Here is a 60,948-nt window from a genome sequence, read left to right as displayed (position 1 = left end):
ATCTTCCAAGTTTCATGGTCCTTTTGAAATTGGACCTAAATGTAATGGTACGACTAGAGATGATTATAAGTCTGTGGCTCTAACTACAGTATCTTGGAGTATTGTCCAATCTAATGTAAAGTATAAATGTTATTTAATTTGTTTCCTTTTGACATTCTCACTGTATATATATATATATATATATATATAAAAACTCATTTTTAAACATCGTGTTTCCTTTTAACAAAATACATGCAAAGTATTCAACATCTATGAGACAACACAAATAAACACGAGATCAACACTTAATAATTGTAGTACCTCAAAATCGTGTTGATTTGTCATCAATACTAACCACAGCATGCTCGCATTATCAAAACATACATAACATTACATAAACGTTGTATAGCCATAAATAAACTGCAGCTATATACATTTTCCAGTTGACCCCATATAAAAGTTCAATCTACTAAGGCTGTGACTATACCAGTATTGCAATATTTTTTCCATGGCAATTTTTTTTTAATACACGAAGCAGACAAAACTCTTTGGTCTTTTAAAAACCTGCTATATGTAAATAACGCGTGCGATAGCATGGGAAATAAATACATGTGAGTCTGGGTGACAACCTGCTTCGTGTTTTGTTTCATTGCCACGCTACCAACAAGTATCGCGTTACTGATATCGTCCAAGCCCTAGCGTCTATCTTAGCTCATTCATTTAACTCAAATAAGATGATCTTTTCATTTTCCCATTCGACATGGTTAGATTGTTGAAATAAGGAATCATTTTGTTTAATTCTAACTATTTCACAGTCATCGTCCAATAGCTGTTAGACACTCAGATCCAGGACATGGAAACTGTGTGCGCAATAATGTGCAAAGATCCTTCTGAGGCAAAACCCCACAACTTGCCTTTGCAACCTAATCGTTCACTTTAAAAAAGGTACATTCATCGGGAGTTAAAAACAACAAACACCGTCCTTCAGGTTCTATTCAATCAAACGGGCGACCCGGTTTCTAGGATAGGTCAAAAACAGCATTATTCCTGTACAGAAAATAAATTGATATTGACATCATGTAGTTTCACTGGTAAAGGGATACTTCAGGATTTTGGCAATGAAGCCCATTATCTACCTCCCCAGTCGGATGAACTCATGGATACCATTTTTATGTCACTGCATCCTTCATCCAGTACAAAGGAAGTTAGAGGTAGTTTTGCAAGCTAATGCTAACTAGTGTTAGTGCAATGACTGAAGTCTATGGTCACAGCTAGCATCTGGTACCATAGACTTCCAGTCATTGCGCTAACGCTAGTTAGCAACTTCTTTCAAACTACATGCAGAGACATAAAAATGGTATCCACAAGTTCAACTGGATCTGGGGAAGTCGATAAAGGGCTTCATTGCCAACATCCTGTAGTATCCCTTTAATTAAGTTGGTCAGCACATTAATCCAAATGTACATACTTGCTGCAAAGGAATGCTAATTTCACTTATCACACTAACCAGTTTCATTGAACTTGCCACAAGTCTACCTGACACTATGCTAGTGACGAGTGTTAGTCTCTAGAATGGGTGGATCCCTTCTATTCTCAGGCAGGAGAGAGGATGCCTCAGCCAGCCCGTTGACAGAACGCTGGCTTTGCTGCTCCTCAGTCCCCACAGATACCTCAGACCGTGTGCTATTCTTCAGTGACAGTGTAATATCATTACCGTTCATGTCTGTCTGAAAGGCAGATTGACAATTATTGTCATAAGTCTTGTCCTGGAGGCAGAACTGAGCGATTTCCCTTTAGATAGGCCAGCTGCTGAGTCAAAATTGGCTATATTGTAAAAATATATGAAAACAAAAATGTGCTTTTGATCTTAAGGTTAGGGTTAGGCATTAGGGTCAGCAGTGTGGTTACGTTTAGGGTTAAGGTTAGGTTTAAAATCTGATTTTATGACTTTGTGGCTGTGCCAGCTAGTGACCACTCCGCAGAGCTGCCTCTAGAACAAGATTCATGATGAAAAACGCTAACCTGTGTCTGATAGGGCTGCTCATGGTGTAGTGTACTAGTCTCCCCACTGTGGGGAGTGTTGCTCTGCTGCGGGGCTGAGGAACAGGCGTTGGCTGCTGGTGCTTTGTCAGTGTGGGGAAAATGCATATACAGTCGCTCTATCTGGCTGAGGTGGTCTGTGTGCGGCTCGGAGGTGGTTTTAGGCTGCTCCTGTGACACGACCGTGGGGCCATCTGTGGCCCCCTGCCTATTGGGGAGTGAGGAAGCTTCACTAGGGGCTTTGGGTGTGGGGTTCAAGTTGGCTGAGTTGTCCATCTGGTAGTACCCTGATGAAGGGTTGTGGTAGTATGAGTTGGGGTTAGCGTGGTTGGTGTTGGTGTGTGTGACATCAGTGTAACCCAACACAGAGGAGAGAGGAACCACCTCTGTGTGAGAGACTGGGGGTCCACTCACCCCCTCCTCCATAGACTCACAGTCATCTTCCTCCTCCTCTTCTTCCTCCTCAGAGTCACTAGTGTGCAGGCTGTCGGTGCTGCAGTCAGAGAGGCCGCTACATAAACTACTACCATCGTCCTCATCCTCGTACTCCTCCTCATCGTCTTCCTCATCTTCGTCTACTTCCTCTTCTAGATGCTGCTCTGCGTCGCTGGCGCTTGGCAGGTGCATGATGGGAGCCTGCAGGACTGGGATGTTGTCAGACATCAGGGGGTACTGCAGAGCACGCTGGACAGGGACGTTGACTGGTAGTTCTCCATGGTAACCATTGCCATTGGTGACCTGTGGTTGTTGTTGTTGCTCGCGGCTCTTTTCCAGCTCCAGCTTCATGATGGTGTGCAGGAAGTGGGTGCGAACACGGATGGGGTTGAACTCGATGCGGCCTGTGCTGTTACTGCAGCCCTCCTTGCTGCAACCGCACGGGAATGACATTCGATCTACCTGTACAGACAGACAACCAACGCCTCAGTTAGCCTCCAAAACTGGACGGTTCCGATTTTCAATGAATAACTAACACATAGACAGAGGCATAGACATAGCAGACGGTCAAACAGACAGACAGACAGACAGACAAGGAAAAAGACAGGCAAACAGCCAGGCAAACATCCAGCCAACCAATAGCGGGCCAGCTATCATTTAACAGGCAAACATACAGACAGAGGTAATTCAGGAGACCCTCACCACAGCTCCATTTACCTGGCACTTGATGCCGGCCAGGCTGCAAGCGCAGGTCGCGGGGTTGCACAGCCCCCTGCAGTCACAGCCGCACTCTTCCCGGGACACCCGGATGGCACGCAGCTCATGCTTCTCCTCCACGTCGATGCGTCGCACCCCGGACTCCCGGAGGAGAGCGCGGCGCCGCCTGGTGGTCATCGGCTGCAGGAAGAAGTACTCGTCCACCTCCGTGTTGTCCAGGTCGATGTCGTCCTCTGAGATATCGTCCAGGGTCAGCGACTCTGCCTCGTCCGACTCAACAGTGCCATTATTGGTCAGCTGGAGGAAAATCACACGAGTAGATGGTGATGCTCTCTAGCGATGCACACTGAGTATACCGAACACCTTCCTAATACTGACCGCTTGTGTTAGCGCATCCCCTTGTGTTGGATTAGAATCACTGCGATAACGCAGCTTAAAGTGCTAGTGAATACACAAGAAATACATTATAAACAATGTAAAGGTCATTTTGACGAGAAAGGACTGTGGCACTCAGGTTATTCATGTAATTTGTCATTAACCTTGAATTCATAACCTAGTCCTAATGCCACCCTGCTTTCCTGGTTATCCCCGGCTTACAAATGGGAAAACATTCCTTCCTCATCTCTCTGCTATGTTAGCTGATTTCTAGCACAAAAATAGTTGGCATGCACCACATCGGTGTACAATGTAATGCACTTGGAGAAGTGCCACTGTGAATGCTTTACGCAATCTATTATTAATAAAGTGCCTTTGCCACTGCACTGCTGGATACTCTAATACAAAGGCATTAAAGGCACAGTCCAAACCTTTAGTTAGACGGAGTTGACTACCTTAAGTTTGATGGGGGTTGACTAGGCAGAGTTGATTACTTTGAGGTACATTCACTACCTTTAGTTATATGGAATTGACCGAAGTTGACTAGCTTTAGTTTGATGGAGAACTAAAGTTGACTACATTTAGGTTGATGGTGTTGACTAAAGTTGACTACCATAAGTTTGATGGAGTTGACTACCTACAGTTAGACTAGTGGTTCCTAAACTTGGGGTCGTGACCCCATGTGGGGTCACCTGATATGAAAATGGGGTCGCGGGAGAATTTCCAAAATCCTGAAGAAAAACAACGTACACTAGTGTTCAAATGTTTGGGGTCACTTAGAATTGTCCTGGTTTTTGAAAGAAAAGCACATTTTTTGTCCATTAAAATAACAGAATACAGTGTAGACATTGTTAATGTTGTAAATAACTATTGTAGCTGGAAACGGCAGACTATTTATGGAATATCTACATAGGTGTACAGAGGCCCATTATCAGAAAACATCACTCCTGTGTTCCAAAGGCACGTTGTGTTAGCTAATCCAAGTTTATCATTTTAAAAGGCTAATTGATCATTAGAAAACCCTTTTGTAATTATGTTAGCACAGCTGAAAACTGTTGTCCTGATTAAAGAAGCAATAAAACTGGCCTTCTTTAGACTAGTTGAGTATCTGAAGCGTCAGCATTTGTGGGTTTGATTACAGGCTCAAAATGGCCAGAAACAAAGACCTTCCTTCTGAAACTCGTCAGTCTATTCTTGTTCTGAGAAATTAAGGCTATTCCATGCGAGAAATTGCCAAGAAACTGAAGATCTCGTACAATGCTGTGTACTACTCTCTTAACAGAACAGCGCAAACTTGCTCTAACCAAAATAGAAAGAGGTGTGGGAGGCCCCGGTGCACAACTGAGCATGAGGACAAGTGTCTCACAAGTAAGTGTCACATAAGTGTCTCACAAGTCCTCAACTGGCAGCATCATTAAATAGTACCCGCAAAACACCAGTCTCAATGTCAACAATGAAGAGGCGACTCCGGGATGCTGGATACCTTATGTCAGACTAATTTGCAAAAGCCCCATATTAAAAGTATGTGATGGTCACAAACATTTTCAGATATCAAAATGGGGTTCTGGGCTAAAAAAGTTTAGGAAAGTTGACTACCTTGAGTTTGATGGAGTTGACCAGGTTAGATGGACTTGACTACCTTGAGTTTGATGGAGTTGAGTTTCTCCTCTTTGAGGTGGTCTCGCAGCATGTCTCGGTGGCTTCTCTCCTGCTCCACGGCGAACTCCCCCAGAGTGTAGCGCTGCACCCAGCTGTGGCGCGTGGACATGCCCAGGGTGCTGCCGCCCTGCGTGGGCACGCTGGTGAAGCCCTGGCGCCGGCTGAAGTAGTACACCGTCACACTCTCAAAGTGCACATTGCGCACCAGCAGGCGCCTTTCACGCCTCAAGATAGAAGCGGCTGTTAGAGGGAGGGAGAGAAGGAGGTATTGGGAGAGAAGGAGAGAGAAGGAGAGAGAAAGAGGGAGAAGGAGAGAGAAGGAGGGAGAAGGAGGGAGGAGAGAGAAGGAGGGAGAAGGAGGGAGAAGGAGAGAGAGGGGGCATTTAGAGGGAGGGAGAGAAGGAGGGAGAAGGAGAGAGAAGGAGGGAGAAGGAGAGAGAAGGGGCATTTAGAGACAAAGTATCACTATAGAAATGTTTTACTTAACCTTTATTTAACTAGCCAAGTCAGTTAAGAACAAATGACTATTTACAATGACAGCCTACCCCCAGCCAAACCTGGACGACGCTGGGCCAATTGTGCACCGCCCTATGGGACGCCCAATCACAACCAGATGTGATACAGCCTGGGTTTGAACCAGGGACTGCAGGGACACCTCTTGCACTCTTGCCTTAGACCGCTGCACCAATCGAGAGTATTGCTGCTATTGATATCCCTATGGACCCTTTGAGTGAGTTCTAGCATCCCTAACATCCTCCCTGTCATCTAAAAACCCACAGGGAGCAGGAGCTAGGGGAGATCACCCCCTATGACTCCTAAAGAGAGATGAAATCACACTACTCCCAAGAGTTACTTCCTGTTTCTCCCTGTCATCTAAAAACCCACAGGGAGCAGGAGCTAGGGGAGATCACCCCCTATGACTCCTAAAGAGAGATGAAATCACACTACTCCCAAGAGTTACTTCCTGTTTCTCCCTATCATTCTAATCCCGCTGAGGCTCTCTATGCTGGTGGTGCTTGAAGGAATCCCAGCTGATTTGAAAAGCAGTAGGTGAGGAAGAGGTTCTCGTAACAGGGAGTTTTTACACTGAAAAGATGGAAGGCTACTCACTAGCAAAATGTAAGGCGCTATTTAATTCACTTGGGGTCAAATAGTTGACAGTGTTGTCCAAAGTTGGAAAAGCTGGTTTTGATAGTTAAGCAGTCAAGTACATGCATGCTGGGTAAGCAACTCACGGGCGACGGGGGTGGAGGTGCCGGGGTTGACGCTGTCGCTGCTGTTCCCGCTGTCGCTGCCGGCAGAGACCTCGTCATCGGACCCCCGGAGAGAGAGGCAGGGGGAGGGGCTGTCCACCTCCACCTCCTCAAACTTCCTCTTCAGGATCCCACTCATCCTGCCGTAGGTCTACCACCCAACGTCTGCCCCTGAGAGAGAGAGAGAAAGAATGTGGTAAGAAATGTTACATGGTTCGCTGAGCAAACGCATGCTACTGTACATGGTTGCTCAGTTCATGCCATGGTGGGCATTGATCTCTCCCAACAGGTACAGGACGATGAGGTAAGGTAAGTTGCTAGCTAGCATTAAACTTATCTTATAAAAAACAATCAATCAATCAAACATAATCACTAGTTAACTACACATGGTTGATGATATTACTAGTTTATCTAGCATGTCCTGCGTTGCATATAATTGATGCGGTGCGTATCGTTGCTCCAATGTGTACCTAACCATAAACATCAATGCCTTTCTTAAAATCAATACACAGAAGTATATATTATTAAACCTGCATATTTAGCTAAAAGAAATCCAGGTTATCATTCAATATTAACCAGGTGAAGTTGTGTCACGGAACGGGTCCATATTTCACTGAGAGAATAAACGTCTTGTTTTTGAGATGATAGTTTACGGATTCGACCATATTAATGACCTAAGGCTCGTATTTCTGTGTGTTATTATGTTATAACTAAGTCTATGATTTGATAGAGCAGTCTGACTGAGCGATGGTAGGCAGCAGCAGGCTGCACTTTCGTGCATTTTGCCAGCAGGTCTTCGTTGTGCGTCAAGCATTGCGCTGTTTATGACCTCAAGCCTATCAACTCCCGAGATGAGGCTTGTGTAACCGATGTGGAATGGCTAGCTAGTTAGCGGGGTGCGCGCTAATAGCGTTTTCAAACGTCACTAGCTCTGAGACTTGGAGTGGTTGTTCCCCTTGCTCTGAATGGGTAATGTTGCTTCGAGGGTGGCTGTTGTCGTTGTGTTCCTGGTTCGAGCCCAGGGAGGAGCGAGGAGAGGGACGGAAGCTATACTGTTACACTGGCAATACTAAAGTGCCTATAAGAACATCCAATAGTCAAAGGTTAATGAAATACAAATGGTATTGAGAGAAATAGTCCTATAATTCCTATAATAACTACAACCTAAAACTTTGTACCTGGGAATATTGAAGACTCATGTTAAAAGGAACCACCAGCTTTCATATGTTCTCATGTTCTGAGCAAGGAACTTAAACGTTTTTACATGGCAGATATTGCACTTACTTTCTTCTCCAACACTTAGTTTTGCATTATTTAAACCAAATTGAACATGTTTCATTATTTATTTGAGGCTAAATTGATTTTATTGATGTATTATATAAAGTTAAAATAAGTGTTCATTCAGTATTGTTGTAATTGTTATTATTACAAATAAATCAAATAAAAAATAGTCAGATTAATCGGTATCGGCTTTTTATGGCCCTCCAATAATCGGTATCGGCGTTGAAAAAGCATAATCGGTCGACCTCTAACCACTATCTACTGGATTTAATGGCTGTGTCACGTCTACTCCCACTCCTCCCCTTCGGCGTTTGACGTAGCGGGTATACTAACCACCGGTCAAATCAAAATCAAATCAAATCTAATTTATTTATATAGCCCTTCGTACATCAGCTGATATCTCAAAGTGCTGTACAGAAACCCAGCCTAAAACCCCAAACAGCAAGCAATGCAGGTGTAGAAGCACGGTGGCTAGGAAAAACTCCCTAGAAAGGCCAAAACCTAGGAAGAAACCTAGAGAGGAACCAGGCTATGTGGGGTGGCCAGTCCTCTTCTGGCTGTGCCGGGTGGAGATTATAACAGAACATGGCCAAGATGTTCAAATGTTCATAAATGACCAGCATGGTCGTATAATAATAAGGCAGAACAGTTGAAACTGGAGCAGCAGCACGGTCAGATGGACTGGGGACAGCAAGGAGTCATCATGTCAGGTAGTCCTGGGGCATGGTCCTAGGGCTCAGGTCCTCCGAGAGAGAGAAAAAAAGAGAGAATTAGAGAGAGCATATGTGGGGTGGCCAGTCCTCTTCTGGCTGTGCCGGGTGGAGATTATAACAGAACATGGCCAAGATGTTCAAATGTTCATAAATGATCAGCATGTTCGAATAATAAGAAGGCAGAACAGTTGAAACTGGAGCAGCAGCACGGCTAGGTGGACTGGGGACAGCAAGGAGTCATCATGTCAGGTAATCCTGGGGCATGGTCCTAGGGCTCAGGTCCTCCGAGAGAGAGAAGGAGAGAATTAGAGAACGCACACTTAGATTCACACAGGACACCGAATAGGACAGGAGAAGTACTCCAGATATAACAAACTGACCCTAGCCCCCCGACACATAAACTACTGCAGCATAAATACTGGAGGCTGAGACAGGAGGGGTCAGGAGACACTGTGGACCCATCCGAGGACACCCCGGACAGGGCCAAACAGGAAGGATATAACCCCACCCACTTTGCCAAAGCACAGCCCCCACACCACTAGAGGGATATCTTCAACCACCAACTTACCATCCTGAGACAGGGCCGAGTATAGCCCACAAAGATCTCCGCCATGGCACAACCCAAGGGGGGGCGCCAACCCAGACAGGATGACCACATCAGTGAATCAACCCACTCAGGTGACGCACCCCTTCCAGGGACGGCATGAGAGAGCCCCAGTAAGCCAGTGACTCAGCCCCTGTAATAGGGTTAGAGGCAGAGAATCCCAGTGGAAAGAGGGGCACCGGCCAGGCAGAGACAGCAAGGGCGGTTCGTTGCTCCAGAGCCTTTCCGTTCACCTTCCCACTCCTGGGCCAGGCTACACTCAATCATATGACCCACTGAAGAGATGAGTCTTCAGTAAAGACTTAAAGGTTGAGACCGAGTTTGCGTCTCTGACTTGGGTAGGCAGACCGTTCCATAAAAATGGAGCTCTATAGGAGAAAGCCCTGCCTCCAGCTGTTTGCTTAGAAATTCTAGGGACAAATAGGAGGCCTGCATCTTGTGACCGTAGGTATGTACGGCAGGACCAAATCAGAGAGATAGGTAGGAGCAAGCCCATGTAATGCTTTGTAGGTTAGCAGTAAAACCTTGAAATCAGCCCTTGCTTTGACAGGAAGCCAGTGTAGAGAGGCTAGCACTGGAGTAATATGATCAAATTTTTTGGTTCTAGTCAGGATTCTAGCAGCCGTATTTAGCACCAACTGAAGTTTATTTAGTGCTTTATCCGGGTAGCCGGAAAGTAGAGCATTGCAGTAGTCTAACCTAGAAGTTACAAAAGCATGGATACATTTTTCTGCATCATTTTTGGACATTTTTGGATTTTTGCAATGTTACGTAGATGGAAAAAACCTGTCCTTGAAATGGTCTTGATATGTTCTTCAAAAGAGAGATCAGGGTCCAGAGTAATGCCGAGGTCCTGGGATCCATCAATACACACACCTGGCATCAATCATTACGCGCACCTACACATCATCATTATGCACACCTGGACTCCATTACCTCACTTATTACCTCCCCTATATCTGGCACTCCCTTAGGTTCTTTCCCCAGTCTGTAGTATTCCTGTGTTTATGCATAGACTCTACTGTTGTCTCGGTTCATGGTTGTTGTATTATTAAAAGTTTCACCTGCTTCTCGACGTCTCTGTTACAGAATACTGACTACAACAATGGAAGCAGCAGGAAAACAGAGTATCTCCCAGACAGTCGACGAGCAGGGATACCTTCTACTTCAACACCATGACCAGCTAGTACAACGGCTATGGAAGAGGTTCTTCACAGTGTGCAACGTCTTGAACATACCCGGAAGCGTTGCCGTCAACTAGCGTAGGATACTCTACAACCAATTGACCCAGCGAGCCGGCACAACCAGCACATTTAGCAACCCGCTCAGGTCAGGGAAGCTTGTTTGTCCCTCCCGGATAAATATGACGGCACCCCATCTAAATGCCGTGGCTTCCTAATTCAGTGCTCCCTCTACTTTAAGCACCAAATGGGAGCCCCCACCACCGAGAGGTCCAATGTTGCCACGGTTATTTCTCTGCTGACTGGGCGAGTGTTGGAATGGGCCACGGCCGTCTGGGAGAGGAGCGTAGGAGCTAGATTCATGAGGGGTTCATGGCTCTGTACAAAGGAATCTTTGATCATCCCTGGAGGGCAGAGGGGGGTGAGCGCCTACTCCAATTACAGCAGGGGCACCAGACGGCTGCCGAGTTTTCGCTCACCTCCCGGACAGTAGCAGCATCCAGCAGATGGATCGAGTGGGTGTTTTGTACGCTATTCAGAAGAGGTCTGCACCAGTAGGTCCAGATGGAACTGGCCTGTCGACAACAACCCCTGCTTGGACGCACTCATTGTGATGGCCGTCCCTCTGGATATCCTACTTCGGCAGCGTCGGCACTCATCACTTCTCTCAGTGAACACTCTGGATCAGAGCCTGAACACATGGAGGTAGGGGTCACATGCCTCCCCGTGACGCAGACTGAGCCAGATGGCGTTCTGTCTGTACTGTGGTCAAGGACTTCCTAATCTGGGATCCGCAAGAGCAGAGTCACGTGATCTTCCACCTCCTGGGGCAGGAGTGAGTATTCCACATTCATCACTTTCTGCTAAACTCTTTTTGGTGTCCATCATACTAGTTGACTGTCCCTCATGTAATGTGTCTTCAGCGTTAGTGGATTCCGGTGCCACAGGGAATTTAATTGACCAGACCCTTGCCTCCTCTCTTAACATCTCATACCCCCTCTCCTTTCCCGGTTCAAGCCCTCAATAGTCGGCCACTAGGATTCGGAACCATTACACACATCACCCAACCACTCACCCTCACCGTGGAGTCCATTCATCAGGAGAACATCCCCTTCTACATTACCAGTTCACAAGATCTCCCTTGGCTTCAATGCCATAACCCCACCATCTCATGGTCGAGAATGAGAATCAGACTGGTCACCCGAATGCTGGTTCTTCGTCGGTTGAGAGTCCTGTGGTTGCCCTTCAGCCCAACAACCCAGGTATACCAGGACCTGGAGGCGGTATTCTCCAAGACCTGTGCCACCTGTCTTCCTCCTCATCGCCCCTCAACCTGCTGGCAGGGTCTGTGCCTCCTCACAGGAGCATCTACTCTCTGTCGGTGGCTGAGACCCAGGCCACGGAGGATTACATCCAAGAGGCGCTACAACAAGGATCCGCACGTCCTCTTCTCCTGCGTCAGCTGGCTTCATCTTTGTGCCCAAGAAAGATGGAGGGTTACGCCCATGTATTGATTAGAGGACTCAATGAAATCAGCTCAAAGTACTATTAAACTCTCCCAATGTTTTCCGGCAGCTGTCAAAAAGCTCCGTGGGGCCCGTTTTATTTTTATTTTTTTACCAAATTGGACCTGCGGAGTGCAAACAAGCTCATCCACATCCGGGAGGGGGATGAATGGAAGACTGTTTAGCACGATGTCTGGTCACCACGAGTACTTGGTGATACCATTTGGCTGAGCCAATGCTCCATCAGTGTTTCAGGCATTCGTTAACTTCTTGATGCACCCATCCCGTTAGCGGGATCATTTTCGTCAACACCCGCTGAATTGCAGAGCACCAAATTCAAATTAAATTACTAAAAATATTTAATTTTCATGAAATCACAAGTGCAATATAGCAAAACACAGCTTAGCTTGTTGTTAATCTATCTGACGTGTCAGATTTCAAAAAAGCTTTTCGGCGAAAGCTATCCAAGCGTTTATGTTAGGACATCTCTCTCAGTAGACAAAACATTACAAACAGATAGCAGCAAAGTAGATTGGTGAGTCAGAAAAGTCAGAAAAGCAATCAAATGAATCGCTTACCTTTGATGATCTTCGGATGTTTGTGCTCACGAGACTCCCAGTTACACAATAAATGTTACATAAAGATTATTTTTAAATCCAAAAACCTCCATTTACAGGTGGTGGGGATACCCACAGAACCTTGTCGCCCTTCAAGTAGCCTCCCGTAACCGGCGACAGTGCGCACAGGAGCCGGGAGACGTTCTACCCGACCAACGACCCAAACCATCAGCCGAGGTACAGGCACCCGGGAGAGGAAGTCACTATCGGAAACACGAAGCCCCCTAAAGAATGCTACTCGATTGTCAAGAGAACCTGTGCCACGGATTAGTAGGGGAACAGTGCCAGCCATCCCCTAGACTCGCACACAAATAGATTCAAGTGAGGGCAGTTTGAGCATGCACCGAGCCGAGACATACAAAGCAACCAACGTGAGTATCTTGGGGCATGGTCGCGAATCCGATCCCGGCTTGTTAGCCTTCGTCGTTTCGGTAGCGTCAGCCAGTTTACTTATTGCTATAGCCAGGCCAAGCAATTCGAAGAATAACTAATTGTTTGTGATTGGGAAACGTATGAGAATCGTACACACTTCAGCACACAACATCCAGGGGGTGAGCAGTCTCTACCACTACGGGACAGTTGAGATGGCACAACGTAAGACAGTCTCGTGTTCCAATTGTGTTTTCGCCAGGGTGCAACTCCCCATAGTGTGTTGTACCGAAGTTGACTGACTGAAAGGGAACACGCATCAAGGAATGCACACACATGTAATCACCTGCACTGTGCGTGCACACACACGCGTAATCACCTGCACTGTGCGTGCACACACACGCGTAATCACCTGCACTCTGCGTGCACACACACAGGACTCATAGAGGGATGCTTTAGACATAATACACGGATGTTGCAGTGGCAGCCCCCCCCCCCTTCCCTTCCCATCCCCACTCCACATACAGTACAGGACATCTCGCTGTCATACTGTGTTCAACCGGGCTGCATCTTGCCTAGACATCTTGTTTCAAGAGGACCACAATGGAAATAAGTCCCAGACGTTGTTGTGTGTTATCCTCCATGATGTTACTCATGTGCCTGTATGGCTTCTCAAGTTGTATGTGTTCTTGTTTTTTGTTCTTAAATGGTGGAGTGAATAAACTAGACTAAAATTCAAACACAACCCCCGACGGTGACAGTATGGGGACATGGTGGGAACTGGGTAAGGGTTTCCGTGGCTATATCCAAGCATCATGTACCGACTTCCTACACTTCCTTTCAGTCATGTATTCTCATTCCCATCTTCAGAATCCAGCACTCCGTGCACCATGCTACCTATTCCTTGAAAACCCTGTGGTGGTTGCCGTGACAACAGTGTCATCATATACATGTGAGACATGTTTAATTTCGGACAGTCGTCGCCTGTTTTAGACATGATGGATACTATGTGCAAAACAATACCACTTAAAACGGTGGTTTACTGTCCACACAAATCCCAATCTCATAATAAATGCCTCCTTACTGATGGCCACACAACAGGACCTGAGGCTGGGAGCTTCTCCCTCTGTGAACTGGTACCGGAGGACATCATGCATCACAACAGAACAGAACATAGGAGCAGACTACCCTGCAATGGTAGTGAGAGAATAGGTGGAGGGAGACTCGCCCTCCCCTACGCTCGCTAACCACCTCTCTCTCTCTCTCTCTCTCTCTCTCTCTCTCTCTCTCTCTCTCTAACCTCTCTCTCTCTCTCTCTCTCTCTCTCTCTCTAACCTCTCTCTCTCTCGCTAACCTCTCTCTCTCTCTCTCTCTCTCTCTCGCTAACCACCTCTCTCTCTCTCTCTCTCTCTCTCTCTCTCTCTCTCTCTCTCTCTCGCTAACCACCTCTCTCTCTCTCTCTCTCTCTCTCTCTCTCTCTCTCTCTCTCTCTCTCTCTCGCTAACCACCTCTCTCTCTCTCTCTCTCTCTCTCTCTCTCTCTCTCTCTCTCTCTCTGAAGAACAGTAAGCGGTGCAGCAGGATATACACTGGGAACACAATGTTGCATAAGCTCCCTCCACACCAGATGCTACACATAGTGTCCTGTGCTGAATGGATCCCATTCGCGAGTTCCCCCCATAACATGTAAAAGTACCAAAGGTGAGGAAATATTACCACCACACTTCAATAATGTATGTGACCACTGACTGACCTGTGTCGTATCGCCTTGCAAACTCCAGGAATCCTCTAGCGCTTCCCCACATTATTCACTACATAAACGTCCACATCGATAGGGCTCCCAGAAGAACAGACCTTGCTGCTACCCTCTTACTCTGTTGTTTAGCACCCAGGAGTCTGTCTAGGGTTCACAATCTTTCTCTCAATTCAATTCAATTCAATTCAAGGGGCTTTATTGGCATGGGAAACGTGTTAACATTGTGAAAGCAAGTGAAGTAGATAGTGTACAAAAGTGAAATAAACAATAAAAATTAACAGTAGACATCACACGCACAGCAGTTCCAAAAGAATAAAGAATTGTGCCTATATAAATTGTGCCTATATACTGTACATTGTTGTAATGATGTGCAAATCGTTAAAGTACAAAAAGGTAAAATAAATAAACATAAATATGGGTTGTATTTACAATGGTGTTTGTTCTTCACTGGTTGACCTTTTCTTGTGGCAACAGGTCCAAATCTTGCTGCTGTGATGGCACACTGTGGAATTTCACCCAGTAGATATGGGAATTCATCAAAATCGGGTTTGTTTTCGAATTCTTTGTGGATCTGTGTAATCTGAGGGAAATATGTGTCTCTAATATGGTCATACATTTGGCACGAGGTTAGGAAGTGCATCTCAGTTCCCACCTCATTTTGTGGCAGTGTGCATATAGCCTGTCTTCTCTTGAGAGCCAGGTCTACCTATGGCGGCCTTTCTCAATAGCAAGGCTACGCTCACTGAGTCTGTACATCATCAAAGCTTTCCTTAAGTTTGGGTCAGTCACAGTGGTCAGGTATTCTGCCACTGTGTACTCTCTGTTTAGTGCCAAATAGCATTCTAGTTTGCTATTTGTTTGGTTAATTCTTTCCAATGTGTCAAGTAAATATCTTTTTGATTTCTCATGATTTGGTTGTGTCTAATTGTGTTGCTGTCCTGGGGCTCTGTGGGGTGTGTTTGTGTTTGTGAACAGAGCCCCAGGACCAGCGTGCTTAGGGGACTCTTCTCCAGGTTCATCTCTCTGTAGGTGATGGCTCTGCCTCCTCTCTGCCTCCTCTCTACCTCCTCTCTGCCTCCTCTCTACCTCCTCTCTGCCTCTCTCTGCCTCCTCTCTGCCTCCTCTCTACCTCCTCTCTGCCTCCTCTCTACCTCCTCTCTGCCTCCTCTCTACCTCCTCTCTGCCTCCTCTCTACCTCCTCTCTACCTCCTCTCTGCCTCTCTCTCTCTCTGGTGTCGCTTGCTGTCAGCTTTCTCAGACAGTTTCTCTCTCCCTCTAGCTCTCTCTCTCTCTCTCTCTCTCTCTCTCTCTCTCTCTCTCTCTCTCTCTCTCTCTCTCTCTCTCTCTCTCTCTCTCTTTCTCTCACCCTCCATTTCCACACAAAGACTCGTTAGCTTGTGCTGGCTGAAGTGCCGAAGCCTGACTGAGGTAGAGGAGGAAGTCCTTGGAGATCACATAAAGAGAAAAAGGATAGAATGAAAGAATAGGGGAGAGAGAGAGGGGGGGGGTGTAATCAGACAATTTCAACAAAATAGCAAAAAGGGCAAGGAGACAGATCTGCAATACAAAATCTCCCTTTTATAATCCCAAACCCTGCACTGCCCCCTGTATAACAGACAGACACAACAACACTGTGTCACTTTACAGGCTCAGGTTGCCACAAATAGCATGGAGATGAGTGACAAAGCTTAGTGGGAAGCACCGATGCCAGTCCTGACCCTGTCCACAGACACTCAGTCTCGATTATGAATACGGGCCAACTGTCAACTCAACTTAACTCACTGCCCTAAAATACCCTTTTGCATCTCCTCTCTTCCTCTCTCTCTACTTCCCCTTTCCTCTCCTCTCTACTCCTCCTCCTCCTACATTCATGTTGGGATTCATTGGGTTAATGGTGTGTGTGTGTCATACAGCAGAGAGGAGCCCTGACTCACTCGCTGCAGTGAGACTGGTTGAATTAGCGCTAGGCTAGCTAGCCAGCCTCCATTCAGCCTCCAGGCAGGGAGGTTGAGAAATGAGGCCCTCTCTAGATTCTAGAATGACCTCACAGAGAGGGTCAGTTGAATGGGATTCCTAAAAGAACGGCCCCTAGTGTCATCTGGCGCTGAAGAAGTCTACTGCCACAGACATGCACGCCCCCATGCAGACACTCACACACACGGAGGCAGGCAGACACACACAAAGACACACAGACCTGTTTTCACCTCTGGGTACAGGGAGTACAGGGGAGTAGGGCTGGGTAAGGCAGGGGGCTGAAGGAGATGTGAGGGAGTTGACTTTGTGGAACAATGTTTCCTCTTCCTATCCACCCACCCACCTACACAAATGTGATCTTTCTTTCAGTTGAAAATGTTGCTGGATTGCCAGAATTGAGAGAGAGAGAGAGAGAGAGAGAGAAGTGGACAGACAAAGACGAAGAGGAAAATCTAAAATTAGACTAGACGCCATCGAACAAATCACGGAACGATGCCATTCATATGTTCTGCCATTATATTTCAAATAGACATGAGTCATGAGCAATACCAGACAGAGAGCTGTATCTCCTTATTCAGAGAGCTGTATCTCCCTTATTCAGAGGGCTGTATCTCCCTTATTCAGAGGGCTGTATCTCCCTTATTCAGAGGGCTGTATCTCCTTATTCAGAGGGCTGTATCTCCCTTATTCAGAGAGCTGTATCTCCCTTAATCAGAGGGCTGTATCTCCCTTAATCAGAGGGCTGTATCTCCCTTATTCAGAGGGCTGTATATCCCTTAATCAGAGGGCTGTATCTCCCTTAATCAGAGGGCTGTATCTCCCTTATTCAGAGAGCTGTATCTCCTTATTCAGAGGGCTGTATCTCCCTTATTCAGAGGGCTGTATCTCCCTTATTCAGAGGGCTGTATCTCCTTATTCAGAGGGCTGTATCTCCCTTATTCAGAGGGCTGTATCTCCCTTAATCAGAGGGCTGTATCTCCCTTATTCAGAGAGCTGTATCTCCTTATTCAGAGGGCTGTATCTCCCTTATTCAGAGAGCTGTATCTCCCTTAATCAGAGGGCTGTATCTCCCTTATTCAGAGAGCTGTATCTCCTTATTCAGAGGGCTGTATCTCCCTTATTCAGAGGGCTGTATCTCCCTTAATCAGAGGGCTGTATCTCCCTTATTCAGAGAGCTGTATCTCCCTTATTCAGAGAGCTGTATCTCCCTTATTCAGAGCGCTGTATCTCCTTATTCAGAGGGCTGTATCTCCCTTATTCAGAGGGCTGTATCTCCCTTATTCAGAGGGCTGTATCTCCCTTATTCAGAGAGCTGTATCTCCCTTATTCAGAGAGCTGTATCTCCTTATTCAGAGAGCTGTATCTCCCTTATTCAGAGGGCTGTATCTCCTTATTCAGAGGGCTGTATCTCCTTATTCAGAGGGCTGTATCTCCTTATTCAGAGAGCTGTATCTCCCTTAATCAGAGGGCTGTATCTCCCTTATTCAGAGCTCTTCAGAGTCACTATGGTCTTATAATGGTACCATGGGTGAAAATAACAAGAGAAACTTCTGCTTTAAGATGGAAGGTGACAGAAAGGCGTTACACCATCAGTCCCTCTACGACTATTCTGACTGTCCTCTTTGTGTGTCTGTGTCTGTGTGTGTGTGTGTGTGTGTGTGTGTGTGTGTGTGTGTGTGTGTGTGTGTGTGTGTGTGTGTGTGTGTGTGTGTGTGTGTGTGTGTGTGTGTGTGTGTCTGTCTGTGTGTGTGTGTGTAGCAGCTACAGTTTACCCATACATTAATGAAAACTGGTTGCTATAGCAATACCAGGCATATAGCACGAGAGAAGGAATACCCTTCCATCTTAAACCAGCACACCACTCAAATCCTATAAGGGACATTCTACTTCTAAATTCTACTTAGACATAACAGAATAGAATGGCTTGTTAGGCTGATATAGTATTGGGGAGGGCTGACATTCTGTCAGTATGCACTCACAGTCTAAAGCTTTTGGAGAACAAAGACCAACGTAAGATCATGAACTATTTGCAAAGTGAATCTACGGACACTTGTCTCATGAGCTAACGCATCACTGGAAATCACATTCAGTCTGTCGAAAATGTTAAGCAAATGCACTCTAATGAGTGGTATAACATGTATTTATTTCCCACTGACTGAATAAACAGTAGCCTTCACCACTGCACAAAATATGGCCTAGCTGTTGGAAGCACGACAAGAGGAGATAGTGGAGACGTCCAATTACTACTGTATGTGTCCTAGAGCGAGTTAGTGAGCCCCTTTCCGTTGCTCTCCTCTCCCTCTCTTCTCCTAGTGACTGGTGAAACTAATTGTGCTGCATTTCAAATCTGCTACTGATTTCTCTCCCAGCCACTGCTCTCTCTCTCTCTTTCTCTCCTCTCTCTCTCTCACCCACACTTCCTCTTTCTGTCTATTTCTCTCTCTCTTTCTCATTTCAACTTCTCTCTCACTGTCTGTTTCTCTCTCTCTCTCTTCAACATCCCTCTCTCACTCTGTCTGTTTCTCTCTCTCTCTCTCAACATCCCTCTCTCACTCTCTCTCTCTCTTCAACATCCCTCTCTCACTCTGTCTGTTTCTCTCTCTCTCTCTTCAACATCCCCCTCACTCTGTCTACTCTGTCTGTTTCTCTCTCTCTCTCTCAACATCCCTCTCTCTTTCTGTCTGTTTCTCTCTCTCTCTCTCAACATCCCCTCTCACTCTGTCTGTTTCTCTCTCTCTCTCTCAACATCCCCTCTCACTCTGTCTCAACATCCCCCTCTCTTTTCTCTCTCTCTCTCAACATCCCCTCTCACTCTGTCTGTTTTCTCTCTCTCTCTCTCAACATCCCCCTCTCACTCTGTCTGTTTCTCTCTCTCTCTCTCAACATCCCCCTCTCACTCTGTCTGTTTCTCTCTCTCTCTCTCAACATCCCCCTCTCACTCTGTCTGTTTCTCTCTCTCTCTCTCAACATCCCCCTCTCACTCTGTCTGTTTCTCTCTCTCTCTCTCAACATCCCCCTCTCACTCTGTCTGTTTCTCTCTCTCTCTCTCTTCAACATCCCCCTCTCTCTTTCTGTGTTTCTCTCTCTCTCTCTCAACATCCCCTCTCACTCTGTCTGTTTTTCTCTCTCTCTCTCTCAACATCCCCCTCTCACTCTGTCTGTTTCTCTCTCTCTCTCTCAACATCCCCTCTCACTCTGTCTGTTTCTCTCTCTCTCTCTCAACATCCCCTCTCACTCTGTCTGTTTCTCTCTCTCTCTCTCTTCAACATCCCCTCTCACTCTGTCTGTTTTCTCTCTCTCTCTCAACATCCCCTCTCACTCTGTCTGTTTCTCTCTCTCTCTCTCAACATCCCCTCTCAACATCTTTCTGTGTTTCTCTCTCTCTCTCTCAACATCCCCTCTCACTGTCTGTCTCAACATCCCCCTTTTCTCTCTCTCTCTCTCTCTCAACATCCCCCTCTCACTCTGTCTGTTTCTCTCTCTCTCTCTCTTCAACATCCCCCTCTCACTCTGTCTGTTTCTCTCTCTCTCTCAACATCCCCTCTCACTCTGTCTGTTTCTCTCTCTCTCTCTTCAACATCCCCCTCTCACTCTGTCTGTTTCTCTCTCTCTCTCTCAACATCCCCTCTCACTCTGTCTGTTTTCTCTCTCTCTCTCAACATCCCCTCTCACTCTGTCTGTTTCTCTCTCTCTCTCTCAACATCCCCCTCTCACTCTGTCTGTTTCTCTCTCTCTCTCAACATCCCCCTCTCACTCTGTCTGTTTCTCTCTCTCTCTCAACATCCCCCTCTCTCACTCTTTCTGTTTCTCTCTCTCTCTCTTCAACATCCCCTCTCACTCTGTCTGTTTTCTCTCTCTCTCTCAACATCCCCCTCTCACTCTGTCTGTTTCTCTCTCTCTCTCTCAACATCCCCCTCTCACTCTGTCTGTTTCTCTCTCTCTCTCTCAACATCTGTTTCTCTCTCTCTCTCTCAACATCCCCCTCTCACTCTGTCTGTTTTCTCTCTCTCTCTCTCAACATCCCCCTCTCACTCTGTCTGTTCTCTCTCTCTCTCTCAACATCCCCTCTCACTCTGTCTGTTTCTCTCTCTGTTTCTCTCTCTATACATCTCCTCCCTTTCCCCATATCTCTTTCTCCCTTGCTCTCTCTCAACATCCCCCCCTCTCTCTTTCTGTGTTTCTCTCTCACTCTGTTTCTCTCTCTCTATATGTTTCTCTCTCTCCTCTCCCTTTCTCTATCCATATCAACTTCTTTCTCTCTCCCTTGCTCTCTCTCATATTATCTCTCTCCAATCAAACGTGCAACAAGGGGATGCAAAGTAATTACCTCAATGAATGTGGAAGGTGAGAGGTGCTGTGTATCTCCTGTCCGCATTCTGTCTGAGAGTTTATTTCATGGAAAGTCTCCAGACAGAAGCCTTAAAGAGGTGTGAGCATGGTTGGCTATGATTGGGGGGTTGGAGAATAAGTTTACTAAACCTGCAAATAAAACCCAGATGAACATTTATCCATAAAACAAGGCAAATACAAAGAATACTATACTTTTACAGTGGTTAATATATCTAATATATATATATATATATTTTATTATACTAAATAATCCCAAATAATGACCATCTCTTACAAGTAATGAACATGCGAAATGAATGAATCACACTTTCAGCGGACCTCAGCACCCTGGTTAATACCTAGATGTTACCTTCTGTAAGCGGCTTGTCCTCTCCTAGGGGGTGAACAGCAATATGCTGCTGGAGACTGAGTGAACATTCCAATCAGCTGCCATGGCAACCAGCCACAAGGGGGAGGAGGGTGGAGTGAGAGGGAGGGGGGTGGAGGCGAGGGGAGAGCACTATGCTGAAGCATGAGTTGGACTGGGAAGTATACCACATCTCACAAAGAAGAACTGTTATGTATGCTAGCCAGGAGGGGCGATGAGTATAGATGTAATTAATATACAGTGTGGTTGCACACAATAGTTATGGAGCTGTATCAAAGACAATACAGAATGATCCATTGAAAAATAGAATAGTAATACAATTCTACATGTAAAATACAGTATAGACGATCATATTATTACTATGCATTATGAAGCATTCATTGAAAGTGTGACTAGAATACTATCTTTAACAGACAATGATGCAACCGCTTTCCTTCCCTCCCTCCCTCCCTCCCTCCCTCCCTCCCTCCCTCCCTCCCTCCCTCCCTCCCTCCCTCCCTCCCTCCCTCCCTCCCTCCCTCCCTCCCTCCCTCCCTCCCTCCCTCCCTAGCTATGAAATTGTAACAATGTATCCTTCACCTTAATAATATACAGTCAAAGCCTGATGAAAACATGGCATGACACCTATAGTAATATAATTTATGCATTGGGAATTGCTTGATGATGGATTTGATAGACAGATGTTGACAGACAGAGAATCAGGGTGACCTTTACTGAGTGTGTGTGTGTGTGTGTGTGTGTCTTTGCATTGTATTGTGTAATAACACCCCATACTTCTCCAGTTCTATTTTCTCTCCCCTGATATCTCCTGTAGAGATAATAACCATGTGGTGGTGGACAAAGAGAGGCTCTACCCAGATAAATCAAGCATCATTCAGCCTGCACGGACACTTAGCTGCCCCACTCACTACATGATGACTTCTCCCATCAGGAACCTTTTAGGAAACGCCAGACAGCTAACAGGGCTGCTAGTTGGACAGACCTTATATGGAGTTTATGTTTAAAATCAGTCTATACAAACTGGAACAACAATGCTTGGACAAGTTAAAGCCAACCTACCTTAGATGCTGAGAGATCAAGTTAGGTTGTTTGCATGAGACGTCGCTGGCCTGTAAGGAAATGCGCACAGGTGAGGACTGATGAGCTAATGTATTCTTACTTGACAATGGCTGAAATATAGTGAGACACAATTCACTAATAGTGTGGATTGGGTTCTCATAGAAACTACTCATGCAGTGAGACACAGCCTATAGTGAGAGTTTGGCTTGGGGAAGTGGAAGGCAGGCGTTGCTGCCCCCCCCCTTCTCCTCTTGTGATGAATAATTGGTTCCCAGGGGACTCAGGAGTGGGGCCCAGCAGTTCTACACACACAGTTTCCCTTTCTCAACAGACTGACTGGGGCAGTAGCCTCCTCTCTGCAGCACTGAAGTGTGTGTGTGTGTGTGTGTGTGTGTGTGTGTGTGTGTGTGTGTGTGTGTGTGTGTGTGTGTGTGTTTACAAGAGCATAGATTTTTTATGATAAGACATGCAAACACAGTTTAATCAATCTGTTTTAACTATGCATAACCTTGGAATAAGTTCAACAGAAAAGGTTCAACTATGATGTCATTAATTATACATTTTTTGGGGGTACTAGCATATAAACTACAACTTATATATAACCAATGTCAAATTGTTTTAATAATAAAACATAGTTGTGAAACCTTTTGAATGAAAACGTAATGTAGTTATGCCTGTGACAAAGCAAGAAAACCTGAAGGCTCTGAGGCCTCTATGACAAACCACGTATCCTACAACAAAATGTACTATTCTATTCCAAAACACTTTATATTTGCAAAATATGTGCATTGTTAGCGTAACATCTCTCAAATCATGCACTCACTCAGCTTGTTTAAGATTCAGATAGTGAAAAAGCACAGCAATGCGCTCAGGGTATCGCGGTATACCGTGCTATATAGGAATTGAAAAGGCTAGAGGGAAAGACTAATACAGAGGTATCAAAAACAATGACTTACCAATCATCTTGTCAAACCCATCACGAAAAACTGGCAACTGTATAACATTACCTCCCGTACTGGCTAAAATAAACAAATCTCAATGACAACTGTTAAATTAAAGGCTAATTTTCAATGCAGCTTAAATTATATTTGCGCACCATACACACAAACGCATAACAGAGTGATATGGTCCTGTAACTGATTATGTTGTAAATGAATTAGTAGGTTTTGCAGCACGACTGATGCGTGGAGGTCTTTTCGGCTGCGCGCGCTGACAATGGTGGAGAGAAAGGGGTTGACACGAGCCCTACAGGCAACGTGACTACGGTTAGCCAATCATTCCCAGGTGAATCAAATTATACATGGACTACCAAAGTGTCGGCTACTGTAGCAAACGATTACACGTTTTTGAAACATGGCAGCCTATCTTTGAAAACATAAAACAATATTTTTGTCAACTCCAACAAAAATAATTGTGGTCTTCTGATAAGAAGCTGTGTGTGCGTGTGCGTGTGCGCGCGCGCGTGTGTGTGTGTGTGTGTGTGTGTGTGTGGCTCAGCTATGGATTTGGTGCGGTGGAAATGTTTTGCTGCCATCCAGTGGAAAGCTTGGCTAGCCTCTCAACGGGGTATTTAAATACTTAAACCCTGTATTGTTTTATGTATTGAGCTGTCAAGAATAAGTATTATATTTGAATGTCGTAGCTGAGGTACAGAAACACCCTGCCAGGATGTGTCCACAAGTTGTTATAGTTGTATAATAACTAATATATATAGTATATTCTGTATAATTATCATGTGATATTTCATTAAATTTGTTTTATCCAAGTGTTGGATTTGGGTATAGCACATCGTTTATTTGAATAGATTACTTAATAGCAACTACTTGGGGACATTTGCAGCATTGGCCTCATTTTTTAAATTATCAATGGGTACTGGAGAGCGTGATATTAGAGCCAGGAGACAGTAGAGGGCGCTCACAGCCCACACACTGCACTGGCTCCGTTCTGTTCCATTTCCAGTCTCTGGTTTTACAGACATATTTGATCATTCTTTTGTTGCTGAGAATTTTCCTGCACAACAGGAAATGTAAATCTGTAGTGTGTTTGAGTTTACAAAAAGCTTCTAAATTTGTAATTTCCACTTTGACATTTCAGACTTGATTTACCTTAACGAAAAAATGTATCAACCCCTTCAAAAATATCCATTAATTGTAATCCACATAATAATTCAAATGTCCTTTCCTGCTGTAACAAACTGGCTCAAATTAAGATCCTGCATCTGTATTAATGACAGGCACTGTAGGGCTCATTTCAGTCTACATACACAAAGGTAACTCATGTTGATTGTCTTGCACATTCATCGTCTTCCATCTGTCTTTGTAAAAGAAAGTCTTACTTTAGTACCTGGGAAACATGGGTTCTATGAGACCCTTATCCCCTGTTGACTCTAGCTGCATTGTAAGGAGAGCTAAATGAGCCAGCAGCAGCAGCAGTAGAGAGAGAGAGAGGTGGCTGAGAAATGTCCAGATACCATCTGAGTTTGTGTTTAAAGAACGGTCTGGTCTGGGCAGAGTACCAAGCCAAACAAGCTAACTTTGGCCTAAAGCTTAGGATAAGTTAAATAGCTCTTTGCTTGTAGCCTAGTCATTCCCCTCCAAAACTTCAAGATGAAGCTTTCCCTCACTAAAATGGTGAACTCTCAACTGTCTATGTTGCAATCTGTCTCTTCAGTCTGGTTTCCGGGAAGTCAGTCATTAAACTATCCCCCCCGGCTGTCAAGAGAACATGACGAATGATTGAACAGGGGAAGCAGTGTAACGTTTGGGGAAAAAAATCTTCAATAACAGTTTATGCATTGTTCTTTTGGTCAAGCATTGTTAGAAGTTCAATCAAATGGACGTTTGTTTCAAGATGTATAGTCAATAAATAAGGAAGGTCAATACACTGTTTAACACCTATCGTGAAATAAGCACAACTAAATCATATAAAAGGAAATGTTTGATAAAGTCCCATAACGTCCAAGGCAGTGAGTGCCATGTGCATCTCTGTTGTAGCTGTTGAGCTACATGAACACCCCATGAAACATTGTGTAAACATAGGCTGCAGTATTAGTGTTACTATTCACTAGGTAGAGTGTCCCTTCTCACCTGCCGTATTGGTGACGTGTGAAAACCAAGCTCTGAAGTAAACCTCAGTAACTGGAGTATGCGAGACAGAGATCTGATACTGAGTGACTAGAAAGCCAGGAATAGATCGTACCTACCCACATGTCTAGTACTGCATGCAGCAATTCCCCGTCTGCTGAAAAAAAGCCCACGTTAATCTAATGAACGTTTAGAAATTAGAGCTTTTATTTGGATACAAAAGAAGCAATACAGTGTTTTTTTTTCATGGAGAACTTCTCTGTAGAGAAATACACCCCCATCCTACTTTTTGCATTCCATGATAACAAATGATATTCCTACTTGTCATGACATGGCTGGTATGTAACTGTTGAGTTATGTCTTTTCCATGGGAATGAAGAGGACTTTAGTGCTACAGATTATGAGGCCCATTTCTTACTTCTGATCTGCTTTGGGAGGGAGAGGGCAGTGTGTGTGTGTGTGTGTGTGTGTGTGTGTGTGTGTGTGTGTGTGTGTGTGTGTGTGTGTGTGTGTGTGTGTGTGTGTGTGTGTGTGTGTGTGTGTGTGTGTGTGTGTGTATGTAAACCTCATCAAAAAAGAAATTTCCCTTTTTCAGGACCCTGTCTTTCAAAGATAATTCATAAAAATCCAAATAACTTCACAGCTCTTCCTTGTAAAGGGGTTAAACACTGTTTCCCGTGCTTGTTCAGTGAACCATAAACAATGAATTAACATGCACCTGTGGAACGGTTGTTAAGACACTAACAGCTTACAGACGGTAGGCAATTAAGGTCACAGTTAGGAAAACTTAGGACACTAAAGAGGCATACCTACTGACTCTGAAAAACACCAAAATAAAGATGCCCAGGGTCCCTGCCCATCTGCGTGAACGTGCCTTAGGCATGAGAACTGCAGATGGGGCCAGGGCAATAAATTGCAATGTCCGTACTGTGAGACGCCTAAGACAGCGCTACAGGGAGACATGAGGGACAGCTGATCGTCCTCGCAGTGACAGACCACGTGTAACAACACCTGCACAGGATCGGTACATCCCAACATCACACCTGCGGGACAGGTACAGGACGGCAACAACAACTGCCAGAGTTACACCAGGAACGCACAATCCCTCCATCAGTGCTCAGACTTTCCTCAATAGGATGAGAGAGGCTGGACTGAGGGCTTGTAGGACTGTTGTAAGGCAGGTCCTCACCAGACCACCAGAAACAACATTGCCTATGAGCACAAACACACCATCACTGGACCAGACAGGACTGGCAAAAAGTGCTCTTCACTGAGGAATCGCGGTTTTGTCTTACCAGGGGTGATGGTCGAATTCACGTTTATTGTCGAAGGAATGAGCGTTACACCGAGCCCTGTACTCTGGAGCAGGATTGATTTGGATGTGGAGCGTCCGTCATGGTCTGGGGCGATGTGTCACAGCATCATCGGACTGAGCTTGTTGTCATTGCAGGCAATCGCAACGCTGTGCATTACAGGGAAGACATCCTCCTCCCTCATGTGGTACCCTTCCTGCAGGCTCATCCTGACATGACCCTCCAGCATGACAATGCCACCAGCCATACTGCTAGTTCTGTGCTGGATTTCCTTCCTGCAAGACAGGATTTTCAGTGTTCTGCCATGGCTAGCGAAGAGCCCAGATCTCAATCCCATTGAGCACGTCTGGAACCTGTTGGATCGGAGGGTGAGGGCTAGGGCCTTTCCCCCCAAAAAATGTCTGGGAACTTGCAGGTGCCTTGGTAGAAGAGTGGGCATCCTCACAGCAAGAACGGGCAAATCTGGTGCAGTCCATGACGAGGAGATGCACTTAATGTAGTACTTAATGCAGCTGGTGGCCACACCAGATACTCACTGTTACTTTTGAATTTGACCCCCCCCCCCCTTTGTTCAGGGACACATTATTCAATTTCTGTTAGTCACATGTCTGTGAAACTTGTTCAGTTAATGTCTCAGTTGTTGAATCTTGTCATGTTCATACAAATACTTACACATTTTAAGTTTGCTGAAAATAAACGCAGTTGACAGTGAGGGGACATTTATTTTTTTGCTGAGTTCATGTGCATGTGTTTGTGTGCATGCATACGCATGCACGTGAGTGTTGCAACTCCTGTAAGATGAGTGTGCCAGGCGGATACAGGATCCATTTGAAAGTGACACACATACTTTTGGCCTCCACTAAATAATGTATATGCCACGGGTTCAAATGAACCTGGATACTATATCCCCACAGTACTATCAGATGCATCTGCTACATGGCCTCGCACTCATTAAGATGATCTGATCGCACAATCTGTATCCCTTTCTCATATCCCGCTGTGTCCCTTTCTCATATCCCGCTGTGTCCCTTTCTCATATCCCGCTGTGTCCCTTTCTCATATCCCGCTGTGTCCCTTTCTCATATCCCACTGTATCCATTTCTCATATCCACTGTGTCCCTTTCTCATATCCCGCTGTGTCCCTTTCTCAAATCCCGCTGTGTCCCTTCCTCATATCCCCTGTGTCCCTTCCTCATATCCCGCTGTGTCCCTTTCTCATATCCCGCTGTATCCCTTTCTCATATCCCGCTGTATCCCTTTCTAATATCCCGCTGTATCCCTTTCTCATATTCCGCTGTGTCCCTTCCTCATATCCCCTGTGTCCCTTCCTCATATCCTGCTGTATCCCTTTCTCATATCCCGCTGTATCCCTTTCTCATATCCCGCTGTATCCCTTTCTCATACCCTGCTGTATCCCTTTCTCATATTCCGCTGTGTCCCTTCCTTATATCCCGCTCTGTCCCTTCCTCATATCCCCTGTGTCCCTTCCTCATATCCTGCTGTATCCCTTTCTCATATCCCGCTGTATCCCTTTCTCATATCCGCTGTATCCCTTTCTCATATCCCGCTGTATCCCTTTCTCATATTCCGCTGTGTCCCTTCCTCATATCCCCTGTGTCCCTTCCTCATATCCTGCTGTATCCCTTTCTCATATCCCGCTGTATCCCTTTCTCATATCGCGCTGTGTCCCTTTCTCATTCCCCTGTATCCCTTTCTCATATCCCGCTGTATCCCTTTCTCATAACACCTGTATCCCTTTCTCATATTTCCCTGTATCCCTTTCTCATATCACCTGTATCCCTTTCTCATATCCCGCTGTATCCCTTTCTCATATCTCCTGTCCCTTTCTCATATCCCCCTGTATCCCTTTCTCATATCCCGCTGTGTCCCTTCTCATATTCCCTGTATCCCTTTCTCATATCCCCTGTGTCTCTTTCTCATATCCCGCCGTATCCCTTTCTCATATCCCGCTATATCCCTTCCTCATATACCCTGTATCCCTTTCTCATATCCTGCTGTATCCCTTTCTCATATCCCCTGTATCCCTTTCTCATATCCCCTGTATCCCTTTCTCATATCCCCTGTTTCCCTTTCTCATATCTCCTGTATCCCTTTCTCATATCCCCTGTATCCCTTTCTCATATCCCGCTGTATCCCTTTCTCATATCGCGCTGTGTCCCTTTCTCATTTCCCTGTATCCCTTTCTCATATCCCGCTGTATCCCTTTCTCATATCGCGCTGTGTCCCTTTCTCATTCCCCTGTATCCCTTTCTCATATCCCGCTGTATCCCTTTCTCATATCCCCTGTATCCCTTTCTCATATTTCCCTGTATCCCTTTCTCATATCCCCTGTATCCCTTTCTCATATCCCGCCGTATCCCTTTCTCATATCCCGCTATATCCCTTCCTCATATGCCCTGTATCCCTTTCTCATATCCTGCTGTATCCCTTTCTCATATCCCCTTTATCCCTTTCTCATATCCCCTGTATCCCTTTCTCATGTCCCCTGTGTCCCTTTCTCATATCTCCTGTATCCCTTTCTCATATCCCCTGTATCCCTTTCTCATATCCCGCTGTATCCCTTTCTCATATCCCGCTATGTCCCTTTCTCATATCCCCTGTATCCCTTTCTCATATCCCGCTGTATCCCTCTCTCATATCCCGCTGTATCCCTCTCTCATATCCAGCTGTGTCCCTTTCTCATATCCTGCTGTGTCCCTTTCTCATATCCCGCTGTATCCCTCTCTCATATCCCGAAGTGTCCCTTTCTCATATCTCCTGTATCCCTTTCTCATATCCCGCTGTGTCCCTTTCTCATATCCTGCTGTGTCCCTTTCTCATATCCCGCTGTGTCCCTTTCTCATATCCTGCTGTGCCCCTTTCTCATATCCCGCTGTATCCCTCTCTCATATCCCGCTGTGTCCCTTTCTCATATCCCCTGTATCCCTTTCTCATATCCTGCTGTATCCCTTTCTCATATCCCGCTGTATCCCTTTCTCATATCCCGCTGTATCCCTTTCTCATATCCCGCTGTATCCCTCTCTCAAAGCCTGCTGTATCCCTTTCTCATATCCTGCTGTGTCCCTTTCTCATATCCCGCTGTGTCCCTTTCTCATATCCCGCTGTATCCCTTTCTCATATCCCCTGTATCCCTTTCTCATATCCTGCTGTATCCCTTTCTCATATCCCTGTATCCCTTTCTCATATCCCCTGTATCCCTTTCTCATATCCCGCTGTGTCCCTTTCTCATATCCCGCTGTATCCCTTTCTCATATCCCGCCGTATCCCTTTCTCATATCCCGCTGTGTCCCTTTCTCATATCCCGCTGTGTCCCTTCCTCATATCCCTGTGTCCCTTCCTCATATCCTGCTGTATCCCTTTCTCATATCCCCTGTATCCCTTTTCTCATATCCCCTGTATCCCTTTCTCATATCCCCTGTGTCCCTTTCTCATATCTCCTGTATCCCTTTCTCATATCCCCTGTATCCCTTTCTCATATCCCGCCGTATCCCTTTCTCATATCCCGCTATATCCCTTCCTCATATGCCCTGTATCCCTTTCTCATATCCCGCTGTATCCCTCTCTCATATCCCGCTGTATCCCTTTCTCATATCCTGCTGTGTCCCTTTCTCATATCCCGCTGTGTCCCTTTCTCATATCCCGCTGTATCCCTCTCTCATATCCTGCTGTATCCCTTTCTCATATCCCCCTGTATCCCTTTCTCATATCCTGCTGTATCCCTTTCTCATATCCCCTGTATCCCTTTCTCATATCCCGCTGTATCCCTTTCTCATATCCCGCTGTATCCCTCTCTCAAAGCCTGCTGTATCCCTTTCTCATATCCTGCTGTGTCCCTTTCTCATATCCCGCTGTGTCCCTTTCTCATATCCTGCTGTATCCCTCTCTCATATCCTGCTGTATCCCTTTCTCATATCCCCTGTATCCCTTTCTCATATCCGCTGTATCCCTTTCTCATATCCCCTGTATCCCTTTCTCATATCCCCTGTATCCCTTTCTCATATCCTGCTGTGTCCCTTTCTCATATCCCGCTGTATCCCTTTCTCATATCCCGCTGTATCCCTTTCTCATATCCCGCTGTGTCCCTTTCTCATATCCCCTATGTCCCTTTCTCATATCCCCTGTATCCCTTTCTCATATCCCGCCGTATCCCTTTCTCATATCCCGCTGTGTCCCTTTCTCATATCCCGCTGTATCCCTTTCTCATATCCCGCTGTGTCCCTTTCTCATATCCCGCCGTATCCCTTTCGCATATCCCCTATGTCCCTTTCTCATATCCCGCTGTGTCCCTTTCTCATATCCCGTTGTGTCCCTTTCTCATATCCCGCTGTGTCTCTTTCTCATATCCCGCTGTGTCCCTTTCTCATATCCCTCTGTGTCCCTTTCTCATATCCCGCTGTATCCCTTTCTCATATCCAGCTGTATCCCTTTCTCATATCCCGCTGTGTCCCTTTCTCATATCCCGCTGTGTCTCTTTCTCATATCCAGCTGTATCCCTTTCTCATATCCCGCTGTGTCTCTTTCTCATATCCCGCTGTGTCTCTTTCTCATATCCCGCTGTGTCTCTTTCTCATATCCAGCTGTATCCCTTTCTCATATCCAGCTGTATCCCTTTCTCATATCCAGCTGTATCCCTTTCTCATATCCCGCTGTATCCCTTTCTCATATCCAGCTGTATCCCTTTCTCATATCCAGCTGTATCCCTTTCTCATATCCAGCTGTATCCCTTTCTCATATCCCGCTGTATCCCTTTCTCATATCCAGCTGTATCCCTTTCTCATATCCAGCTGTATCCCTTTCTCATATCCAGCTGTATCCCTTTCTCATATCCCGCTGTGTCTCTTTCTCATATCCCGCTGTGTCTCTTTCTCATATCCAGCTGTATCCCTTTCTCATATCCCGCTGTGTCTCTTTCTCATATCCCGCTGTGTCCCTTTCTCATATCCCTCTGTGTCCCTTTCTCATATCCCGCTGTATCCCTTTCTCATATCCCGCTGTATCCCTTTCTCATATCCCGCTGTGTCTCTTTCTCATATCCCGCTGTGTCCCTTTCTCATATCCCTCTGTGTCCCTTTCTCATATCCCGCTGTATCCCTTTCTCATATCCAGCTGTATCCCTCTCTTTATTCCCTGAGCTGAACGACTTTTAGGGATTTTACTATTTTCTAATAATGTGGCCCGAATCAACTACTTCTATCGGACGTAATTTAAGGCATTTTCAAATAATATGCTTTAAATAGCCTACTATTTGAAAGTATTTTCAAATACTTATTTTAATACTATTTTAAAACGCATGGGAGTGTATTTGAGTATTTTTCCAATAGCTTCTAAGTGTTTTTTAAAATATATTCAACTACTGCCAAGTTGCCAGTTGCCAAGGTACTCTTTGAAATGCTATTGCTTAAAAAAGTCCTTTTGACACACCTGATAGGACCACAGAGTTGCCTTGACGGATTTCACAACCTATGCATAAGTAATTCAATTCATTTCACATGGTTGACGATTCATTGCTTAAATTCATTAAGATAACCCAGCAAAACCTTGCAGTACAGTGAGCATATGCTCACATAGCACAAAGTCCCCACACTGAATGTCCCTTGTCTTGACACAAAAAACATTCAACGCAAAGCTGTGAGAGACACCATTAATGTCACAGGGGGACAAAGAAAAACAGTAGAAAAGTTGTGCTCCAATTGTGTAAGTAGAGGAAAAAATGTGTTTAAACCGTCAAACAACCATTAGCCGTGCCCAGTAAAGTAAAACCCTCCCAAGGAAAGGAAGGGCAATAAAACAACTATCACACTGGCGACTGGGGTGGGAGGTTAATTGTGACAGAGCTTCCATGATTTGTTCAGGAAAAATAGGATTGGAGCCAGACAAGGCTAGGGCTCGGGTCAACCCTGGGTCTCAACTGTTTCCTGTCAGCCTGACCTGGGTGGTACTGACAGAGGGAGGGAGAAAGGGGTCTGTTCAGTCTAAACTGGGTTCTGGAGTTCCTTGCTTCAGGATTAAGCTGAAAGGTAGGCTATAATACTTATATTAGTGTAATATTACATTTATAAAGTAGGCCCTATCTTGGTCAGTCTGTGTGTCTCTTTCTCTCTCTCTCTCTCTCTCTCTCTCTCTCTCTCTCTCTCTCTGTCTGTCTCCCTTTGTCTCCCTCTGTCTCTCTCTCTAAAGTGAATATTTATTTCTCATAGCTATGTAGCTGACGTTACTGTGAGCTGCATCCAAAACCCAAAACAGTGTGTCACTGGGAAAACATTTTCCTCTCTCCTCTCCCTCTCTCCTCCTCTGAAGGCCAGCCTCTCTGTGTCGTCTATCAGCCTGGTGTGTCTAGAGCTAGCCACAGGGTCAGAACAGAGCAGAGAAAGGCATCTACCCCATCTACTCCTCTTTCTCTCATTCTCTCACTCACAATACTCACAAATCTCTCTTCCTTTCTCCCCCTTTTACCTCCCAGTCATACAATAGACTTCCCCTGTACGCTCCTGTCCAGAAGAAAGAACAGGGGGATACGGTTTCCACAACAATGGAAATTCAATCAGGAAATGGAGAGGAGTTGGAGGTGGTGAGTGGCGAGTCATTAGCGACCTCGGGCTCCGTTTCCTCCTCGCCGTATCTCTCTGTCCCTCAGGCAGACGGCACGGACGACCAAGTACTCCGGGAGGACCTCCAGGCTGCCAAGACCATTGAGAGGTTTGACATCCCTCTGAGTAACTTGAAGAGGATGTTTGAGAAGCCCCCAGGAGCAGCCAACACTGTAAGTACACTTCTTTTCTTATTATGCAGTACAGCTTTATGTGAATTGAATGTTTAAGCCAAACAGTGCCCTAACTTACTGTGGCCCAAAGCACTCTGTCCATGGACTGTTTGGGAGGGAACCAACTGATGGGCAATTATGTGCTACATTTACTGTGAGAAACTGAATAAAACTTTAGTGGAAAGTTAAAAAAGTAAGTTTAGTGAAGTAGGTTCATTGGAGATTTTGACACAGTTGTAATGCATCTATCTGTCTCCTAGTTTCTGAGAGACGGGAAGCAGACTATCAGTGTAGATAGAGGGAGGTCTGGTGACCAATGGCATCACACTTTTTTTTAAACATCAGCTCTGCTGCTTGTTTTTGTGTTCTTGTTGCGTCTCTCACTTAATTCCATAAATACGTCTATTCTAGTATCAGGGTGGCTATGTGGGATCCTCTGAAAGACGTCCGTCTGATCACTGACAAATAGAAAACCGCTGGTGCAGCACCTGGTTTCAGTATTTTGGCCCCTCTTTTTTATTGCATTTGGTTTTTACACAGTTAGAAAATGCACTATTTGCTAAGATGGTTTAAATGTCAAGATAGAACAAGATGACAAGGGATAGAAAGTATGTTTCAAATAGCAGTGGATACCACGGTCTAGGGGTTAGGAGTATTGTTACAAAGAGCAGTGGATACCACGGTCTAGGGGTTAGGAGTATTGTTACAAAGAGCAGTGGACACCACGGTCTAGGGGTTAGGAGTATTGTTACAAAGAGCAGTGGATACCACGGTCTAGGGGTTAGGAGTATTGTTACAAAGAGCAGTGGACACCACGGTCTAGTGGGGTTAGGGGTTAGTATTGTTACAAAGAGCAGTGGATACCACGGTCTAGGGGTTAGGAGTATTGTTACAAAGAGCAGTGGACACCACGGTCTAGGGGTTAGGAGTATTGTTACAAATAGCAGTGGACACCACGGTCTAGGGGTTAGGAGTATTGTTACAAAGAGCAGTGGATACCACGGTCTAGGGGTTAGGAGTATTGTTACAAAGAGCAGTGGACACCACGGTCTAGGGGTTAGGAGTATTGTTACAAAGAGCAGTGGATACCACGGTCTAGGGGTTAGGAGTATTGTTACAAAGAGCAGTGGATACCACGGTCTAGGGGTTAGGAGTATTGTTACAAAGAGCAGTGGATACCACGGTCTAGGGGTTAGGAGTATTGTTACAAAGAGCAGAGGATACCACGGTCTAGGGGTTAGGAGTATTGTTACAAAGAGCAGTGGATACCATGGTCTAGGGGTTAGGAGTATTGTTACAAAGAGCAGTGGATACCACGGTCTAGGGGTTAGGAGTATTGTTACAAAGAGCAGTGGATACCATGGTCTAGGGGTTAGGAGTATTGTTTCAAAGCCAGAGAATATGATTCAGCCTTTGGCAAAGGGTTTACCCAAAGTTTGTTGACTCTGGTAAAAGTGCTTACGTCTTTTTTTTCACTGAAGTCAAGGGCGAATGACTCACCACCTGGTTTTCCATCACATTACAGCTGGCTGCTCTCAGACGAACATCTAAGACACTTGGAAGCAAAGTTGGTCATTTTTGGTCAATCCATCCTACTGCCAAATGTCTACCGTGGAGTAACGAATGGTCCATCTGACCTAGTTATGCTCTTAGTTGGTTTTAACACCGTCATGATGTCCAACCATATTCTTCCCAAATCTGGCCGTGATGTGTTCGTAATGCCAAAGATCCACCGCAGATTCGATCGGTTTAATCAAAAACTACAATACAAATATTATTACAATATCCTTAGTGAATCTATAAGCTACCAGCAGATGGTATGAAGAGCACAGCAAAAGTGAAAGAAATGAGTGAAGTCTCCCCATTAGCTGCACAGAGAGATCTGTATTGATCTCTAGTCCATCCTCTTGTCTATGGAGTGGAGCCTAAATACACAGCTGATGTTTCTCAGCCCCCGGCCATGGCATTACTGTCCTCTTGAGAGTTGTAAAGGGAACTTAGTCATGCTGTAAACAAAGTAGATGACCATGTCTCAGTGTCAACCACCTGAAAGCAGCTTTAGTTATGTATAAACTAGATCAATACACTGACAGTGTTTATTGGCTTATTCAGATGTCCGTTAGCTTTTGACGAAGCAGCAGCTACTCTTCCTGGAGTCCACACGAAACACAGAACATGACGAGGAACCAAGCACATGGTACACTGAGCAGTCACACAAATGTAGAATGCCACGGTGTACAACTGAAGAATAACGCGTGTGTGGATTGTGTTTGTGTTCGAGTGTGTCTGTGTGTGTGTCATTTCACAGTCGCTATTTTGCCATCAGACGTTGTTTAATCCATTTTTTAAAGGTCATTTTCCTGTTTCTTGGAGTAATTGGATCATGCCTCTGTATAATACTGCGTGTTGTCGGGAATTGCTTTTGAACTTGGGGAATGTGAAGAGACCCCTGGTGGCATGTCTTGTGAGGTATGTATGGCTGTCTGTGCTGAATGTTATTGGATTATACAGACAATCTGGAATTTTCATTACAGTAATACTTCTCATAAACATAAAGAGACAAGCAGTTCATCTCTCATCAACCCTCAACCAGGAATGACTGGCATGGATGTTGTTGATGTTAGTTCTGTATGTGAAGTTAAAGGGTGAGGCGTGATGCTCTGTTTTGAACTAGCTGCAGCTTTGCTTGGTCTTTCTTTGCTGCACTTGACCATATTACCGGACAGTAATCAAGATGGGACAAGACCAGAGCCTGAACAACTTGTACAGTTGATTTTTGTGTCAAAAGCGCAGGACATATTTTCAGAACAGACATACCTCTCTCCATCTTTACGACACATTTTTCAATATGACTTGACCATGATAATTGACCATCCAATGATATACAGTTGAAGCCAGAAGTTTACATACACCTTAGCCAACTACATTTAAACTCAGTTTTTCACAATTCCTGACATTTAATCCAAGTAAAAAATTCCCTGTTTTAGGTTAGTCAGTTAGGATCACCACTTTATTTTAAGAATGTGAAATGTCAGAATAATAGTAGAGAGAATTATTTATTTCAGCTTTTATTTCTTTCATCACATTCCCAGTGGGTCAGAAGTTCACATACACTCAATTAGTATTTGGTAGCATTGCCTTTAAATTGTTTAACTTGGTCTAACATTTCTGGTAGCCTTCCACAAGCTTCCCACAATAAGTTAGGTGAATTTTGGCCATATCCTCCTGTCAGAGCTGGTGTAACCGAGTCAGGTTTGTAGGCCTCTTTGCTCGCACATGCTTTTTTTCAGTTCTGCCCACACATTTTCTATAGGATTGAGGTCAAGGCTTTGTGATGGCCACTCTAATACCTTGACTTTGTTGTCCTTAAGCCATTTTGCCACAACTTTGGAAGTATGCTTCGGGTCATTGTCCATTTGGAAGACCAATTTGCGACCAGGCTTTAACTTCCTGACTGATGTCTTGAGATGTTGCTTCAATATATCCACATAATTTTACTCCCTCACGATGCCATCTATTTTGTGAAGTGCACCAGTCCCTCATGCAGCAAAGCATCCCACAACATAATGCTGCCACCCCTGTGCTTTAAGGTTGGGATGGTGTTCTTCGGTTTGCAAGCCTCCCCCTTCTTCCTTCAAACATAACGATGGTCATTATGGCCAAACAGTTCTATTTTTGTTTCATCAGACCAGAGGACATTTCTACAAAAAGTACAATCTTTGTCCCCATGTGCAGTTGCAAACCGTAGTCTGGCTTTTTTATGGTGGTTTTGGAGCAATGGCTTCTTCCTTGCTGAGCGGCCTTTCAGGTTATGTCGATAGAGGACTTGTTTTACTGTGAATATAGATACTTTTGCACCTGTTTCCTCCAGCATCTTCACAAGGTCCTTTGCTGTTGTTCTGTGATTGATTTGCACTTTTCGCACCAAAGTACATTCATATCTAGGAAACAGAAAGCGTCTCCTTCCTGAGCGGTATGACAGCTGCGTGGTCCCATGGTGTTTATACTTGCGTGCTATTGTTTGTACAGATGAATGTGGTACCTTCAGGCGTTTTGAAATTGCTGGATGAACCAGACTTGTGGAGGTCTACAATTGTTTTCTGAGGTCTTGGCCGATTTTTGATTTTCCCATGATGTCAAGCAAAGAGGCACTGAAGGTAGGCCTTGAAATACATCCACAGGTACACCTCCAATTGACTCAAATTGTGTAAATTAGCCTATCAGAAGCTTCTAAAGCCATGACATTCTTTTCGGGAATTTTCCAAGCTGTTTAAAGGCACATTCAACTTAGTGTATGTAAACTTCTGACCCACTGGAATTGTGATACAGTGAATGTAAGTGAAATAATCTGTCTGTAAACAATTGTTGGAAAAATTATTTGTGTCATGCACAAAGTAGATGTCCTAACCGACTTGCCAAAACTACAGTTTGTCAACAAGAAATTTGTGAAGTGGTTGAAAAATGAGTTTTAATGTCTCCAACCTAAGTGTATGTAAACTTCCAACTTCAACTGTACCTAGGAGTTTAGCTTCCTCAACTTGTTCAATGGTCACACACTTAATGCATAACTCCAGTTGAGGTTTGGGTCTTAGATTCTTTTTCTTTTTTTTTGACCAAATACAATACTTTTAGTTTTAGATGTATTTAAGAACTGTGTATTATTAATCACCCATTCTGATACTGATTAACTTCTTGTTGATCTATTCAGTGAGCTCACTGGCTTTGATTGCTTAGTTGTGGGACTCATAGTAGCTCTGACTAGTCCATAATTAGGTTCTAGAGTTGTTCCTGACCATATAGCCTTAACTTAACCAAAGTTGTTCCTCGTTAGCTCATGGTCAGGGAAAACTCTGAGCCCTACTCATAATAAACATACAGTTGTCCCAACTCTGTAGGTTTTAGAGGTCTTGAGGCGGCAGCACAGCTGCAGTATGGTGTCTCTCTAGCCTGCCGACTATGGGTTGAAACCTGTAGGTGGCACATGCTCTCTGTGCAGTGCAGTGCCATGTACAGACGACGGGGCTTATTCCACACTGTGCTATTTAAGACCTATTCCTGGGGTTGTATGGTTAAGCTGCATTTTAAAAATAACCCTGTAATTGGTATGTCGGCTGTGGCTGACAGCGCGGGAGTGGAGGGCCTTTAGGTACTGCCAGCCTGCCTCAGATCAGATGGGAGCGCAGGCAGAGTGGAGACGTGGATCTATAGAGAACTGGATCATGCCTGTCGTAGTCAGAGTTCTGGACTGGGTCCTGCTGTCTGTCTGTCTTCTTATGTGGATCTGTGGGTTCTGGTGTTGCTTCAGATCACAAAGAGGAAGGTGAAGTCAGCATAACTGATTAAAGGCCAGCTGAAAAGCTTCATTCTTAGTAGTTTAACTACAAGAGCAGAAGTGTACAAAAACAAAATAGTTAGGGGTTTGTTTTATCGAACGGTTTTTCCTTTGTGATGGGGTTGTTGTTTTTTGTGAGGGTTTTTATCTTTACTGTTCTTTAATTAGTACTTATATGTGAAAGGAAATGTGAGAGGTTTCTCAGATGACTGTACCATAGTTTGCTGCGACCACAACACTGAACCACTGATGCCAAAGGTCCAAAAGATGCAATCTTTCACAGACATTCTTTGGCTCAGAACAACTGGCCATGTCTCAAATACACAGTAAAAACTTCATCTGGTACTGAGTGAAATGTAGTATTTTAGGGAAAGTTAAGCCTTGTTAAGTATATTTAGACGAGTGTGGCGAGACAGAGTGGAACGAAGCCATAATAAACCAAACACATCCTGATAAGAACAGAGTTTGGCTATTCCCCAATGGACCGTGTCCTATAATACATCTAGGAGACATTTGCTTCAAAGATGAATTATTGTATTCCCTTGACATGAGCTGACTGACAATCATGATGAGACTGAGACAATGTAGGTTAGGCTAACAGATGCTCTTATCCAGAATGACTTACAGGAGCAATTAGGTTTAAGTGCTTTGCTCAAGGGCACATCAACAGATTTTTCACCTAGTCAGCTCAGGGACTTGAACCAGCAACTTATTGGTTACTGGCTCAACGCTCTTAACCGCCAGGCTACCTGCCGCCCCCAAACCCCATACAATGGTGGTTTATCTACTGTACCGTTGTGATATACTAACGCTGAACTGCTTGTATTTCTGTAGGGATCCAATATGACGACTCTCAATCCTTCTTCTACTGCCTCATTCAAGTCAAGGAAAGAGGGATAAAGACTTACTTTTACTCTGCGACGCCCATTTGGAATTCATCCTTTATTTATCATGACCAAAATTCGCAAAGAAACCGATCTTTCTGTCATTATCTTGAATCTTAATTTTGAGAACATGGATACTTGTCACTGTTTAATTCTTCCTTTGAATCTGACCTTTCTATTTGACATTTGATTCTTAATGAATGATAATCCAATTTGCCGTTTCCTTTCAATTTCCTCTGCAGAAGATTTCATTCCCGTTTTTAATTTTCGTTCTGTGTTGCCCATGGTGTTAAAGTGCTTTTTTATTCCCCCATATCAGATGAATTCTGTCCCCTTTTGGGGCAAGGTGACCTGAGAAACAATAAAGCAGAATATTAATAATTGATTAATACCCCTTTAGAACACTTCATTAAAGGAGACCTTGAATGAAGCACAATCATCTGGCTGTTCATTTGTCTCTGTTTCACTCTGGTTTCTAATAACATTCTCAGCCACACATTATTCACAGGCAACGGGAAGGTCATCTTCTTATCTCTGATTTAGTCGTCTAACAAAAGCCTGTGTCAGTTCAACACAGGGCCAGTGTTCACAGATCACAGAAGAAAAGGTTTGCAGCTCACTATAAAACATGACTCTGTCTCTTGCCTTATCTGTAGGGTTGTAAAGCAAATGTCAGCTTTGGTGGGATATTTTATTATTTATACAGTGGAATGCCTGGGATGTCATTGAGAGGTTAGTCATAACAATGGAGGATGGATCATCGCCGGGTGGCCGTATAAGTAGTGCCAAAACTTCACTGATTCCACTGTAGAGGAGGACAGGCATGTTTCCATTATCCACAGATGTGGAGTGATGCAATAGTTTATGTTCGGAGCAAAGAGTTCCTTTTTTTGCTCGAGTGGACTAGCTGACTAGCCGACCCCCCTTCTGTTTCTGTTTCTGTTTATGACAGTGGAATCAGATGTCGTTACCAGTCCCAACCAGAGGGGGGCAATCAAATGTCTGGGAGTCACATCAATTAGTCCTGCTCTAACAGTGCAGCGAAAATGTCCAATAATAATCAAAAACAATACATCACAAATGTCAGAACAAATCCAGTTAACAACCCACATAACACAGTATCAGTAATCCAAATGCAATCTAAAGCAATCCATAAAAGTTGCATACCAAAACAGGTAGGACTATAATGAAGAAACCAAAGTCATGCAGCATGTATCACTCCACAGAGATAGGATCTATGTCACCACACCATGCCACAGAGATAGCATCTATGTCACCACACCATGCCACAGAGATAGCATCTATGTCACCACACCATGCCACAGAGATAGCATCTATGTCACCACACCATGCCACAGAGATAGCATCTACTGTATGTCACCACACCATGCCACAGAGATAGCATCTATGTCACCACACCATGCCACAGAGATAGCATCTATGTCACCAAACCATGGCACAGAGATAGGATCTATGTCACCAAACCATGGCACAGAGATAGGATCTATGTCACCAAACCATGGCACATCCTATGTCATTGTCCTGTTATTTCACCAGGGATTTAATCTTGGTTAGTTTGTTTCTGAAGGTCCTAGGGGTTCTCTGAGATCGATAGCCCATTCCCCATCCTCACCTCATGGGACATCCAGACTCTAAATATACAGCCCACTGTGACCTATGAAGCTTGATGTCATGGGTGGCTTTAAATGTGACATATCCTGAAGTCCAGTTGGACACTTAAATGTGAGGCGTCTGCACACATTCAGATGGTGGCACGTGTGGGTGGGAATGTACATGGGAGCTTGGGTTGATCTTCACAGCTTGAGTAGCTACCGTACCTCTGTACTGCAAAAGCATTTCTCTTTATTTAACTAGGCAAGCCAGTTAAGAATACATTTTTATTTACAATGACGGGCCTAACGCGGACAACGCTGGGCCAATTGCACACCACCCCTATGGGACTCCCAATCATGGTGATACAGCCTGGAATTGAACCAGGGTCTGTAGTGACACCTCTAGCACTGCAATGCTGTGTCTTAGACCGCCGTGCCACTCGGGAGAATGATTTTTTTTTTCATTTTTATGGAGGCTTTGAACATTGCTTAATGTGTCCCATATGCATAATTTTCAGCTAGGTAACTTGACACTTGACACGACATTATGTGTATGCTTGTGTGTTTTATTTTGGGGATAATCAATTGTGTTTACTGTCATTTCATTGGCTGCCCCGGTTGACAGGAAGTGGTATTTGGCAAATAGGTATGAGAGCCTCTTTTAAAGCTTCAAATGGTTAATGTTATGTTGAAATTAAGGCTACAGTTTACTCATACCCACATTAAAAAAAACTTCATTCTGACCCATTCTTCCAGCCCTCTCTTGTCCAGCCCGGCCCGGCCCAAAGTGTCTCAACAGCTCACTCGTAAGATTCCATTAGCTCTATGAGACACTTCCACCTCGTCTCAGTTTCACTGATTCAAATCATTTAATGGAGTCACGGCTGTATGAGTCCAACCACACGGCCCAATAACAAAGGAGTGGGTCTCTGAATGGTAGATATTCCAATTATTACCAGCACTTATCTGGTGTATGGTTAAACCAATGGCCAGGCCAGGTCATCACCTGGCTTTCCATTGGCTTTCCATTTCCATCGACTTGACCTAAAACAGGTTCTATTCTAGATACTGTACGGGTGGGGAGTTTGATTGGGGGGTTTCCCTTTCTAAAGCATTCATCTTGTACTTATCTGTTATGTGCATATGAGCATTCCTTTCCTATCGTTCACCAGTCATCTTCATTATCGTCATAATCCATCTTCACCACCAGCATGATTCTGTGTTTCAGGGCCCTTTTCTTTTTTTCCCCCAGCGGTATTATGATGACACCCAGAACGGCACCGGAGCGTGCACGCTAACGGATTACCACACGAACCACAGGGCTTACAGTTTAATCATTTATGTAGATATTGCTCTGAGACAAAGACAGCACTATAATTCATAACGTCCCCTCACTCAGACCTGGCTGCTACTGTGACGGTTGCCATGGCGAAATAGATTCAATTGTTGTTGTTTTTTTCAAACCCGTTAAAGCTTTATTTATAACTTACTGGATGACGAACGGTATTCGGGGTGACGGATTAATCATTAACAGCAGCACCGTTGGTCAAACTGAGAACACACTCGCAGCTAGTTTATTTTACTTCCACCTGTCTATATCCATGTAAACAAAGATAGACTAGGCCTATATCCATGTAAACAAAGATAGACTAGGCCTATATCCATGTAAACAAAGATAGACTAGGCCTATATCCATGTAAACAAAGATAGACTAGGCCTATATCCATGTAAACCAAGATAGACTAGGCCTATATCCATGTAAACAAAGATAGACTAGGCCTATATCCCCAGAACATTGGATCGGCATTGATGAACAAGGGGCCCCTGATTCAGCTTATGTCCAAAGTCACTGTCTGGAAATGGAGAAGGTTCTGGATATCCCGGTTTAGATCCGCCACTCGTACGTATAAATAGTGTCGGATGGAGTTGGTGTTTGGCAGCGCTCAGTAAACATTAGGAGGCAGAGGAGCCTGATGAAAGGGAGTGAAACATGATTTGCATTCATTACGCATAGGCCCAGTGGGAAGAGACAGAGAGAATGACCTAGTCAGAAGAGAGAGAGAGAGAGAGAGAGAGAGAGAGAGAGAGAGAGAGAGAGAGAGAGAGAGAGAGAGAGAGAGAGAGTGAATGGAGAGAGTGACATTGGAAAGAATTAACAAAAAAAACAGAGCAAACTAGAATGCTATTTGGCCCTAAACAGAGAGTACACAGTGGCAGAATGCCTGACCACTGTGACTGACCCAAACTTAAGGAAAGCTTTGACTATGTACAGACTCAGTGATCATAGCTGCCGTAGGCAGACCTGGCTCTCAAGAGAAGACAGGCTATGTGCACACTGCCCAGAAAATGAGGTGAAAACTGAGCTGCACTTCCTAACCTCCTGCCCAATGTACGATATTAGAGACACATATTTCTCTCAGATTACACAGATCCACAAAATTTTGAAAACGAATCAATTTTTGATAAACTCACATATCTACTGGGTGAAATACTACAGTGTGCCATCACAGCAGCAAGATTTGTGAACTGTTGCCGCAAGAAAAGGTCAACCAGTGAAGAACAAACACCATTGTAAATACAAACCATATTTATGTTTTTTTATTTTCCCTTTTGTACTTTAACTATTTGCACATAATATGACATTTGTAATGTCTTTATTATTTTGGAACTTTTGTGAGTGTAATGTTTACTGTTCATTTTTATTGTTTATTTCACTTTTGTATATTATCTAGTTCACTTGCTTTGGCAATGTTGACATATGTTTCCCATGCCAATAAAGCCCTTAAATTGAATTGAAATTGAGAAAGAGAGAGAAAGAGAGTGAACGAGAGTTAGAGAGAAAGAGAGAGAGAGAGAGAGAAAGAGAGCGAGAGAGAGAGAGAGAGAGAGAGAGAGAAAGAGAGAGAGAGTGAGAGAGCGAGAGAAAGAGAGAGAGAGTGAGAGAGCGAGAGAGATGTTGGTTCTCGGGACTTAACAAGCAGGTCACTGTACTTCATAAACAAGTCCCATCTACGGTGAAGCATGACGAGCACATTTCAGAACCACACTATTTTTTTTCATGTTGACTCTCTGTAGTTCCAACTCGCTATCTCTCTATACATCTCTCTCAGAAATGTTCAGTGAAAAAAATGATCATGCATGTTATATCAACATTGGCAACATCCTACACCTTCCATAAAGTACGTCTTACACCTTCCATAAATCAAGTGCAAAGTAGCCTACACTCAGAGGAGTGTTACATCATCACTAACCCACCACTGTAGATGGGGCTTTTCTGGGTTTGATGTACTGTGTTGTGATGAGTGTGATAGAGTGAGAGGTGTTACCAACAATAAAGCCTGGTGCCTAGAATAGTCCTCTCCACCCATACAACATATGACACTTCTGCAGCCTGTCTGTCTGGCCGTCTGGCCATCTGGCACACAGTACTGTTTAGCTCCTCTGTGTGTGTCAGCTGGCCCAGCGAGACAGAGGCTCCTAATCATCTCAAACCTGCTTGGAGACGCCACAGCCAAGCTGGGCCCACTCCGTCACAACACTCTCTCTCTCTCTCTACTCAGCCTCCCTCTCTCTCTCTGTTTATGTGCCTGTCTGTGTGTCTCCTCTCTCACTCTCTGTTTTTGCTCTCTTGCTCCCTTTCTGTCTCTCTCTCTCTGTATCCCTCTCTCTACCTCTCAATTCAATTCAAATGGCTTTATTGGTATGGGAAACATATGTTTACAGTGTCAAAGCAAGTTAAATAGACAATAAACAGAAGTTGAATAAACAATCAGAAATTAACAGTAACCATTAGGCTCATAAAAGTTTCAAAGGAATAGAGACATCTCAAATATCATATTATGGCTATGTACAGTGTTATAACGATTAGATAATAGTTCAAGTACAAAAGGGAAAATAAATGAACAAACACCATTGTAAATACAACCCATATTTATGTTTTTCACTGGTTGCCCTTTTCTTGTGGCAACAGGTCACAAAACGGCACGTATTTCACCCAATAGATATGGGAGTTTATCAAAATTGGATTTGTTTTGAAATTCTTTGTGGATCTGTGTAATCTGAGATAAATATGTGTCTCATACATCCTAATTGGGATGTCGAATTTATATGTTCCTTTCGATGGTGTAGAAGGCCCTTCTTGCCTCAGACTGTTCACAGCTTTGTGGAAGTTACCTGTGGTGCTGATGTTTAGGCCGAGATACGCATCATGTTTTGTGTGCTCTAGGTTAACAGAGTCTAGATGAAATTTGTATTTGTGGTGGCAACTGGACCTTTTTTGGAACACCATTACTTTTTGTCTTACTCAGATTTACTGTCAGGGCCCAGGTCTGGCAGAATCTGTGCAGAAGATGTAGGTGCTGCTGTAGGCCCTCCTTGGTTGGGGACAGAAGCACCAGATCATCAGAAAACAGTAGACATTTGACTTCAGATTCTAGGAGGGTGAGGCGGGGTGCTCCAGTCTGTTCTAGTGCCCTCGCCAATTTGTTGATATACAGTGGGGCAAAAAAGTCTTTAGTCAGCCACCAATTGTGCAAGTTCTCCCACTTAAAAAGATGAGAGAGGCCTGTAATTTTCATCATAGGTACACTTCAACTATGACAGACAAAATGAGAGAAAAAAAAATCTAGAAAATCACATTGTAGGATTTTTAATGAATTTATTTGCAAATTATGGTGGAAAATAAGTATTTGGTCAATAACAAAAGTTTATCTCAATACTTTGTTATATACCCTTTGTTGGCAATGACAGAGGTCAAACGTTTTCTGTAAGTCTTCACAAGGTTTTCACACACTGTTGCTGGTATTTTAGCCCATTCCTCCATGCAGATCTCATCTAGAGCAGTGATGTTTTGGGGCTGTTGCTGGACAACACGGACTTTCAACTCCCTCCAAAGATTTTCTATGGGGTTGAGATCTGGAGACTGGCTAGGCCACTCCAGGACCTTGAAATGCTTCTTACGAAGCCACTCCTTCGTTGCCCGGGCGGTGTGTTTGGGATCATTGTCATGCTGAGAGACCCAGCCACGTTTCATCTTCAATGCCCTTGCTGATGGAAGGAGGTTTTCACTCAAAATCTCACGATACATGGCCCCATTAATTATTTCCTTTACACAGATTAGTCGTCCTGGTCCCTTTGCAGAAAAACAGCCCCAAAGCATGATGTTTCCACCCCCATGCTTCACAGTAGGTATGGTGTTCTTTGGATGCAACTCAGCATTCTTTGTCCTCCGAACACGACGAGTTGAGTTTTTACCAAAAAGTTATATTTTGGTTTCATCTGACCATATGACATTCTCCCAATCTTCTTCTGGATCATCCAAATGCTCTCTAGCAAACTTCAGACGGGCCTGGACATGTACTGGCTTAAGCAGGGGGACACGTCTGGCACTGCAGGATTTGAGTCCCTGGCGGCGTAGTGTATTACTGATGGTAGGCTTTGTTACTTTGGTCCCAGCTCTCTGCAGGTCATTCACTAGGTCCCCCATGGGGTGAGATCTTGCTTGGAGCCCCAGATCGAAGGAGATCATCAGTGGTCTTGTATGTCTTCCATTTCCTAATAATTGCTCCCACAGTTGATTTCTTCAAACCAAGCTGCTTACCTATTGCAGATTCAGTCTTCCCAGCCTGGTGCAGGTCTACAATTTTGTTTCTGGTGTCCTTTGACAGCTCTTTGGTCTTGGCCATAGTGGAGTTTGGAGTGTGACTGTTTGATGTTGTGGACAGGTGTCCCCGTGGGGGACCTAGTTCACTGAAGAAATTGCCCTGTAGTTCATTCAATGTAATTGGAGAATCCAGTGGGTTCTGGTAGTCTTTAATGGTTGATTCTAAGATTTTTAATTGATCATGTCTTTGCTGTTTGATCTTTGTTATAGGGTCAAAAGATTGGAGAAGTGGTTTACCAATACATCTCCGTTTTGCATAGATAACTCTTCGTGTTGTTGTTTGTTTAGTGTGTTCCAATTTTACCAGAAGTGGTTAGATTCTATGGGTTCTTCAATTACATTGAGCTGTATTCTAACGTGCTGTTCCTTCTTTTTCCGTAGTGTATTTCTGTTTTGTTTTAGTGATTCACCATAGTGAAAGCGTAGGCTGTGGTTTTCTGGATCTCTATGTTTTTGGTTGGATAGGTTTCCCAATTTCTTTCTTAGGTTTTTGCATCAAATCATTTGTCATTGTTGTTAATTGTCTGCTTGAAATGTCTAGATTTGATATGGAAGCTGAAAGGTCAAATATACTATTTAGGCTTTCTACTGCCAACTATCGTCACTAACTCTTACAGTTGAATGCATTCAGTCGTACAACTGACTAGGTATCCCCTTTATCTCTTGCTCTCCCCGCTCTCATCTCTATCTTTCTATCCTCACTGCAACACTTTTGTGACTGTGTTGACTTGAGAGTGAAATATAAGTGGGTGGATCTCAGTGGCCTGTGTTTCCTAATAATGGTGAGAGTCAATAGAGAATTGTACTGCACAATATTCTTCACTGCAAACTTTTGGATTGTGAGGAAAGTTTATGGCATTGGATGCAAACAAATAACTCAGATGGAAAGAGAAGCTCGTGCCAAGGTTTGGATGACACACTCTGGAGTCTGTTAAGTGCCTCTGGGTGACCTTCAAAGACAGGAAATATCTGCAGTTTCAGCAAAAGCTTCCAAACCAGAAACTAAAGCTTTGTTATTTCAATAAGAGGAGGAGAACGTGAAATCAAACTTGTTCAGGTACAGTACGTGCTCAGGTGAAGCAAGTTTTGTGACGCTGTAACTGAAAACATCGGATCCATTAATAAAGCATTGGATTGATTTAAGGCGAGGAAAGAAAAATGAGATGTTCTCCACCAGCAGCAAGGCAGATGCCTCCTACAGCCTAATGGTATGTCTCTGTCTTGACTATCAACTGTGGATCCTGATGAGTCATCTTCATGTCACTTCATGTTGTGCCAGGAAAGCGATAAGGCAGCTCTCACAACATTAGATCTCCTAGCTAGGAGCAATCGGGCTTGGTGGTGTGTATATGTGCATCATTTGAAACAAAGCATCCCTCCAAGCGGGGAGCCAGTCACATATGAGCTGTCATTTCCCTCAACAACCCCTTCTAGTCCGTCATCTCAGCCAGAACTCCTTTTTCTATACAGACACTGAGAGAGAGAGAGAGAGAGAGAGAGAGAGAGAGAGAGAGAGAGAGAGAGAGAGAGAGAGAGAGAGATCACCTATAGCTGCTGTATGACGTGCTTTACTGGATTTTAATAGGCATGGTTGTGCATTAGTGCACCCCCAGGTGACACAAAACAACAGGTGTCACAACATGTCACTTCCTAATCTGCAGCTCCATATATAAAACTGATGTCATCGCCATGGTTTCCCCTGACAAGTGTCCGACCGGCCTCACCGTTTTACTGTGCACGCTGTCATATCAGCATTAATGTCATGGATGGGTGGCATTGAATTCATTAGTGAGACACCCTTAAAAGGGTTATTTATTTTTCCTGCAGGATTGTCTCTGAGGCTGGTAGATTTCCTGAAGCACGTACCTTATTAATGATGTCAGTCTGTCAAGGGGAGCGTAAGGGGAGTGATTCCCCAGGCTGACGGGGAAGCTGACGGGGAAGCTGTGGCAGGGCCAACGGGAACATATGGAGAACAAGATCTGGCTAACAGGGAGCCCTGGGAAATGGCCTCCTGTCTGTGGTTTATCTGACCCCCATTCCTCTTCAGAACAGGAGATGCTGTGGCATGATAGTGGAGAAAAGCAGAAAATATTTGATCCAGTTGAATGGGAATGGGTGATGAAATACATGAGTAACTGCTGAATGACCATATGTGTATTGATGTTTACATACACCTTAGCCAAATACATTTAATTTCAGTTTTTCACAATTCCTGACATTTAATACTAATAGAAATGTCCTGCCTTAGGTCAGTTAAGATCACCACTTTATTTTAAGAATGTGAAATGTCAGAATAATAGTAGAGAGAATGATTTATTTCAGCTTTTATTTCTTTCATCACATTCCCAGTGGGTCAGAAGTTTACATACACTCAATTAGTATTTGGTAGTATTGCCTTGAAATTGTTTAACTTGGGTCAAACATTTTGGGTAGCCTTCCACAAGCTTCCCACAATAAGTTGGGTGAATTTTGGCCTATTCCTCCTGACAGTGCTGGTGTAACTGAGTCAGGTTTGTAGGCCTCCTTGCTCGCACACGCTTTTTCAGTTCTGCCCACAAATTATCTATAGGATTGAGGTCAGGTCTTTGTGATGTCCACTCCAATACCTTGACTTTGTTGTCCTTAACTTCTTTGGGATAGGGGGCAGCATTTTCACTTTTGGATGAATAGCGTGCCCAGAGTGAACTGCCTCCTACTCAGTCAATAATGCATATTATTATTAGTATTGGATAGAAAACACTCTGAAGTTTCGAAAACTGTTTGAATGATGTCTGTGAGTATAACAGAACTCATATGGTAGGCAAAAACCTGAGAAAAAATCCAAACAGGAAGTGGGAAATCTGAGGTTTGTAGCTTTTGAACTCAGCCCCTCTCAAATTCACAGTGGGATATGGGTTATTTTGCACTTCCTAAGGCTTCCACTAGATGTCAACCGTCTTTAGAACGTTGTTTCAGGCTGCTCCTGTGAAGGGGGGCCGGATGGGAGCTGTTTGACTAAGGGGTTTGCCTGCAGCCTCGTTCTCAGTCATGCGCTTTCACATGAGAGGTATCTCTCGTTCCATTGCTTTTCTACAGACAATGGAATTCTCCGGTTGGAATATTATTGAACATTATGATAAAAACATCCTAAAGATTGATTCTATACTTAGTTTGACAAGTTTCTTCGACCTGTTATATAACTTTTTGAACTTTTCGTCCGACTGGACCAGAACGCGCTTTTGGATTTGTTTACCAAACGCCCTAACAAATGAAGCTATTTGGACATAAATGGACATAAATGATGGACATTATCGAACAAAACAAGCATTTATTGTGGAACTGTGATTCCTGGGAGTGCATTCAGATGAAGATCATCAAAGGTAAGTGAATATTTATAATGCTATTTATGACTAATGTTGACTACCCAACATGGCGGATATTTCTCTGGCTGGTTTGGGCTCTGAGCGCCGTTCTCAGATTATGCTTTTTCCGTAAAGTTGTTTTGAAATCTGACACAGCGATTGTATGAAGGAGAAGTGTATCTAAAGTTCCATGCATAACACTTGAATTTTCATCAACATTTATAATGAGTATTTCTGTGAATTCATGTGGCTCTCTGCAATATCACTGCATGTTTTGGAACTACTGAACATAACACGCCAATGTAAAATAAGATTTTGGGATATAAATATGAACTTGATCGAACAAAACATACATGTATTGTGTAACATGAAGTCCTATGAGTGTCATCTGATGAAGATCATCAAAGGTTAGTGATTAATTTAATCTCTATTTGTGCTGTTTGTGACTCTTCTCTTTGGCTGGAAAAATGGCTGGGTTTTTCTGTGAGTTGGTGGTGACCTAACATAATCGTTTGTGGAGCTTTTGCTGTAAAGCATTTTTGAAATCAGACACTGTGGCTGGATTAATGAGAATTATATCTTTAAAATGGTGCCTAATACTTGTATGTTTGAGAAATTTGATGTATGAGATTTCTGTTGATTTGTATTTGGAGCCCTGAAATTTCATTGGCTGTTGGCGAGGGGTTCCACTAGCGGAACAGGGTTTTGCCACAACTTTGGAAGTATGTTTGGGATCATTGTCCATTTGGAAGACCCATTTGCAAACAAGCTTTAACTTCCTGACTGATGTCTTAAGATGTTGCTTCAATATATCCACATAATTGTCCTCCCTCATGATGCCATCTATTTTGTGAAGTGCACCAGTCCCTCCTGAAGCAAAGCACCCCCACTACATGATGCTGCCACCCTCGTGCTTCACGGTTGGGATGGTGTTCTTCGACCTGCAAGCATCCCCCTTCTTCCTCCAAAAATAACGATGGTCATTATGGTGAAACAGTTCAATTTCTGTTTCATCAGACCAGAGGACATTTCTACAAAAAGTACGATCTTTGTCCCCATGTGCAGTTGCAAACTGTAGTCTGCCGTTTTTATGACGGTTTTTGAGCAGTGGCTTCTTCCTTGCTGAGCGGCCTTTCAGGTTATGTCAATATAGGACTCGTTTTACTGTGAATGTAGATACTTTTGTACCTGTTTCCTCCAGCATCTTCACAAGGTCCTTTGCTGTTTTTCTGGGATTGATTTGCACTTTTCGCACCAAAGTACGTTCATCTCTAGGAGACAGAACGCGTCTCCTTCCTGAGCGGTATGACGGCTGCGTGGTCCCATGGTGTTTATACTTGCATACTATTGTTTGTACAGATGAACGTGGTACCTTCAGGCGTTTGGAGATTGCTCACAAGGATGAACCAGACTTGTGGAGGTCTACAATGTTTTTTCTGAGGTCATGGCTGATTTTCTCATGAAAATGGTACCGAGTTTGAAGGTAGGCCTTGTAATACATCCACAGATACACTTCCGATTGACTCAAATGATGCCAATTAGCCTATCAGAAGCTTCTAAACATCCTTTTCGGGAAATTTCCAAGCTGATTAAAGGCACTGTCAACCGTGTGTACGTAAACTTCTGTCATTGGAATTGTGATACAGTGAATTATAAGTGAAATAATCTGTCTGTAACAATTGTTGAAAAAATGACTTGTGTCATGCACAAAGTAGATGTCCTAACCGACTATAGTTTGTTAACAAGGAATTTGTGGAGTGGCTGAAAAACGAGTTTTAAAGACTCCAACCTAAGTGTATGTAAACTTCCGACTTCAACTGTATATATACACAGTAGGGATATGGCATGTTTTGTATAGGAATATGTCACATAATTTCTGCCTATATTATGTGATGTAAATGCTCACTCTGCTGATAAAGATGTTTGACATCCTGCCCTGTTTGTTGAAATCATGACCTCAGAGCTGAATAGCCACAGAGAGGCTCGAGCCCAGTCTGCCCGGTAACATGACTGCGGGCCCTATCCAATGAAATCAATTAGAATGCACCACTTGCCTGCTGTGATACAATGTGCAACTGGATTGTTGTAAACAGTCAAATAAGATCACTGTGCCAACATGTTTGCAGTGGAGCATTATTATTTACAGGAGATTTAACTCCAAAATCCCCTTGTGGATTAGATTGAATGGAACCCTAATCTCGAGATTGGCACACAGTCCTCTCTATACCATCAATCCCCACTTCACAGACACAAATGCTGTTCAAACAGCAGTTTTATTGCCACTAATGACGCTCTTAAACATCTCCGGAGCAACACACAATGCTGCCGTAGACGTACTGTTTATCATTATTAAATAACGGGAGACGTCAACAGAACTGGTAAGACGATCCAGTGGGAGGCTGGGAACTCGTTCCTGAGGAGTGGAGTGGTCTCAGAATGGAGCGTTCAGCGACATGGTGTTTACTACTGTACTGCTGTTGACAAAGCTTGAAGTGTGAGGGACTAAATCCCACATTCAGTCAATCGAAGAACCCAGACCACAGGTTAACTCTGTTTTGGGACCTGTAACCTCGACACACCGCACAAGCTGTTCCTCTCATGGACATGCCCTTCAAATACATTGTGTCTTTGTGTGTGTCCCAGATTTGTCTCAGGTGCGTTCCTCTGATTGTGGCAGTGTGTTTTGGAGCATCGTCTGTTGTGTCCTTGCGTTGTTGTTTGCTTGTTGTCACTCTTCCCCAGGTCCCGCTGGGAATCTGTAGATGAAATACCACAGGGAACACATTTGATTTGCAAATCGTTTTTGGAAAGACAGTGCTGATTTGCAAGAAAATTTGCAAGAAAACTAGGCGTGCTTATTCTACTGGTTTCTACATTTGACACAAAAAAAACACTTCAGGAAACACAAGATTGTATGCCTCAAGGATATTCCACTAACAATGAGACATTATAATATTGCGTTTTGTCTAACACGGTAGTTGTGTAACCTACGATTCGGTTGAAGGGTGGAGCCTTAAGCTGCTACACACGCTAAGAGTTTGCCAATTAAAATTCACTGGAGTCTTTTGTTTGCTGTAACATTCCAGTCGATGCCTGTTTTGCACATTCCAGTCAAGGTCATCAGTGTTTGCGCTGTAAGTTCAGAGGTTTGTTTGCCATCCAGTCAACAGACAGATATCCTCGCTACCAACGATAATGTTCCACTGGTGTCCAGGGGTTCAATGACACCTAACACTCACTGGGTGGATCATTTTTCAGATATGGGCATGTGTGTGTGTGTGTACCAGCCTGTGTGTGTGTGCCGATTGAGCTATGACCTGTACCTCAATCACCACCCTCTTCTGGGAAAGCACAGGTGTTTCCTCTGATAATATACTAACCTACCCATCTTGTCTCTCCCTCCCTCCCTCCCTCCCTCCCTCCCTCTCCCTCCCTCCCTCCCTCCCTCCCTCCCTCCCTCCCTCCCTCCCTCCCTCCCCTCCCTCCCTCCCTCCCTCCCTCCCTCCCTCCCTCCCTCCCTCCCTCCCTCCCTCCCTCCCTCCCTCCCTCCCTCCCTCCCTTTCCCTAACCAGGAAGTGAGAGCCGTACAGTCCAGCCCATCCAGAAGAGCCCCAGCCAGTAGCTACCAGCTTGACCAGAAGAGGGACCCATCACCTGGTGAGAAGATGGCCTCAGCTCATGACCCCAGCCTCTGTAAGTAGTTCATTACTGTAGTATTACACACTGCCCTACCTCCTCCTCCTCCAGTACTTTTATTCCATCAGAAATCAGGTAGCACAACTTTCATAGAATTTGCTCAAATCCACAAAGCAGCTACAGAATGTGATACTGGTTATGTGTACTTGAGAGAGAAATCTGAAAATGAGCTTGTATGTTGAGAATGTACTGTGTTGTCCTGTGTGGGATCAAATCAACTCTGGAAATGGAGTATCATCCGAGGCAGAAAATGAACAACCCTAGATACACAAACAGTTTTTCCATTACTGTGATAGGAGAAGTTGCTGAGTGGCTGCATTGTGGGATTCCCCTTTTCCACTGAAACAGATAACATTGACTGTACAGAGTAGTCGTGGGGAAGGTGCAGTATTCTCCGTTTAAAAAACTGCAGTATTTCTAATTTAAAAAGGTCCACAGATTTATGTTTCTTTATGGAAAACCATCCACAAACAATTTCACTGTTTCACTCCATTTAAATGATTTACACATGTGAAGGCAGAGGACGTGACCTGAGAGAGATAGTGCTTGAGTGTTTGACATGAGTGTGTGACATTGGGGTCATGTTGAGGTGCTTCTGTGAGTGAGTGTGTGTGTGTGTGTGTGTGTGTGTGTGTGTGTAAGAGAGACAGAAAGGCTCAGTGGATTGATGGACAGGTTGACAGCTCACTGTGTGTTCCACTCACATACTTACTGACAGACACACACACACAGACAGACACACACACACACTCACAGACACACACACACTCACAGACACACACACACACAGACAGACACACACACTCACAGACACACACACACACACAGACAGACACACACACTCACAGACACACACACACTCACAGACACACACACACACACACACACAGACACACACACACTCACAGACACACACACAGACACACACACACACACACACACACACACACACACACAAGCACACAAGCACACACGACATTACTCCTAGTTGTTGTTGTGGTTTCAGTAACAACCTATATACAGCAGTTCAATCTCCAGAATGTTTTTTTTCTCTTCTCAAATGTTACCTCGGCCATGTGAAATGGTTAACCAGTCCTAAATCACTGTGGCGGCTAAAGTTGGATGACACTGTGGCCTTTGCGGACCGGTGTGGGTGTAAGTGATGAGGGTTTGTGAGAGCTGACCGATTGACAGTGTCATGCTAGTGACAGCATCATGTGATTTACAGCTCACAGTGAGTGACAGAGGAGGTAAAGGAGCTGTTTTCCCGAAGCCACCGTGTTAAATAAAGACCTGTGAACGACACACTGAGCTTTGTGCTTTAAACAAGCACCAACCTCACCTCTGAAGCAGCATGCTTTTGTCTTTTAAATAGACAACCTTGGTTACAATATCTCCCTTTTGTATATCCCACTGGATTCTGGGTCTGGTTTATATATCCCACACCTGTGGGTCCAAACAACACTATATTTTTGACATGGAGTGTAATATTCACAGTTGTAGTGATATTATTTTATAATATCAGGGGATATGCTCCGTTGGGAAAAGCACCACTGATTTTGTTAAACAAGGCAAATTTGTTTTGGGATTTTACCCAACGAAGGTTATTGGAGGAGATTTTAGCCTCAGGATACCTGCTTGAATTGGAAATCGAAGCTCCAGTCACTCAGATTGACACCTATTGATCCACATTGTTTCTCTTAGGGCTTCTCTAAATGGCAAAAGTTCACTTCCTCCCATTAACTTCCATTAAGCACAATACTCAAACAGAATCAGAGGGCTAAGGTGCTTTGAGGGACAAGAGTCTCTACCTAGACAGTCAGCACATAACATAAACTGTTGTCTAAACACTGACCTGAAAATAAGTCTTGCCAGTGAATTTGCATACACATCTACTGTGCCTTAGCAAAAAAAGTTTACAGAATTTGTGAAATGCGCTCATTATTAACCCTTTGAAGGCCTGCAGGCCTTAGCTAGCTGATAAAGCGCCAAGGGATACCGTCTATGACATCAGATATTCCGGGCGAGTTTGTTTACACTCCACGAACAGGAAATCCATGTGCAATTTCAGAGGGATTATCAGCATGGCACAGGTTCCTACAGCAGAGATAACCAGGCTTTCCTTTCGTCGATGCACTGCTATGTCTGACTCTGGGGGGTACTTACACACCAGAGGAGGCTGGTGGGAGGAGATATAGCAGGAGGGGCTCATTGTAACGGCTGGAATGGAGTCAATCATGTGGTTTCCATATGCTTGATACTGTGCCATTCATTCCTTTCCAGCCAATACAATGAAACCCTTCCTCCTATAGCTCCTCCCAATAGCCTCCTATGGTATGCACTGTGTTGTTTTCTGGCCCTGCAGAGGAAACAATCACTGCTACCTATTTGAATTTAGTGAACTATACAATACCTGGAGGCTTTCTGAACAGAACCAGGAGTACCCTGGGTAGAATGTCAAGATATGTCAGTGGTCTGCACATTGGTGCCTTGAGTGAGCTAATGCCTATCAGTCTTTGATTACAGGCCTGAATGAGAGAAGTTAGTGTGATGAAGCTACTCTCACAAGGTCAATGGTTTAAGGGGAGCTCGTTCTTGTTGGGCAAAGTTTACTCCCCTCTTTTATGCTGAGCTCTTTTCTCTTTCTGCAGGTTAGTGAGAAAGTTACAGAGGGTCAAAGACCATACCCTCAAGACATGTTAACCTCTTCGCCATTACCAATAACAGGGAGGATAGCCTGTCCTGGGGGTATGATCTTTGACACTGTAACTTTCTCACTCATCATTATTCACAATTCATTTAGGATTATCCATAATCATTGTGGCATCCACATTAATGTAGTAGTGTTTAGAAAGATATTATGTTTACAATAAAAGGTATTTCAAAATGAAACAATACATTATTTACCACGCATTTCTATTGGACACAAAATAATTGGAAACACAACCAAAATGAAATCAAATCAAATCAAATCAAATTTTATTTGTCACATACACATGGTTAGCAGATGTTAATGCGAGTGTAGCGAAATGCTTGTGCTTCTAGTTCCGACAATGCAGTAATAACGAGCAAGTAATCTAACTAACAATTCCAAAAAAAACTACTGTCATACACAGTGTAAGGGGATAAAGAATATGTACATAAGGATATATGAATGAGTGATGGTACAGAGCAGCATAGGCAAGATACAGTAGATGATATCGAGTACAGTATATACATATGAGATAAGTATGTAAACCAAGTGGCATAGTTAAAGTGGCTAGTGATACATGTATTACATAAGGATGCAGTCGATGATATAGAGTACAGTATCAACGTATGCATATGAGATGAACAATGTAGGGTAAGTAACATTATATAAGGTAGCATTGTTTAAAGTGGCTAGTGATATATTTACATCATTTCCCATCAATTCCCATGATTAAAGTGGCTGGAGTAGAGTCAGTGTCATTGACAGTGTGTTGGCAGTAGCCACTCAATGTTAGTGGTGGCTGTTTAACAGTCTGATGGCCTTGAGATAGAAGCTGTTTTTCAGTCTCTCGGTCCCAGCTTTGATGCACCTGTACTGACCTCGCCTTCTGGATGGCAGCGGGGTGAACAGGCAGTGGCTCGGGTGGTTGATGTCCTTGATGATCTTTATGGCCTTCCTGTAGCATTGGGTGGTGTAGGTGTCCTGGAGGGCAGGTAGTTTGCCCCGGTGATGCGTTGTGCAGACCTCACTACCCTCTGGAGAGCCTTACGGTTGAGGGCGGTGCAGTTGCCATACCAGGCGGTGATACAGCCCGCCAGGATGCTCTCGATTGTGCATCTGTAGAAGTTTGTGAGTGCTTTTGGTGACAAGCCGAATTTCTTCAGCCTCCTGAGGTTGAAGAGGCGCTGCTGCGCCTTCCTCACGATGCTGTCTGTGTGAGTGGACCAATTCAGTTTGTCTGTGATGTGTATGCCGAGGAACTTAAAACTTGCTACCCTCTCCACTACTGTTCCATCGATGTGGATGGGGGTGTTCCCTCTGCTGTTTCCTGAAGTCCACAATCATCTCCTTAGTTTTGTTGACGTTGAGTGTGAGGTTATTTTCCTGACACCACACTCCGAGGGCCCTCACCTCCTCCCTGTAGGCCGTCTCGTCGTTGTTGGTAATCAAGCCTACCACTGTTGTGTCGTCCGCAAACTTGATGATTGAGTTGGAGGCGTGCATGGCCACGCAGTCGTGGGTGAACAGGGAGTACAGGAGAGGGCTCAGAACGCACCCTTGTGGGGCCCCAGTGTTGAGGATCAGCGGGGAGGAGATGTTGTTGCCTACCCTCACCACCTGGGGGCGGCCCGTCAGGAAGTCCAGTACCCAGTTGCACAGGGGCGGGGTCGAGACCCAGGGTCTCGAGCTTGATGACAAGCTTGGAGGGTACTATGGTGTTGAATGCCGAGCTGTAGTCGATGAACAGCATTCTCACATAGGTATTCCTCTTGTCCAGATGGGTTAGGGCAGTGTGCAGTGTGGTTGAGATTGCATCGTCTGTGGACCTATTTGGGCGGTAAGCAAATTGGAGTGGGTCAAGGGTGTCAGGTAGGGTGGAGGTGATATGGTCCTTGACTAGTCTCTCAAAGCACTTCATGATGACGGATGTGAGTGCTACGGGGCGGTAGTCGTTTAGCTCAGTTACCTTAGCTTTCTTGGGAACAGGAACAATGGTGGCCCTCTTGAAGCATGTGGGAACAGCAGACTGGTATAGGGATTGATTGAATATGTCCGTAAACACACCGGCCAGCTGGTCTGCGCATGCTCTGAGGGCGCGGCTGGGGATGCCGTCTGGGCCTGCAGCCTTGCGAGGGTTAACACGTTTAAATGTCTTACTCACTTCGGCTGCAGTGAAGGAGAGACCGCATGTTTCCGTTGCAGGCCGTGTCAGTGGCACTGTATTGTCCTCAAAGCGGGCAAAAAGTTATTTAGTCTGCCTGGGAGCAAGACATCCTGGTCCGTGACTGGGCTGGGTTTCTTCCTGTAGTCCGTGATTGACTGTAGGCCCTGCCACATACCTCTTGTGTCTGAGCCGTTGAATTGAGATTCTACTTTGTCTCTGTACTGGCGCTTAGCTTGTTTGATAGCCTTGCGGAGGGAATAGCTGCACTGTTTGTATTCAGTCATGTTACCAGACACCTTGCCCTGATTAAAAGCAGTGGTTCGTGCCTTCAGTTTCACACGAATGCTGCCATCAATCCACGGTTTCTGGTTAGGGAATGTTTTAATCGTTGCTATGGGAACGACATCTTCAACGCACGTTCTAATGAACTCGCACACCGTATCAGCGTATTCGTCAATGTTGTTGTCTGACGCAATACGAAACATCTCCCAGTCCACGTGATGGAAGCAGTCTTGGAGTGTGGAGTCAGCTTGGTCGGACCAGCGTTGGACAGACCTCAGCGTGGGAGCTTCTTGTTTTAGTTTCTGTCTGTAGGCAGGGATCAACAAAATGGAGTCGTGGTCAGCTTTTCCGAAAGGGGGCGGGGCAGGGCCTTATATGCGTTGCGGAAGTTAGAGTAACAATGATCCAGGGTCTTTCCACCCCTGGTTGCGCAATCGATATGCTGATAAAATTTAGGGAGTCTTGTTTTCAGATTAGCCTTGTTAAAATCCCCAGCTACAATGAATGCAGCCTCCGGATAAATCGTTTCCAGTTTGCAGAGAGTTAAATAAAGTTCGTTCAGAGCCATCGATGTGTCTGCTTGGGGGGTGATATATACGGCTGTGATTATAATCGAAGAGAATTCTCTTGGTAGATAATGCGGTCTACATTTGATTGTGAGGAATTCTAAATCAGGTGAACAGAAGGATTTGAGTTCCTGTATGTTTCTTTCATCACACCATGTCACGTTGGCCATAAGACATACGCCCCCGCCCGTCTTCTTACCAGAAAGATGTTTGTTTCTGTCGGCGCGATGCGTGGAGAAACCCGCTGGCTGCACCGCTTCGGATTGCGTCTCTCCAGTTAGCCATGTTTCCGTGAAGCAAAGAACGTTACTGTCTCTGATGTCCCTCTGGAATGCTACCCTTGCTCGGATTTCATCAACCTTGTTGTCAAGAGACTGGACATTGGCAAGAAGAATGCTAGGGAGTGGTGCACGATGTGCCCGTCTCCGGAGTCTGACCAGAAGACCGCTTCGTTTCCCTCTTTTTCTGAGTCGTTTTTTTTTTGGTCGCTGCATGTGATCCACTCGGTTACACTGGTTGTAAGGCAGAACACAGGATCCGCATCGCGAAAAACATATTCTTGGTCGTACTGATGGTGAGTTGACGCTGATCTTATATTCAGTAGTTCTTCTCGGCTGTATGTAAAGAAACCTAAGATGACCTGGGGTACTAGTGTAAGAAATAACACGTAAAAAAACAAAAAACTGTATAGTTTCCTAGGAACACGAAGCGAGGCGGCCATCTCTGTCGGCGCCGGAAGTACAAGTTTGTAGAGTCATTGCTACGAATATGGGACCAAATAATACACTTTTGACTTCTTTATTTATAATAATCTTCAGGGGTGTCAATCATTTTGATTCCTACCTTAAAACTTCTTCAGGATTGGTGCATCCCCCATGGGACCGTTGAGATAACGTAGCCTAATGTGATTAGCATGAGGTTGTAAGTAACAAGAACATTTTCCAGGACGTAGACATATCTAATATCGGCAGAAATATTAAATTATTGTTAATCTAACTGCACTGTCCAATTTACAGTAGCTACTACAGTGAAAGAATACCATGCTATTGTTTGAGGAGAGTGGACTGTTTTGAACTTGAAAAATTATTAATAAACAAATTAGGCACATTTGGGCAGTCTTGATACAACATTTTGAACAGAAATGCATTGGTTCATTGGATCAGTCAAAACTATGCACATACACTGCTGGCATCTAGTGACCAAAATCTAAATTGCACCTGGGCTGGATTAATACATTATGACCTTTGTTTTTTTCTTTGCATTATCTTTTACCATATCTAATGTGTTATATTATCCTACATTC

The 60,948-nt window shown here is 44.5% G+C and overlaps 2 protein-coding genes across 4 annotated transcripts in view; one reads left to right on the top strand and one right to left on the bottom strand.

Moving 5' to 3' along the window:
* Positions 1-1,913: 1,913 nt before the first annotated feature.
* Positions 1,914-23,444, bottom strand: LOC112253724 (cysteine/serine-rich nuclear protein 3). Of its 3 annotated transcripts, none has more exons than XM_042323963.1 (6): positions 23,190-23,444; positions 22,234-22,283; positions 6,441-6,629; positions 5,186-5,445; positions 3,157-3,468; positions 1,914-2,916 (listed from the first exon to the last, which is right to left on the bottom strand). In XM_042323963.1, the coding sequence occupies exons 3-6, from the start codon at positions 6,595-6,597 to the stop codon at positions 1,921-1,923; spliced, it is 1,725 nt and encodes a 574-aa protein (XP_042179897.1). In that variant the 5' UTR covers positions 6,598-6,629; positions 22,234-22,283; positions 23,190-23,444; the 3' UTR covers positions 1,914-1,920. The 3 variants fall into 3 exon arrangements, with proteins under 3 accessions (XP_042179897.1, XP_024281454.1, XP_042179898.1); XM_024425686.2 differs by having other exon boundaries at positions 3,172-3,468; XM_042323964.1 differs by lacking the exons at positions 22,234-22,283; positions 23,190-23,444 and having other exon boundaries at positions 6,441-6,831.
* A 9,439-nt stretch (positions 23,445-32,883) lies between these two features.
* LOC112255141 (xin actin-binding repeat-containing protein 2) overlaps positions 32,884-60,948 on the top strand; it is a 52,153-nt gene continuing 24,088 nt past the window's right edge. The window contains exons 1-2 of the mRNA XM_042323959.1: positions 32,884-33,410; positions 53,818-53,938. Coding sequence (XP_042179893.1) covers positions 33,180-33,410; positions 53,818-53,938 — 352 coding nt within the window. The 5' untranslated portion in view covers positions 32,884-33,179. The remainder of the gene's footprint in view (positions 33,411-53,817; positions 53,939-60,948) is intronic.

The sequence above is a fragment of the Oncorhynchus tshawytscha genome, linkage group LG07 (genome assembly GCF_018296145.1).
Source record: "Oncorhynchus tshawytscha isolate Ot180627B linkage group LG07, Otsh_v2.0, whole genome shotgun sequence".
Lineage (NCBI taxonomy): Eukaryota > Metazoa > Chordata > Actinopteri > Salmoniformes > Salmonidae > Oncorhynchus > Oncorhynchus tshawytscha.
Note: the sequence above shows the minus strand (reverse complement) of the source record. Positions and strands in the feature narration are given on the sequence as shown.

Coding starts and splice junctions, on each gene's coding strand:
- LOC112253724 (XM_042323963.1), bottom strand. CDS start 6,597: ATGAGTGGGATCCTGAAGAGGAAGTTTGAGGAGGTGGAGGTGGACAGC. Junction 5,446..6,440: donor CACCTCCACCCCCGTCGCCC/GTGAGTTGCTTA, acceptor TCCCTCTAACAG/CCGCTTCTATCTTGAGGCGT. Junction 2,917..3,156: donor GCCAGGTAAATGGAGCTGTG/GTGAGGGTCTCC, acceptor CTGTCTGTACAG/GTAGATCGAATGTCATTCCC.